Source organism: Malus domestica, chromosome 08 (assembly GCF_042453785.1).
Source record: "Malus domestica chromosome 08, GDT2T_hap1".
In the NCBI taxonomy this organism is placed as follows: domain Eukaryota; kingdom Viridiplantae; phylum Streptophyta; class Magnoliopsida; order Rosales; family Rosaceae; genus Malus; species Malus domestica.
Window position 1 is genome coordinate 26521792 of NC_091668.1, and position 72089 is coordinate 26593880.

Sequence of the window (72089 nt, forward strand, 5' to 3'; positions counted from 1 at the left end):
AATAGCAGGTGATATAATGAATCAACCGGAGACGCTGCAGTTGGTCCTGTACGGTTAATTCCATAGCTCAATATCCAACCCAGCCGGAGTCACCACGGTGACCTGTACGGCATTACTTTGCACATAAGTCGGAACTACCAGAAGTAGTCTGTACGTCAAGAATGGTGTAATAATACACCCTAGTGCTTCTCTCATCAATCATCTGCGCGTGTAATCTAAGGTCACCTACTAGTCGGAACCACCTCTAGTGGTCTGTACGACTAGCATGTCGGAACCCTCACATGGTCTGTACGACATGCACCTACTTGGATCCAAGGTGAGCGTGCGGTGCGGTGAATAATATAAGCACTAACACCAGGGGTGCAGGTTATGAGCTCTCAACACAATTCACATCATTGATGATTCACATGATTAATATAAAACTCACCTGATATTTACCTGTGCGTCCACAACACCAATTCACATATATATATGCATCAATATCAATTCATATAATTCATAATATGCATTTATGGCGTTTGAAAACATACTTTCATATAAATTCAATTTCTGGGAAAATCAATAATATATAGGTATATACGGAAAACAAAACTGCCCACTCATTGGTAAGTCGATGGGTCGTAACCTCCGTGACGTCCCTGGATGCGCTTGTCCTCGGGATAAGTGTCACCTATATGCGAAACAACTATAAAAACGTTAATTTCATGCACATAACCAACAATTCGAAATAACTTCTCATACGATGCTCAATTTGGGTATATGAATATACCACATTGACCTACTCGACGTCACGGATGTCGAGAAATTTTTAGAATTTTTTTTTGAAGCGGCACGCGCCCCCACGCGCCTGGACATGCACGGGTTCACGCGCCCCCACGCGCCTCTTCTTCCTCGAGCTCGTCGGACTGAGTTTTCCGGTGGCCGGAAAACTGGAGATTTTTCAATCTCCTTGTTCTCTGTCGTTTCTCAACCGTTTTCTTTGTATTTTATATCAATTTGAAGCCCTCAACATGTAGAATCACATTAGACTAATTTAAGGCTCTAAAAACAACTAAATCTCACTGGAAAAATTCCAAGAAAAACCGGCCAACTTTGAACTCAGTGATCCCGACGTCCAAAACCTTCAAACTAAGCACTCCGAGCTTCCTTAGGACCTCACTAAGCTCACTATAAGCTCAAAATTCCCTGAAATTCAACAATTCACGTGTGCATGAACAGTGATTTCAAGATGGGTTTCGGATTTCACGTGATATCGAGGGTTCCAAGTTCTAAAAATTATACCAATGAACTCACAAGCTTGCAAGGATTCACAAACTTACCTTTTTGACGTCGATCCATGAAGGTTGGAGGGTTTTTGATCTTGGTCCGTACAAGTCGAGAGGGAGAGAGAACAGAGAAGAGAAGAGAGAGCACGGGGGAAAAAAGGGAAGGGGTCCAATGCGTGTAACCCGTGTGTGTGTGTGGTCCCTAAAAAACAGATCACTTCATCCCTAACCACACAAAACATGCATACCAACTTAAATAATTCTCCAAAAGTTTATGGAATATGTGTATTAGTCCAAATAATATGTCACAAACACACACACCTTAGCACCCGTCAAGGGTAATTCCGTCATTTCATATCTTCAAGAAATAAAATCCCGGGACGGGCCGTGACAATCTCCCCTCCTTATAGAATTTCGTCCCCGAAATTCCTACGACCAAACGATCCGCTTAATACCCATAGAATAACCTTGGATACATCTCTCTCATTCGATCTTCTGTTTCCCAAGTAGCTTCTTCTATTGAATGGTTCCTTCACAATACTTTCACCAAGCGCACTGTCTTATTCCTTAGAACCTTGTCTTTCCAATCCAAGATAGTCACTGGTTCCTCATCATACGTCAAATTCGGATTAATCTCCAAAGGTTGAGGAGGAATCACATGCGAAGGATCTGAGACATAATGTTGAAGCATCGAGACATGAAACACATTATGTACCTTAGATAACTCTGGAGGCAACTCCAACCTGTAAGCAACTTCATCGACCCTCTCAGTGATCTCATAAGGTCCTATGTACCTAGGACTTAATTTGCCTTTCTTTCCAAACCTCACTACACCTCTCCAAGGTGACAATTTCAAGAATACCAAATTACCCACATCATAAACTCGATCAGTAGCATGTCTATCTGCTAAACTCTTTTGTCGATCCTGGGCCGCTTTCAGGTTAGACTTAATCACCTGAATATTTTGAGTAGTCTCATCCACAATCTCTGGGCCTTCTAACACTCTTTCGCCAACGTCTGACCAACACAATGGCGTACAACACGCTCTACCATAAAGTGCCTCAAATGGTGACATACCAATGCTGAATGAAAACTATTATTATAGGCAAATTCCATCAAGTCTAGGCGGTCACGCCAAGAATCACCAAACTGTAATACGGAAGATCTCAACATATCCTCCAACGTCTTAATAGTCCTCTCTGATTGTCCATCGGTTTGAGGATGATAAGCAGTGCTGTAAAGCAATTTCGTACCAAGAGCTTCTTGAAAAGCTACCCAAAACTTAGAAGTAAATCTTGGATCTCGATCAGAAATAATATTCACTGGAACTCCATGATACTTCACAATCTTCATGATGAACAACTTAGCCAATTTATTTAGATGATACTTTTCCCTCATTGGAATGAAGTGCGCTGACTTGGTAAGTCGATCTACAATCACCCAAACACCATCAAATCCATTTCGTGTACGAGGGAGCTTATACACGAAACCCATAGTTATATTTTCCTATTTCCACTGAGGAACAGGAAGTGGTTGCATTCGCCCAAAAGGCTTATTTCTTTCAGCTTTAACTTGCTGACAAACAATACACCTACTTACATATTCTGCAATTTCCCTTTTCATACTCGGCCAATAATAAAATGGTCGAATGGTATGATACATCTTAGTTCCTCCTGGGTGCATCGCATAAGCTGAACAATGTGCTTGGTCCAAAATTTCTTTCTTTAATTCCTCATTATTCGGCACATACATTCTGTTCTCCTGCATAAGTATACCATCTGATTCTCGAATCCTGAGGTCTTTCTTTTTCCCTTCATTTCTCAATTGAATCATTTCTTGAATTTCTTCATCAACCATTTGAGCTTCAAGTACACGATCAACCAAAACTGGCCTGACTTGGAAACTAGCAAGAAAAGCTTCTCTTTGACCTTCTAACTCCAACTTTACTCCAGTAGCTCTCAGTTCTACAAGAAGAGGAACACGACAACCATACAAAGCATTGAGGCGACCATGAGGTTTTCTACTCAGTGCATCAGCTATTACATTAGCATGACCCGGATGACACTCAATAGTGCAGTCATAATCACTTAGCAATTCCATCCACCTTCGCTGACGAAGATTAAGATCATGCTGAGTAAAAAGATACTGAAGACTCTTATGATCAGTGAAGATCTTACATTTCTCACCATAAAGATAATGCCTCCAAATCTTCAAAGCAAAAACAATGGCTGCCAACTCAAGATCGTGAGTAGGGTAATTTCTTTCATGAATCTTCAACTGTCGAGAAGCATAGGCGATCACTCTATTATGCTTCATCAAAACACATCCCAAACCATTCAAATAGGCATCACTGTAAATTTCAAAGTTACCACTATCATCAGGAAGTACCAATACTGGAGCATGAGTGAGACAATATTTCAATTGCTGGAAACTTTGCTCACAATTCTCATCCCACTCGAACTTAACATCCTTCCTGGTTAACTTCGTTAATGGCAAAGCAATCATAGAAAAATCTTGAACAAACCGTCGATAATAACCTGCTAGACCAAGAAAACTCCGTACCTCAGTGACGGTTCACGGTTGTTCCCAATTCTCCAATGCTGCTATCTTTTGAGGGTCTACTTGAATTCCTTGTGCCGATACTACATGCCCCAAAAATGCCACTTCGTTCAACCAAAACTGACATTTACTAAACTTGGCATACAACTGATGCTCCCTCAATTTCTTTAATACCAAGTTAAGATGTCGAATATGATCTGCTTTAGACCTAGAGTATACCAGAATATCATTGATAAAAACAATAACAAATTTATCAAGATATTGCTGGAATACCTCATTCATTAACCTCATGAAAGCTGCAGGTGCATTAGTCAATCCAAATGGCATCACCAGAAATTCATAATGTCCATAACGGGTCCTGAAAGCCGTCTTAGGTACATCATCATCCTTAATCTTTAACTGATAATATCTAGATCTCAAATCAATCTTAGAGAACACACATGCACCTTTGAGCTGATCAAACAAATCATCGATACGAGGCAATGGATAACGGTTTTTAATCGTCACCCGATTCAACTGCCTGTAATCGATACACAATCTCAAAGTTCCATCTTTCTTTCTCACAAATAATACCGGAGCTCCCCAAGGTGACGTACTAGGTTGAATGAAACCTTTATCAAGTAATTCTTGTAACTGAATTTTCAACTCTCTCAGTTCAGCTGGAGCCATTCTGTACGGAGTTAAAGATATAGGATCTGTACCTGGAAGCAAATCAATAGAAAATTCCACATCTCTGTCTGGCGGCAATCCCGGTAAATCATCGGGAAATACATCAGGATAGTGCCTGACTACTCCAACTTCCTCTACACTGCTAGGAACAACATCATTTAATACCACATGGGCTAAGTATCCTTGACAACCTTTCGATAGTAACTTTTTTGCTCTCATGGCAGAAATAACACCATGTCTCACCCCACTTCTTTCACCCACAAAAGTAACCTCTGGTAATCCAGGACGATAAAAGGTAACAGATTTCCCGTAACAATCTATATGGGCATGATTATAATGCAACCAATCTGCCCTTAGAATCACATCAAAATCCACAATATCTAACGGGATAAGATTAGCGGCATAACTACACCTTCTACCATCATTGGACACCCAGGATAAACACTATCAACATAACATTTGTCCCCTCTAGGCATGGCAAACTCTAAATCAAATCCTAGAGGCGAAGGGTGAGGTTGAGTCATTTGAGCAAACGTATGAGAAATCACAAAATGTGTCGCACCACAATCAATCAAAACTCTAGCAAAATGACCAAGAATATTTAACGTACCCATGATGTTTAAAGTTACAACGGCAGCACAACGGAGCACCAGAACGACCAGCACCACCAAAATCTCTCTGTCTCTGAAATTTGGGCCCGCCAGCAAATCTTCCACCTCTCCTCGGGCCTGTGACACTAAATCCCCCATTGGAAGAACTCGAACTCGCTCCACTTTTCTTGAAATTCTGGGTCTTACGGGGTCCCTGAGTGGAGATACCCTTGCCCTTATCATCTTTCTTCTGACTATCATTCTTGTCCTCATCATCCTCACTGTCACTAGGAAGGTTATCAGAATTCTCCATCCGAACCAAAATCTCGAAAAACTCATGATAATCATTGCAAGGAAGCGCACTAGCAAAAGTCCGCCATTTCCTCTTAGTTCCCAGCTTAAAATGGCGAAGCATCTCTACCTGATTACCAGCTGTATCAGGATCATAACGAGACAAGTCTGTAAACTTCCTGTAATACTCATGCGCCAACATATTCTTTTGCTTCAACCGAGTGAACTCCTGCTTCTTGTAATCAATGTACTCCGGAGGGACAAATCTTTTCTTAAAATGTTCCTTGAATACTTCCCAATCAGCTGCCATCTCAGGGGACATAAACTGAGTTTGATTTTTCCACCAATCTGCAGGCTCTCGTCCCAAAAACCAAGTAGTGGTCTCAACCCATCTATTAGCAGGAAAATTCCCTTGACTCTGCATCACCTGAAAAGTCATCTCAATATGGTCTAGCCATTTTTCTGCCCATTCATGACCTTCATTACCCATGAAACGATCTAATTTCAGATTATACATAGTCTCCAGGGGTGTCATCTGTGGAGGAGGAGGAGGGCAGATTGCATTCTGAAAGGCCTGGGCCATAGCTTACCCTAATTGAGTTATATCACGGAAATTAGGTTCAGAAGCACGGCATGACTCCCTACAAGGCGGCATAATTCTGACAGAAAACATCAAAAGATCATTAGAGCATTAACAATTAGACAGGACTGCAACCTAGGCTCTGATACCAAACTGACACACCCTGATCCTAGAATCAAGGCGTGCTGGTCGTCACGTGAGTGTGACGTAACCAAAAGTGCGGTGCGGAAGCAAAGGATATGAGAAATACGAAGGAATAAAAACCAACTACTAGCAGTAATATCCAACTAGTATACTAGAGAGAGTTTAAGTGTGCAGTACACAATTTCAGAGCATAAAAGAAACTAGGTGCAGTCAAGTAGGACAATAATTAAGTTACAACACCCGCAGGTGAGTCCTACATGCAGGAAGTCTGTCAGAACGCCGAAGAAAACCTCGTGAGCCACCAACTGCTAACTAGAACCTGGAGGGGCACAAAAACAAAATTGAGTGGGTCAGTAAAACCAAAGTTTTCCAAAGCATTTCATTTAAAACATCTCTAACCCCTCACTGTAAAACATGTATACTTTCCCAGAAAATAACATAATAGTATATAAAACCTCATACGTCACAAATCACCAATCTATCACAAATCCAGGAACATGCCATGCCATAAATGTCAATAACAAAACATGGATGCATCAAAATAGCAGGTGACATAATGAATCAATCGGAGACCCTGCAGTTGGTCCTGTACGGTTAATTCCATAGCTCAATATCCAACCCAGCCTGAGTCACCACGGTGACCTGTACGGCACTACTCTGCACATAAGTCGGAACTACCTGAAGTAGTCTATACGACAAGAATGGTGTAATAATACGCCCTTGTGTTTCTCTCATCAATCATCTGCGTGCGTAATCTAAGGTCACCTACTAGTCGGAACCACCTCTAGTGGTCTGTACGACTAGCATGTCGGAACCCTCACATGGTCTGTACGACATGCACCTACTTGGATCCAAGGTGAGCGTGCGGTGCGGTGAATAATATAAGCACGAACACCAGGGGTGTAGGTTATGAGCTCTCAACACAATTCACATCATCGATGATTCACATGATTAACATAAAACTCACCTGATACTCACCTGTGCGTCCACAACACCAATTCACATATATATATGCATCAATATCAATTCATATAATTCATAATATGCATGCATGGCGTTTGAAAACATACTTTCATATAAATTCAATTTATGGGAAAATCAATAATATATAGGTATATACGGAAAACAAAACTACCCACTCCCACTCACTGGTAAGTCGATGGGTTGTAACCCTCGTGACGTCCCTGGATGCGCTCGTCCTCGGGATAGGTGTCACCTATATGCGAAACAACTATAAAAACGTTAATTTCATGCACATAACCAACAATTTGAAATAACTTCTCATACGGTGCTCAATTTGGGTATATGAATATACCACATTGACCTACTCGACGTCACGGACGTCGAGAAATTTTTAGAAATTTTTTTTGAAGCAGCACGCGCCCCTACGCGCCTGGACAAGCACGGGTTCACGCGCCCCCACACGCGTCTTTTTCCTCGAGCTCGTCGGACTGAGTTTTCCGGTGGCCGGAAAACTGGAGATTTTTCAATCTCTTTGTTCTCCATCGTTTCTTAACCGTTTTCTTCGTATTTTATATCAATTTGAAGCCCTCAACATGTAGAATCACATTGGACTAATTTAAGGCTCTAAAAACAACTAAATCTCACTGGAAAAATTCCAAGAAAAACTGGCCAACTTTGAACTCAGTGATCCCGACGTCCAAAACCTTCAAACTAAGCACTCCGAGCTTCCTTTGGACCTCACTAAGCTCACTATAAGCTCAAAATTCCCTGAAATTCAACAATTCACGTGTGCATGAACAGTGATTTCAAGATGGGTTTCGGATTTCACGTGATATCGAGGGTTCCAAGTTCTAAAAATTATACCAATGAACTCACAAGCTTGCAAGGATTCACAAACTTACCTTTTTGACGTCGATCCGTGAAGGTTGGAGGGTTTTTGATCTTGGTCCGTACAAGTCGAGAGGGAGAGAGAACAGAGAAGAGAAGAGAGAGCACGGGGGAAAAAATGGAAGGGGTCCAATGCGTGTAACCCGTGTGTGTGTGTGGTCTCTAAAAAACAAATCACTTCATCCCTAACCACACAAAACATGCATACCAACTTAAATAATTCTCCAAATGTTTATGGAATATGTGTATTAGTCCAAATAATATGTCACACACACACACACACCTTAGCACCCGTCAAGGGTAATTCCATCATTTCACGTCTTCGAGAAATAAAATCTCGGGACGGGCTGTGACATTTTTGGTTTGGGATCGGGATTTTTTTGGTTTGGTTTGAGATTTTCGGGAATTTTTTCCAGCCCTAAGCTGATTCATAAGCAATGTTATTTGATTCAAACTTAATTTACCTATTATTTGTAAATATATCTCATAATAATAAAATGTGCCCAATATATATAATAATACATAGAAAATAAATTACTTACAAAATAAAGAAATGTTTTTTTATTCAAAATTAATTTACCTACAAAATATATGTTATTTGCTCATCATATATTTGCGTACAGATAATAATATTTTTTATTGTATATGGAGTATTAATAATTATAGATATAGGAGGCCTTTAAGAGAAGGGAGTCCCATAATTTTTATAAAAATGGGGACTAGTTGTGGTGCTCCATCTCATCAAAACTTTAATGATCCGTACACCTCATATAGATCATCATCCTTGCAAAATAATACTCAAATTTGAAATATTTGAGGCATCTAATTGAGTTCAAAGAAATTGACGAACACTTTGTTCTAAGAAAACATTAAAATTTCATCGTGATACATAAATAGGCAAATAGTTTTGGATTGAATTGAATTTTTGCAAGGATGATATATGAATTGAGACTCACAAAATAGAGGTTCAGATCGTTGAAATTTGATGTACAGTGGGTTCCATAAATCCCCATTTTTTTCAAAAAAAAATTTCAAAAAAATGGGTATCCCTCTCCTCATATACCAGTACTAGCTTTAGATCCAATTTAAGGCTGGTTTAATATTGCTGTACTTTGAAAAAAACTGCTTCTGCTATGCTGAGAGAATAAGTTCATTTTTACTGCTTCACGTTTTCAGCTTTTTTTTCACCCAAAATTGTGAAAAAAACTGTTTTTAAGTGTTTACCAAACATCTTTTCTAGCTCACCTTTTTTTATACCCTTTTTTTTTAAAATCACCTCAGTACCAAACCAGTACTTAAATAGGATCCCAGACATAATAAATAAAGAACAAAAGTTAGAATTTTAGTTAGACCAAAGTATTGACTTTGGAGATTGGAATATCCCCAAAGTATCCAGTAAAAAAATTTAGAAGGAAAAATTGTCACACTCTTCATTTAAGAGCGAACATCATTTAAGAATAGTCAAAAAAGCTTATGCTCTCAGTAAAGAACATGAAACTTGTCAACTGTTCACACCAGAACAAATAAAAGCTCATAAAAAAGACGATCATAATTACATTCATATCAGTCTTGTACAGATCGCAGTAAAACCATTAACAAGAAGAGGTCTTAACACCTCTATCTTGTTATGTCTTCGAGATGCAAGATTCACTGGCTTTGGTGATAGCATCCTTGAAACGATCGAGTCAAGCTTATACAACTGACCAATCCATTTCGGTTGTTTCCCAGACCTCACAGTAAACCTAACAGACCCACTTGTATTAAAAGCACTCCCAAGTCTTGGAAGGTGTCCAACCATTAGCTAATTTTCATAGTCTATTAGAAGAGCACGGGTACCAGCATGAACTTCCAAGCCATAGCCAAAATTCCCAGAGAACATACCTTATTAATCCAAAGTAATCAAGAAAATGCCAATATCAAAATACCCAGAACCATCAAATGGTTAGACATCAGTTTACCATCAAATTGGTTCGTAATTAATGAAAGTAAACCAGTTGATATTCAAAACAATTGAGTCAATCTGGACAACATAGACCAATACTTTGACGGTACAGTTAAAATCAATTTCAACACTCCAGCTAGAAAGTCAAGCGTCCAACTTCATGAATCAAGTCAATCAACTAGGTCCAAAGAACTGGTTAGAAATTCTTTTTCAGGATCTACTTCAACAGACATATTAGATAATGACCGAGAATTAATTAATGATTTAAAAAATATGAAACTCAAATCAGTTAGGACAAACTCCCAAGTTGCTCACCTTTGCTACGAAAACCAAGCCCAAACCAAAACTACCCAAACTCAAGAAGAACCAACTTCACCAAGATCAACTGATTTCGAAGTAAACCAACAATTATTAGTTTAAAGCAAGTCATTTAAAATACATTGGAAATCATTAAAGGATGACATCAAAGTAGAAGAAAATATACCAAGAGAGAATGATTTAGACAAAGTTACACCCAAGATAAAAAATTAGATATTTACGAAAAATGGGAAAACTTTATGAATAAACACAAGATTGATATTTTCTTCTTTGATTTTGTTGAAGAATATTACAAATCAAAAAAGAAAATTGAAGTAATTAGAAAAGAAAATTAGGTTAAACAAAACAAAACAGTAATTTCTTTGAGTCACCCTCCACAAGAAACAATACTAGTCACCACATCAAATACACAAGTAACAACCACATCGTATAAAATCCCTAAAGAAAGTACATGGATTAAACCAATCATAGAACAAAATAATTTCACAAACCAAAGTCTACATGTCATAGGAAAACAATTAGATAAAATTGAAAGTAAAATAGATAGGATACCATAACAAAAAATCATACCCAAAGACAAACATCTAGTAAACTTCCCAAGTGCCTCATCCAGTAAAACAGCTCTAAAAATAAACTCTACCAGTGAAAAAATAGACCAAATGTTGAAAGAATTAAAAGAGGAACAAAACACCATTAGTGTAGTATGAAACCAAGAATCACAATTAGAGACAACTCCTAAAAACTTAGAATTAGAGGACAGTAATGCAATCGAAAAATTGGAAGAAGCTTTTCAAAATTTCGAATGAAAAAGAATCACAAAGGCAAAATAAATCCAACCAGCCTTACCAAGAATTGGTATCCAAGGCCAACACCTCCAGATATTTAATTTGAAGAAAGAAATTTCCAATGTCAATTCTCAGTGTCGGCAGATAAATTCCATGAATGAAATATAGATGGTTTATCCGAACAAGAAATTTTAAACAAATTACAACATGTATTTATGGTTGCTAATAGTTATGTTACCAATCATAATCTCAGTCAATCAAAAGTCGTTGATCTCTTAGTCACTAGATTTATAAGAATGTTACATTCTTGATGGGAAAAACATCTCGCTGAACAATCCATAAATGCAATAAAACATGCAGTAAAAAAAGATGAAGATGGAACCCCTATATGTGATGAAAGAATTGGAATGAGAGTCCCAGATGCAGTCAACACATTTCTCTTCACAATAATTGAACACTTCATAGGAACGTCAAGTAACGTAATGTTGTAGTAAAAACTAACACACAAATTAAACCCTGTATATTATGTAATTGTAGTACGAGTAAGTAGGGATCATTCTATTCTAGGGATTAGAAGGGATGCTAACCAACACAAATTAAACTTAATAAACTGAAAACTAAGTTAAACTAACAACAAAACAATAACTGGGGGGATTTTGGACGAATTTAATTAAAACAAAAGTAAATGGCAGCAAGTAAATTAAGTTGTGGATGAAATATGGATGAAATGATAGCTAAATGATTCTTCTCCACACATGAATCATATGCATAAAAATCGATTTCCAGTTATTCTTCCTATAAACCATGAATGACAATGCCCCAAATTAACTGTGAACAACACTAATTAACTTTTAGATTTTCCTAAGTTCATTGGATTGGACTCAGTGACGCAATCAAATTATTATTCTCAAGTTCCCTAACTATGAAAAGCATGATAGAGATACATCTCGAAGATCATTAAATTTTGTGAAAATCATAAGCATTGACAAAACGTTCATAACTATGAAAAATATGATACTCCTGCCAAGGATTTACTAAACTCAATCATGACTAGTGACTTTTACTACTTACAAATATAAGTTCATAACGATTAGGTGAAATTCTCTTATATTCTAGCATCAAATCCCTGCATGCAAACTAAGTATGCATCCTTAATAAACATACAAGAATAAGTTTTCTAAAAAGCAAATAAGTAAATCGCATTCATGTTTTATGAAACAATAACTTGATGTAATCAATTTATATAAAACAAATGATCATGGCTTCGAATTCATCTCTAGCTAAAAAGAAACTTAGTTACACATGTTCATCATAACTGAAAAGCAATCTAAAATAAACATTGAAACTTAAAATAAAGAGAGAAAGAACTCTAAAAATTCCAACAACTTCAATAGATGAATGGTAGGCGTGGCGCACACCTCAAACGTTGCTAGACACTTCATAGATATATAGGGCACGGCTGAATCCAAGGAGGAAATGGATTAGATGTTTTGAGTTATTTTAGGACTCTAAGAAACAGGTGGAGAATGTTGGAATGTGATTAGGATTCTTCCTTGCAGCTAGTGATAAGATAAGATAGGATAAGATAATGTTTCTCTCCAACTAGGATTCCTCTTTCATGTAATTCATTCCCTTCCATGCCTCAACTTTAATTTCTCTAGATTTTAGCACATGTTTAACACCCTTTAAACACAAAAAAAGTCCAGTCCATATGCTATCCACGCATGCTATCCAATCCAAGTCCAAAACTATTCCAAATTACTCCTTTTGACTATTTATTGTCATCTTTACCAATTGGACCTACAACAATACGAAAATAAGTTAAATTACTATAATAAATGGAAATTAACTAAGTAAATGCAAAGAAATAAGATAACAAAGTCGCATAAAAATGCTCATATCAAGTAACCTCTAGGATACATGATCAACTAAGTAATCTAAGATGCCCCAAAGCAATTTTAGGTGTTACAAAGATGTTTTCATGTCTAGAGTAATGCTTAGAGAATACAGTAAAAAGTCATTTTGGAAAGAAAAAAAATCATAAATGGGTTACCAAACTTATTTGCACACAAAATCAGACAAGTTTTGGCCAACGAAGAATGTATCATACCATATAATACCCTTACTTATGGAAATATTTTTAATATTATCTAGGAAGAAGAATTAAAAATGCTTATTGATATGAAAATAACAAAACAAGTCAACAAAGATAAATCAATAGCCAAATGAGTTAGGAACATTTTGTGAACAATATGGTTTACATCTTATTGCCCCTTCCAGTAAAAAAGAAAAGAGTAGAAAGATATCGCAGTAAATACCCAAATAAAAGGTATCACAAGTATGACAAGTACAACAAAAGAAATTTTTTTGAACACTAATAAATTCTATGAAAAAAGCAAACCCAACAAAAGTTGGAAGAAATAAATCATTTAATTCCAAAGATCAAACCAAAGATAATAAGTTTGGTCACTATGTAAACAAATGCAGTGTCAAAAAGACAATTAATCAGTTGCAAATATCTGAAGAAGAGAAAATCAAATTAATCCAAGTGCTAAAATTAAGACACAGACTAGAGTGAAAATGAGCAAGAGTTCAATTCTAACTCCTCATAGTCTAACCACTCAAATAGCTCTGACTCCCCAGACATAAGTATAGGATGCAAAGATAGTTGTTGTAAAACAATTTCAGTCTTAAACAAACAAGAAGAACAAGAATATTTATTAATTGAGTTAATTAGTAAAATTGATAGTTCAGAATTAAAATCTCACTACTTGAAAAAATTAAAGAAATTAGTAAGCCGAGAAGAAGCCAGTACGAGTCAACAGCCAACTCCCCAAAGTAAAATATGTCTCAGTACAACTTTAAAAGGTTTAATAAGCTAAAGAAGGAAATTACATTTAAAGATTTACAATATGAAGTATACAAAATTAAGGAAGAAATAAAAATCCTTAAAACAGACAATCAAGAAATTAAATCACATCTCAGTGTCATTCAAACACAAAAATTAATTGAACAAGAATTTAAACAAAACAATGAATCAACTTCTTCCTCTTCTGACGAAGAACCGTGAGAAAACAACCATGAAGAAAATGATAAAGGTTCAACCAAAAGTTTAATTTTAAGTTTACTTAACAAATTAGAATCAGAAAATGGTATTCAAAAGTCAAAATAATAATTGAAGATTTCAAGTGAGAAATAATTGCCCTAATCGATTCAGGAGCAGATTTGAATTGTATTCAAGAATGAATAATTCCAATCAAATACTTTCAGAAATCAACTGAAATCCTTAGAGCAACCAATCATTCCCCAATGCAATGAAATTATGAAATACCAAAATCACACATTTGTCAAGACAATGTTTGCTTTAAAACAAAATTTGTCCTTATAAAAAACATATCAGATCATATCATTTTTGGACTTCCTTTTATAGCCCTAGTGTATCCTTTTAGAGTACATTATGATCGAATTTCCACCATGGCTATGGGTCATGAAGTAAAATTGAAGTTCTCTTACAAAACAAAGCTAAAAAACATAAACCAATTAAAGGAAAACAATATTTCAAAAACAGTCAATGTAATTGAAAGAAAAACACAACACATCAATTATTTAAAAGAGGAAATAAATTACAAAAGGATTGAAGAACAATTAAATAATAAACCCTTACAAAAAAGAATTAATTCTTTTTAACAAAAATTTGTTGAAGAAATATGTTCAGATATTCCTAATGCCTTTTGGCAAAGGAAACAATATATAGTCAAACTTCCTTACATCAAAGACTTCGATGAAAGGAAAATACCTACAAAAGCTAGACAAATCCAAATGCGTCAAGAACCTATGGAATTTTGTAAAAATGAAATCACATAATTACTCAACAAAGGAACAATAAGAAAAGGTAAGTCATCTTGGTCATGCCATGTTTTCAACGTTCAGAAAAATGTTGAATTAGAAAGAGATACTTCAGAATTAGACATCAATTATAAACGAGTAAAAGAAGTTTTAGGATGGATAAGATATCCAATCTCCAATAAAAGAGATCTAAATTAAGTCAGGTAGTAATCTTTTCAAAATTTGACATGAATTGGGCTTCTAGCAAATTCAAATTCATGAAGATTATAAATACAAAACAACATTTGTCACTCTCTTTGACCATTATAATGGAATGCAATGCCATTCGGCCTGAAAAAATGCACCCAGTGAATTCCATAACATAATGAATGAAAAATTCAACCAATACAGTCACTTTTCCATTGTCTACATAGATGATGTTCTCATTTATTCAAAGTTAATTGATGAACATTGGAAATATTTAAACATGTTCACCAAAATAATTAAGTCAAACAGATTAGTTGTTTCAACCACAAAAATAAAATTGTTTCAAACCAACATAAGGTTTTTAGGATACAACATCCATCACTCAACAATCAAATTCATAGACAGTCATCCAGTTTGCAGATATTCTTAGATGAAATCATTGATAAAACCTAACTCCAGAAATTTCTAGGATCATTAAATTATGTTGCAGAATTCTACCCAAAATTGAGAGAATAATGCAAACTATTATTTGATAGGCTCAAGACTAACTCCCCATCTTAGTCTTCTACTCATACTTCCATAGTTAAACAGATCAAGTCTCATGTCAATACATTACCCTGTCTTGGTATTCCTACAATCAAATCATTCAAAATTGTTGAAACTGATGTCTCTGATATTGGTTACTAAGGTATTCTTAAACAGTCAACTCATGTCGGTTCTCCTAAACAAATTGTTCATTTTCATTCGGGAGTCTAGAATCCAGCTCAAAGTAACTATAGTACTATTAAAAAAATATTATTTCTAGTACTATGCATATCAAACTTTCAAGATGATTTGTTAAATCAAATTTTTTTAGTAAGAGTCTATTACAAAAACGCAAAACATGTTTTACAGAAAAATGTTCAAAACATAACATCAAAATAAATTTTTGCACGATGGCAGTCAATACTAAGTATTTTTTTATTTTGAAATCGAATACATAAAAGGCAGTCAAAATTGCATTCCTGATTTCCTAACAAAAGAGTTTCTACAAGGAAAAAAATGTCAGGACGAAAACCTGATCTGAGGCTTATTGCCTCTCTCAACCTAGTAAAAAAAAAAACAGAATCAATCAAACAAGAGTTAGACCTTGTACCTTACTCAGCCATCAATTCAGTAAACCGTTTCACTCCCTTAGGTTATACCTTAGGGAATTTCCAACCAAACTATTAGGCAGCCTTAGTCAAACCTTATGATCCCTACAAAACCTCAGTAAAACCATCTCAACCAATGATCAATTACAGTCAAACCTCCCTTTACATTCCAAAATCATCTAGTGAATATTTGTTTAGTTACCCTCCATATCTTATTCCAAACCCAACACTAGCAAAGTTAGCCAAATTCTAGCTTCTCTCAAATTTCCACTACTAGCTGGAAGAGTCATACAAAACCCTTGGATTTTACAAAAGCATTATCTTTGAAACTGAGTCAATAACCATTAAACCTGTCACTAGTCACACAGATGAAAACAACATCCTTTATCATAATTTACACATTGAAAAAATCATGTCGGAAAAGAATGGGGAATCCCCATTTACAAACACAAGTCCCTTCACACCTAACCACCCAATATTAAATACAATTATTATGATTACCTCAATGCATGGACCAACATTTTAATCTATCAGAAAGAGGATTTCAATCACTCATGGTTTATCAACTTCGAAACAATTTTCAACAAATATTCCCAGCTTGGTTCTCCAAGTGATGGTTAGTTTATGGCCCAACAACCAGTCTCATCCTAGAATTGCTTATGCACAGAATCAACCATTTTCAGTCAAGGTTCGACAAGAGTCAGTTCAACAAGAAAATACCTCTTCTTTTAATTTTCATGGCCAAATATAAAGTTCCATGGATTTTGAAATGGGGGTATGAAGCAAACAATGAAAAAGTCCATAGAGTCAGATCAGTCAAATGGTGGGATAAATTCAACTAGCAAATAATCATTGAACAAGTTCTTAGTGAATTTCCTATTGAACCATAACCAGTTATCGAAACACAGTCATTATCAGATATCTCTCCATCCTCCTCACTCAAAGAAAAGTCAAAGTCCTCCAAGTCATCAAAATCAAAACACAAGGCTATAGAAATTGAAGACCTTGGATAGAAACTTCTAGCTCAAGTAGCATAGTTTCAGTCACAAGCAGCCTAGTTACAATTACAATTAAAATCTGAAGATGAAGAAGATGAAACTTCCTCCCAATCTTTAGATGCATCACCACAGCAACCAATAAAGCTAATTAGTCAAACCACCAGGTGGACCAACTACCAAGATTCTCATGACCTATTTGCATAAAGTCATGTGAATCATTAAGCCAAGCCATATGAACACAGTTAGTCACTATGTCGGTAACCATGTGAAAATTCAATCATCATTTCAACACACTATGTGAAGCATTCAATCATTATTCACTTGGAAAAGCAATGATCCAGTCAGTCAGCAAGAATCACTCAACATGTTCTACAGTAAAAGCAACAATTATTTCGACAAGTTCACTATTCATCAACAATAAAAGCAAGTCATCTTCCATCCTGTGCTTCAACAATAAAGAACTTAATCATTCAAGTCTCATTTTCCAAGTCTATAAGAGGAAGACTTTGAAGACATAGAAAGCAAGTTAATTTACACATCTTTTCCTCAGTTCAAAATTTCTTTGAGTTCACATTCTATTCAAAGAAATAAAATATTGTAAACACTTTCATTCTAGTAAAAAGAATAAGGATGCCTACGAGCACCACCCAGTTGTTCCAGTAAAATTTGTAAGTCATTAAATAGTTTTGCAAAAAAACTTATTTTCATATTCTATCTTCACCATTATTTTAAATTCATTATCTTCATTATGAACATTTTCATAACGACTGATTTCAATTGGCATAGAATCCTCTCTCAGTCAATTCATTGAATATCTTAAATTTAAAGTAAATACAGATGAAGACTTTGTGTCTTCTTTTTATTCATTTATCACAATTGGTTCCATGGTTTGTCAAACCCCAGTTATCCGCGTCATTTGGTATCATATATAGACGCGCGCGCACACACACACACACATATACATACTTATGCATAGGTATACAAATTATATATACATATGTATGTGCATATAAACATATAATTGTGGCTTATTTTATCTGACCATGAAAGAGGGGAGACGCGCCAGAAAGAGAGTAGAGAGATGTGTTTGTATAGGGTTGTGTAGAGGATGTGATATTCCCTTTTCACAGTGCCTTTATTTATAGTAATAAGGGAGGGAAGATTCCTTTCCACCAGGGAATACAAGTCCTAATAAGGAAGAATAACTAGTACCAAATATAATATATAATTTACACAATCACATTTTAATACAATGTTTATAACAATATAAATATTGTTACCACTTAAGCAATATATGTATATATAGCATGATCATTATGGTAGTCTTTTTCTCCTTTTTTTTAGGTCTCTCCACGTTGATAAAGTTTGTTGTTATGAAAAAATGCATGATATTTAATAGCACATTGCAATTTTTTTTACCTGTATTGAATACACATTAAGTAAAAATCGTCTATTTATAATACTCAAAATAAAACAAAACAAAAGTTAATAATTATTAGCTAGATTTAGGTGGTATATGAAGTTAAGGGACCAAAATTAGCATTTAATCTTACATCCAATTTTAATGAAAAATAAATCTTATTTAGAGATTATAATCTAGTTTCATATAAATAAAATTAACACACTACCTTTTAGCAATGGCTATCTAGCAGTGTACCCAAATGGGCAAATTAGGGATTGACTTTTCACCTGTCTTATATATATAATATTCTTATTCAAGACAACACTTAAATAGAAGAAAGGGTTCATTCATTCATTCATTTTTTGTTATTTACAACGTCGTTTCCTTCAAATGAACCTTTTTGCATAAAATCAACTTCAAAATCCAAAAGCAACATATGATGTAGTAGGCTACTAGCTTAAGGGAATACACAAGCATGATCGAGTTCTATGCCCTTGGATGTTGGACAAGTAGACAATATACAGTGGTCATAGTCCGCTGTACCCCACCAGGAAATGCTTACGTTGTTTATGGTTAAACATATATATATAAGCACCCCCATGAAAGCCACTCCAGCATCTAGGGCAGCCGAAAGAACATAATTGTACCTCTGCCACCACTTCTTTCTGTATCTGAAAACAAAGTAATTGAAAACGATTCCGACCACAATCCAGCTGTTGAAGTTCACAGTTGTAGCTGGTGGCATCGCAGCCGTTGCTCCGAAAAGCACTGGAAGGTTGATGTAGGCGATCCATCTCTGACTAGGGAAAGCTTTGTGCAACAACCATACCAAGACAGGTCCGAGTGCACCTACCACGAAGAACCAGTTGAGTCCTCCGTAGAGTCCGAGAGAGCCAAAGATTCGTGTCGGTCCAACCAGACCCCAAATCACAGATGCAGTGAAGAAGACACTATCATTAGGACAAGTCCAAGGACTAGTGTCCGGGAGTAGGTCAGTATTGCATATGTTTTCCACTGTAGTTAGCAGCCACCATGCTGTCCCAATATTGACTGTTCCGGCTACTATAGTTCCTATGCACTTTATAATGGCAGAAAAAAGAAAATTACAAACCCAGAGTAATAAGAAGACAGCAGCTTCCCATGCGTCCCAAATTAGAAACTTTCCCTTCATTAAAGTATTATAGTAGTTTCAAACCATACCTTTAATAATAAAATAAAATAAAAAATCAATATCCACATTCTTACTAGATTTGTATATGATATTGATACTATAGTTAATCACTCTCATTCAGAATTCAACACCACTTTTTTTATTGGCAAATTTAATACCACTTTAAACACACGCATCTAATTCACGTTATAATATATGTATGTGCATGTTCGGAAAGTTGTTTGCTGATCAGATGGTACAAATTGTTCATATTTATTAGGGAGACTTTGGATGCGGTCCCTAGTTATGAACAATCTTTGACTGAAACCTTATTGATTTTCAATTTTTGATCCAAGTCCCTGAAATTAATTGATAATTTATTTCTATGTACGTTACTATATTTTTTAAATTAAAAATTAAAATTTATAGTTGTTTATAGTAATGAGATTTTAAATAAAAAACCATAATTTGTGGGATTAAAAATATTAAAATATAAATATACTATTGTGTGTGTGTGTGTGTGTAAACATGGGTACATTCATAAAAATAACCAAAAAAATTATTGTATCAAAACATGGTACATTCTTCAAAATGGGTACATTTAGCAAAAATAAAAATGGGTACAAATAAATAAAAAAATATGGGTACAATACAAATAAAACTTTAAAAAAATATGGCCACAAAAAGAATTTAATATATGGGTACAAATTAAAACTGAAAGGAAAATTGGTACAAATTAAAAAAGGGTTGCAAATTAAAAATGGGTACAAACTAAAATAAAAATATATGATAAAAAATTTAGCCATAAGTATAAATATACTAATTGTAACATTTTTAATATTAAATGAATATATTTAGAAATAAAAAATATTTTATTATTGAAATAATTAATGATATTATTAATACAAAGGACCTTGATCAAAAATTGAAAAGTAATAAGGTTTTAATCAATAGAGTAGTAAAAATAAGGATGAAAACCTAATTACTCCTTATATGTATTACAAGCTGATTGAGGTCATCATTTAGTCTGAATAACTGGCATACCTTAATATTAAGTTATGTACTAACTATAATTCAAAGACTAAAATATGAGTTACATTTTTAATTAATTTATAGTATGATCGTATCCAATAACTAAAATGTAAAAGGAGAAGAATATAAACATACCTGAACTACGAACATGGATATGGGAGGAATCTTCATGTAATGGCCTAACTTAAAATCACTCAAAAATGAAATTGCCTGTGACATACTTATGTATCCATAAGTTTTGAAGCATACATTGGCTATCGGATATCCAGGTAGTATCAAACCCATGACGTACTCCGTGATGATGTTTAGTCCCGGTGTCTAAAAAATCAGAAAAGAGATAAGATTCTTAGAGATTCATGATCTTAAATTATCAACTAAAGGTATGGGGTGTGTGACACTCACCATTTAAACATCTGCACTCCAAATGGAATAGCTTAACATTATTTTTCAAGTAATGCTATTTATAGACACACTAAATAGACCCGGTTGACACAATCTCTAATATATATGGGTCTCACCCAAGTGTGAGCAAAAGAGGGAGGTTCAAGAGTTGCAAACTTACAACATTTGTTGTGGCAGTTATTATGCTGATTGGAAGTGTGAAAATCAATGCAATTCCTGCTGCAAAAATGAGTCCCCACCATGGCATTTGCACCTCATCCTTCATGAAGATGCACAATGCTAGAGAGAATACGAACGACACTACAAGCAAAACATGAAACCACCAGCTGGGTATGTCCCTGTATTTCCTCATTAATTTGGTGTGTATATCTATCTTTCCACTATATGACGATTTATATCGTTCATATATGTCCCTGTTAGAAGAATATCATTCATATTACTGCCACAATAATAACTAGTAACATTTTATTACCCAGAAATAAATAATTTTTTTTAACAAAATAAATAAAAAATGGTTGAAAGTTTGAATTCAACAGAAGCTTAGGGAACCTTGTATGTCCTTATAAGAAGCTAAATTACTCCTCATTTTACTAATTCATCTTGTGGTGAAACATCAATTTTAAAAAATAAAAATAAAATAGATTAACATTTTTTTATAAATAAATTATTAATTATAATTAAGCATTACAATTGAATTTGGATTTTGATCTTTTACTTAGGTACATTATATGAACATGTTATGCAGGTACAAAAGGTGACCATTTTACCTATCCTTAGTATACCTACGAATAAATATGAACTTACAAATGCACCTATATATGAATATACTCAAAATATATAGAAAACAAAAATAGAACAAGGGATGGGTTCCACGTACAATGTTATGGTACATTTTTATTAGAAAATTGTTTCAACAGGTTAGTTTGTGTGTTTCTATTTGTGTCTAATATTTAAAAAATAAAAAAAAACATACATAGAGTAAAATTAAAGTGATGCAATGTATTTACGTACCTTCCATTGAATAGAGCCACATGTGTGAGGGTTGATATAACAGCAGCAAAACCAAGACCATATGATAGGGTAAAGAATACACTCAAGTTTATGTATCCTTGTTTTTCATAGGCAGGCATGTCAATCTGAAACTGGTCATTCACAATTCCTTTGACATTATATATTTGGCCATCGGAATCAAACAAGTGAGAAGAGAAGATTGCAAAATTCTTTGCATTGTACAAGTTGAGCCTCCAGTAGGCAATCGGAATGATGACATACATGATGGCGATGTATCCGACGGTGATGTTGGCAATGGCAAAGAAGGGGCTGATCAAAGGGCTCCCCAAGTAAGAGGATATGACCGACCAATCTAGGGTAAATGACCCAAGCCCAAGTCCACGGTAGCCTGAGCCGATTTGCTGAGCTCTTATGGACTTAGGGTAAATCCAACAAATCCATGAAATTATTGAGAGAGTTGTGAAGAGGTAGCCCGGCACTGCGTACCAAGAGAAGCTGCATACCAGTGCTATCAAAAAGAATTTCCCTCTGGACATTCGATTTTTGTCTTTCTCATGCAGAGCCCTTCATGTTCATGCATATTGTACGCAAATCAAAGTCAAATATCCATTCATGAATATGTATTGTCTTAAAACTGAAATAAAATACATTGATATAAGAATATTTGGCTTCCTTAATTAGGTTAATTGTTTTAAAGGAATACGAACATCAATTAGGAGCTGAAGTAAATATATATGCATAAACTAGCTGGCTACAAATTTATATACATTTTTTTAATAAGATATAACGATGTATTTATACTAAGGAATAGATGATGGGTTAAAACCATAGTGGGTCAAGCATAATAAATTAGTATAAAAAATTGTCGTTTGTGAAAGTTAAACCTAAGACCTACTTAAAGTACAGGTTGGGAAGAATACTACTTAAGAAAAAAATTGACAGGAATACCACAAACAAAAAATAAACTAGGGATCCATGTGTTGTAAATCTCGATTCATAGATTATCCTTACAAAAATTCAATTCAATCCAAACCTTTGCCCATTCAATTGTCACGATGAAATTTCAATGTTTCTTAGATCATAATGTTCGTCTATTTTTTTTAACTCAATTAGATGCCTCAAATATTTCCTATCTAGCTAATATTTTGCAAGGATAATCTATGAGTTGCAATTTAAAAAATAAACGGTTTAAATCATTGAAGTTGGATATCGTTTGTGCCCCACAACTAATCCCCATTTAAAAAAATGGAGATCTCTTCCCTTAAAAGCTATATATATATATATATATATATATATATATATATATATCAGTATAGAAGGGGATTAAACTTATAAGCCCTTTAGGTACTACCACTAATTAATATACTTATTACATTACCAGTATATTTAAACATGACAAACATATAATTTTTTTATCCTATAAATTGTTAATCAATAATGGAGTACATATCAAAAAATTCTAAAAATACAAAATTCCTTTTCTTGCTAGACTCGGATTGAATGATTTGAAACACTGATTTTCAAAGTGAAAGTCACAACTTCATTTTTATATGACACAATTATCTTTTTTTATTAACCACTCACAACACCACAAGAAATACATATATTCTAGGGATCTTTGTAAATTTGTAGTACGACTTTATCCCATTAATTTAGATAAATTATATTCTTGTGACAAATAATACATACAACCAGTTGTTTCATCATATAATATGTAGTTGTGGCGCAAAAATATAGTCTCTTTAATATTTTTGGTTTCCATTACATGTCAATCCATTATGAATGTATGTACCAAATTTGTAAACTCTTTATTTTCATAGAATTATTATGGAAATATAGAAAATTGTATACACATATGTTATAACCTTGCAAAGCATTATTTTCCTTGAGAATATTTTTCTAAGGAAATGAGTTGTGCACACTTATTTTCTCTTTCACATTTTTGGTGCATTTTTTGCGTTTGATTTAATGAATGCAAGAATTAAACATGATTCTGCAGGAATAAAAAGTGTGTGAAAAAAATCATTTCCCTCTTGTACATATATATATATATATATATATATGGAGATGGAATACCAATAACTTGTGATATATATATATATATATATATATATATATATATATATGGAGATGGAATACCAATAACTTGTGAGTCTGTCTCACAGTGAATTGAAATTACAATTTCGTTTTATGATAAATTACCTGAACAAAGAAACCTGAACGAGACTACTAGGCCACCACATCGCCGCCGGATCCACCACGTACTTTCTGATAATACCAGCCCACCCATACCCCAATACCTGCAGTACTTATTTACCATAAATTTAGCATTTAACACACTCTCTCTCCCACAAGTATGCTTAATATTGTAGTTAATTACTAGTAATTTCTGCATGCATGCATGCATTACGTACGTACCTGTGTTGTAATCACAAGTGCCCAACTTGCAAAGAAGGATATCTTCCTACCGTAAAACGCTTTGATTATATTCACAATACCAACCGCATACGCCGGTCCGTTCCCAAACCCAGATCCCGCGTTTGCAAATATCGAAATCAGCACGTGCTCTTTTATGTTAAATTCTCCCGGGTTCAACGAGAATGACTTCCCACCAATCCAAAACTTTCTCCTCGGCAGCGTCCTAGCCATGAACCTCCCGATCGGCAGACTTGCCACCTGCACGGAAATCATTGATATCACGAGTGGCTCCGTGCGGTACGAGAAGAAGGTGTTGAGGAATGAGAGGAGGAAGCACGAGCATATGCCTATAGTCCACATACGGAACGTCCAGACAGGGAGGGAACTGTCGTCTTCGTTGGAGACCGTTAGACGGACCTGCTCGACCGATGACACGTCATCGTCGTTCTTGTCCTCCTCGATCTCGGTTATAGCTGCGGCCTCCACTTCTAAGGCGGTGGCTGGGGTGTCCATGGGGAAGAGGGAGGGAGGGAGAGTAGAGAGGTATTTTTGAATGGTGAATGTATGTGTGTCAAGGGTTTGGATGGTGAACGTATGAATTGAAATGAAGGGTTTTTATAAGCGTTTTTACAGTTTGTTTACAATTTTATGATTTTGAATTTTTTGTCATCGACATTTCGTTGCCGGCCGGGTACGTCAGGTGGAATTGGAGGTATTGACAAGAAGTACATAGAAGCGTGTTGTGCTGATTGCAAAATTAATTAAATTGGTTTGATGTGGACAATATCGATACTTTATTAATCTATGATTAAGGTATACTAAGGAAGCTAACAAAGATATTAATATTGAGTTATTTATTATGTATTTCTTTATACATGGTTCCTTTTTAGAAGAAAAATGAAGCAAACTAAATTAATGAATATACCTGCTCTGACCGAGATCATTGGAGATGATTCTATACTACAATTTGGTGACGGAATTTTAGGACACCCTTGGGGAAATGCACCGGTGCCGTAGCTAACGAGTAGCTCTAGAAGTATGTGTACAAGCTCGTAATGAGGGACGTGATCTTGCTCGTGAGGGTAATGAAATTATTCGTGAGGCTAGTAAATGGAGTCCTGAACTAGCTGCTGCTTGTGAAGTATAGAAGGAGATCAAAATTTGAATTCGAAGCAATGAATTTTGTAATCCAGTAATTACTTACTGTTAGTTCTCTTAATTGAATTGAAATTAAACTCAGCCCAATTGTTTACTAAAAAAAATTTATAAGCTCACCTTAATTTCTTCAGTAATTCTTTTAGAAGTTACGCTTCAAGAAAAAGAAAATACCAGTTCCACCAATATTCCATGATAATAACCATTTGTGAAGAATATCATTGCCACAATATCAGTTATGTGATACAAAAATCTAGAGTATAACTAAAATTGCAAATGACCTTATACACTTATCCACTCCTTTTTAATTTGTTATATTTTAAGCGATTTGTCATACCAACTTTTCGAAATTATTAATTTGTTATCTCATCATAACTCAGTTAAGTTTTTCATCCAAAATAAGTTGCACATGATTTGTGTTCAGGATTATTTCGGTTATTTCAACAACTCACTCTCCTTCTAATATGTTCGCCAAAAATACTTCTAAGGTTTCTCAAAAACCATGAACGACTTGCACTTACTTTTCTATGTTTTGCAGTGAAGATGACTCAAAATAGTCATTGGGGACGGAAAAGGATCCTCGCCGGATCCTTTTCCTGGGGATCTGGGGAATCCTGTGATCATGACCGTTCATCGTACATTGTGCGGTCAGAAATCATTTTAAATTTTAAATTTTAAAATTAAATATAAATAGTACCTAACGAAAACTGACCGCACGATGTACGATGAACAGTCATGATCATGAGATCCTCCAGATCCCCAGGAAAAGGATCCGGCAAGGATCCTTTTCCATTGGGGACCCTCCGATCTATAGTAAAGTTGGATGATATTCTTTACGTTGAAATGTCCGCAATAACTCTAAACACAAGTTATGTGCAAGGCACATAGGTTAATTTGGATGGAAAACTTAATGGAGTAAAAATGAGATGACAAAATAATGATTTCAAAAAATTGGTATGACAAATCACTTAAATTTTAATTTATATGACAAATTAAAAAAGTATATAAGTTCACATGATATTTTGAAAAAAAAAATTCCTTTTATTTTGATAGTCGACATTTAACTAGGGAGAAAGCAGCTGTTGCTCCATAAGAGATTGATCATTTCCCCAGTCCATCTCATGCCCTCAATAAAACAAGATTTTTCCCAATGGCAGGTATTAAGCAGTACTTCACATATTATAATATAAATGAAAAAAATGACATGTAAAATATCCGCTTAAATACAAAACGCTTTAAAAAATTTCTCCACCAAAACATTCCTTGAATTCGAGTCCAATCGAGTGAGGGTGGCGCTGGCTGTTTATCTTTTGTGCTCAATAATTCTCATTAATTGTACTTTCGTTTAACAATTCAAGTGAGTAGCTGCACTCTTGTACCTCACTGAGATGGATGGAGCCTGTGGTCCAACAGTGGGCGGTTATAGCCACAATTATTTTTAGATAACTCTTCATTTTGGTTTTTAAAATTTAAAATTGATAGAAATAATTCTTGAGATTGTCCACCGTCAATCATCTTGCCCTTCCGTGAGAAATATGTAATATATCAAGAGTATTTTTGTCAAATAAACCCCCATTGAATCGGTGGTTTATTCAATTTAACAAAGACTTTTCATAGAAAAACCAAAATGATTGACTGCGGATAATCTCAAAAACTACTTCTATCAATTTTAAATCTTAGTGATCAAAGTGAAAAGTTATGACAGTCTCAGAGACCATTTTGACTTACAAACTTTATTTTTATTAGTATTAAAACGATCATCTCTCCTTATTCCCAGCCCTCCATACATATTATATTAAACTTAATAAGACATTCTTTAATTTGGCGAGGAACAATTAAAATTGGGATCCCTATCATCCTTTAGAAAACAAACAAAATGGATACCTTTCGTCCCATTAAAATCCTTGACAATAAGCAACACTTACACAAAGCTACACTAATTATAAACCAAATTATGAATCTTTCTGGAGCAAAAACAATATCATTAGAAAAATAAACAACTTTACGTGCCCGAAAACACGATCATGTACCCTCCGAAGGATTTTTCGGATTTTTCCCTTCAAATGTACCAAAAATCCAAAACTTGTTCAATCACAAGGTCATCCTGTTGAATGTTTCTCAGAAAGATCACCAGTCCCCCTCATAACGTTGTATTCATGTTACCAAGCATAAATCCACATAAAAACAAGAGGATCATGCTCCGTTCACACCCTACATTCCACTGTTTTTCTTCATCTTTCTATAATTGCTACGATGCTGTCCATTAACTACATCAAAGCTGGTAAACGATGTGTAGAAGAATTCGATCTACAACGACATCTCATTCGATAGAAAAATAGCATCGATTATTCAGTACATAATAATGAGACATCTACAACGACATCTCATTCAACAGTTGCAATGTCGACACCAAATTCAGTGAATAATAATAGAAAAGTTTGTAGTTTATAACAAAATTCCATTACTATTGTGTTGTGTCGATGAAAGTCTGACATGGTCTTCGTATTGGAAATCTTTTGACTTATCTGCAAAATAGTTCATACTAAAATTGAATAAAATTGCACTTCCCTACAAAAATATTAAGCATTGTGGTTAAGCACACATCAGAGGTGGAGATAACGAGTTGACCTGTGAATTATTTGTGAGATTATGACTTTATTGTCTGTATCTCATTGTTTCTTTCTCGAATCCAACTGTTGGAAATTGTTTAGCGTACTGCTCAACCTCGTGGCGAAGCTTTGTAATCTCAGATTGAACTTGACTGTCTGATTGCAGAGCTGCCACGAAATCCTTCAACTTTGTACCTGCAACCCAGACGTGCATGAGCATGTAACTATGGTAGTGAAACATGTGACATTACAAACCCTAAAATAATTTATATCAACAAAGACGGTCGTAGAGTAAACCTTTGGCATTAGCCTTGATCTTCAAGGCCAGCTTCACAGCTGCATCAAAATACTCAGCTACTTTGATAAAATCGTCCTCCAAAAACCCCCTAGATGTAAGAGCTGGGGTTCCTGAGGAACCAGAAAACATGGCATTCGTCAGAAAAAGTACTTGGCTAATCACCAGTAGGTGCAAAATAATTAAATGGAGATGGATGGCCATACCCATGCGAATGCCACCAGGGACCATGGCAGACACGTCCCCAGGAACAGTATTTTTATTTGCCGCAATATGTACTGATTCCAAAACCTTTTCAACTCTTGAGCCATCAATGCCCTGCCACAAAGATTCCATATTCATTAGTTTTCTCCTGCAATAAGCCTATAACCCATTCACAGCACAGAAGCATATATCAATGAATTAAACATCAAGCCCTCTAGTGTACAAGAAATGAGGGAAATTCTATGATTTTCCCATTAGAGTTTTCTAAAGCGTTAGAAATCCATGGATTCGTAATAACCCAACTTTCAGAACTTGACTAAAGGTTTTAAAGTATAACGAGATGTTATCACACTTTTTGATTACCAGGCCCAGTTGTTCATCTAGCAACATATCTTTCAGTAATCATATGACATCATTTTTCTTAAACCCCCAATCAAACATGCTGAAAACTTAAGTGTGAATAAATCTTCCAATCAGAGGGAGAATCAATATCCTATTTGCAATCTTCCCGTCAGTGGAAGAATCAATCTGCTATTACCTTGTCTCTTAAATTCACCAACACTAAATGGTTCTCTGTTCCACCGGAAACAAGATCATAGCCCTTCTCTAGCAAGCTCTGCATGTTCAAGGGACAAAAACCATAAGAGGAAATAGCGAGACAGATGAAACAACCAAATAAAGGAAATAAAATATCGCGTGCCTTGGTCATATAAAAAATGACTCCAAATTGCTATAACGAGAACCCATTTAAAAAAGAGAACAACTTTCAGATTTTGCATTAATATTTTAGAAAGTGATGTTCATCAAACCTCTGCAAATTTTGAGCAATTACTGAGAACTTGTTCCTGATAAGCTTTGTACTCCGGAGTTTTGACCTAGAATCATAATATAGTCAGCGGTCAAGTAACAAGAAGCTGCATAAATCTGATCAACATTCAACATGTAATAAAAGGAAAGAACAAAAACACCAAAGGAACCTGCTTCAGTGCAACTGCTAGCCCAGCTATGGTGTGGTTGTGTGGACCACCCTGGAGCCCAGGAAAGACAGCCTGATTGATTTTGTCTTCATAATCATACATAACCTGTAGAAGGAAACTCAAGCATTAAATAATTCATTCAATTTCCTTCGTTTATATATATTCTAAAATTAATTATCCAAACTTACTTCTTGCCCTTGCTTGTTTATATGCTTGACACCCTTCCTGAAGAAGATCATAGCCCCACGGGGTCCACGAAGTGACTTGTGAGTTGTGGTTGTAACAATATCTGCATACTCAAAAGGAGATGGTATAACAGCAGCAGCAACCAATCCACTGATGTGTGCCATATCGGCCAACAGAATTGCCTTCTGCTTATCACAGACCTGACAACACCACAAGAATAACATCTCACTTAAAAGATTGAGTACCATAAGAATTTCAGACATGCATAACACTGATTATGATAATCACAAAACTCAAGCCAAAATTTACCTTGCGGATACGTTCATAATCGTACAGGCGTGCATAAGCACTAGCACCAGCAACTATTAGCTTTGGCCTGAAAAGTGTGGCACTTTTCTCCATCTGTGGACATATTTATTCACATAGGTCAGCCTTTAATTCAAATGTAAAAAGTTGGATAAAAAACGTATAGAGTAAATGTAATTCTTGAAAGATAAATGGAAAATAACATATGGCGAATGCTTATAGCACTATAGGCACTCAAACTCCAAAACAATGAAGGAGACATGCCAAAAAATTTCCCAGTTCAAGACATCTTTAGGCTAACAAAGTTCTGTATTTCCCAGGACTAGTCAAGGATAGTAGGATACACACTCTAATTTCAAATAATGTCTACTATTTTCCATTTGATGATAACTAAACTGTGGCCCTGTGGGCAATTTCTTCACATGGTTATCTTTCATGTTGCAATAACCAGAATGATTCACTTAAAACACTATTTTTGCAGTTTTGATACTAATATCTGAAGGAAACAAGTAAGACGGAACAGAACCCCATTGCACCCCATTTCATCCTATTTCTGAGGCTGGACCAAAAAAATCATGTTTTGATAATAATATTTGCAGGACACATGTAAGACGAACTCTTAAGTATGCTTAAAAGTATGAGAATTTAGAACAATGAAGATGGGGATGAGCAAGGCACCTGATCATAATCAATGTAGCCAGTGCTCTCATTCAATCTGTATGGCATTGTCTCGAAGAATATTGACACAGCAGATATCTTTTTGGTGTCAGTCTGCACAATGGTGAAATGTTTGTGTCAATTAGTATATAGACAGGCAGCATTACATTTATATATTTACAAACAAAAATGATATGTGACGTCCAGACATCAGAAGCATGTAAAATCACCACAACAAAATTTAGCTTTACTTGTTCTGTGTGGTTTTGAATGTCCAGATTGCTTGGAATACCAAACACAATTTCATTCTCAAAATAATTAATATTTCATAAATATACTTAGAAAGGGATTCCAGTTTATGTACTCATTGGATATTCAGAGAAATTGTTCTGTAAAGACAGTACTAGGTTTAATTTATTCTTTCCAGGAAAAATGAAAGGGAATATAAACAAAACAACCCAGACGTACTAGACTAACTAAGAGCTACACAGGCTGTCACTGTTAACCACAAAAAGCACAAAATTATAGCCAAGTATACTCTGGAAAAACAATCAACAGAGACATAGACACCTGATAACCATGAGAAAGATGGCCGCCATGAGGTAAATCAAGTGCCATGATTCTTTCATGAGGTTTCAACAATGCAGTGTAAGCTTGGAAGTTTGCAGGGGATCCAGATAGTGGCTGCACATTCACTGAAAGAATAAAGTATCTTTAACAAAATAAGCAATTTTTCTTCCATGGTACGCATCATTTAAGTCAACAGTAAGATCTTCCATATAGGGATCTAATGGATCTTTGCAACGGTTAGATCTTGCATAAAACTCGTAGGTACGTACCATTGTGGCAGGACCCCCAAAATAAGTATATAAGACATATTTTACTAAATACATCAATAGTCCAATAATAGAATGAACATGAGTTACAAAAGCAAGAGATAAAGCCCAGAATAAAACTTTATTATAACACAGCTATTATGTGAGCCATGCGTTTATAAATCAATGGTTGACATGTTTATGCAACATAACAGATTTTAATTCCTTTAGTCCCATTTTCAACAATCTAATTAAGTAAAACAATGCTATTCTAATGCCGTCTAATCCCAAAGCCAAATTTTACAAAGTATTACATTTCAAGTTCAAAATCATGAAGAAACAAGTTACCAAAATAACTTTTACTGGAATCCCTACTAAGCATATTCACTAGACCATGCCATTGCAATTCACAAAAGAAGAACCATTATACTTCAACACTGGAATAAATTGTGCCTTATTTTTTTTTCCTTCCAGTGGGAAGAGGAGATGGGACTCAATAATGTGTGGAACACTATACTCTTTGGTCGATAAATTCTCTTCTTTATGCACAAAACACCAGGAATAAAAATCAATTAAACAGTACTAAAACTGTGTCGGATAAATCCTGATAGCTTACCAAATAAGTCATTACTATAACCATAAGATGCAATCTTGATATTCTTCCAGGAAAAGGTCAGAAAAGGGAGGGGGGAAAAACAAAGTGCTTGGCCAATGATAGAAACACAAACCACACTGAAGAGGTCAATAGATAAAAGTTTAGGATCGGCAAAGAAAATAACAACCAAACACAAATCAAAATTTACCACTCATATGCACTAGCATTAAGAAACAGATAGCAAGACAAGCCCAAACAGTTTTATTTGTTGACAGAGTATTGTATACAATGAAAATCACTCACTGGATAGAATCAGATCAAAGTGTGCCCAATTATTTTTCTTTAAAGCAAATAATTAATAGTAAAGCGCTACCTACCAAATAATTTGAAAGTCTGAATTCGTTGGGCGCAAGACATCATTCATAACTTGTACAATGTAAATGTAGACAATCACAAAATGTGAAAATTTATGTTGAACTGATGGAAGAAAAGTGTTGGCAATGCCACATGTATAACCCTATAACTAGTTCTATTACCTCCCCATTTTGCAGGATCTAACTGGAAGGCTTCTAATGCTCGTTTCTGACACAGGGACTCAGCCATGTCGATATATCTACAATTATAAATATAAATAAATATCAGTCAAGTGTAATTAATTAAAACAAAAGTACAAGAAGAATGTCAAACAAGGTTAATCACGCCATCATCTACTTTCTCCTTTCAGTGATAGATACCAGATAAAACTGACGAATAGATACATTTTCACATAATAGTTACATACAGGAAGGCACAAACACTCATAAGATATTCACTGGGAATCTACTTACTCATTTCCTCCATAGTATCTAGCACCAGGATACCCTTCACTGTACTTGTTGGTCATGACAGACCCAACAGCTTGCATCACGGAAAGTGACGTGAAATTTTCTGACGGTATAAGCTCTAGCCCCTATCATAAACTAAAAATTAATAACAAATTCTAGAAGAAAATAAACACAAAAAGTAAAGATATGAACACCCTGATCAGCAACAGAACTTTAATGCTCAACATTGCATTGAGAGTAATGATTTCTTGCCAGGCTTAACCGGGATTCACCCAGTCGGGTGACGTGAAGCACGTGTGGCCGTTGGGCTTCACACGTAGGACAACCTGCTATGATACCATGAAGAACTTGGGTTCCACCATAAAACTAATTGGAAATATGGAAAGAAGTCCAACTACTCATAAGCATGAAAGACCTCTCCTCTCATCAATGTGGGATTCATTCTCAACAGATTAAAGGCGTATCAGTGTATCACATTCATCGTCTAGCAAGAGATATTTTCCATTCTATTGATGTATATCACAAGTACAAATATATTCCAAACTTAAATACAAAACCAAATCAAATATACCTTCCATTGCCGAGCTTTTTCGAGCTCGATAATATCGGCAATCTCGGGATCGACAACCTCAAGCGGTTCATTCAGCTGCTTAATCCACTGAATCCAAACAATTCCACACCATCAAGACAACCAAACCCAACACAAATCCAAATCCAGATCCAAATAAACCAATCGATCACAAAATCGTGAAGAGAACAAGGACATACAGTGGCGCGAGCTTTCTCTTTGTCTTGAGCAGCTTGGCTGGCCAGAGAGGACTGAAATCAAAACGACGACGGAGTTCAAAACTATGGCGGGTGGAAATTGGAACTATACAATTTTGGATTTGACTGATTGGAGAAGTTTACGTACCATGTGGTATATGGAGCCGCCATGGGCGAAAGGTTGAAAGGGAAGCTTGTTGTTGATGGAGCTGGAGAGCCTGCGAAGCGCCATTGAAACGGGAGGGAGTTTCTTCTCTGTCGCTCTGTGTGTTTTTTGTTGTTTTAATTTGAAGATTTGTGTTGGTTTAGAGTGCGGTTGGTGTTGGTGGGGTCGGGGTTAAGGTTGGGGTTGGTGGTGGCGAGGACGACTGTCAGAATGTAGGTCCCGCGGAGGGGAAGAGGGGTGTGCGTCAGTGTCACTGGTGTTGGACTGTGATTTTCGGTAATAAATTATACATTATAGGCAAGGAATTCCATGCCACATCATGGATCCGACTCACACGTGCAAGCGGATCAACTTTGCACCAAAGTAGGGTTGCGTTGGATGGGTTGTGTTACATTTATTATCTATTTGTATTATTTTTTAGGGCTCAGCATAAATAGGAGACGCACAACAAGAAAATGGAAAAGTGAAGGTCGAGAGTGCTTATAGTGCATGCTATCAAGGAAACCCCAAATTTGAATGAACATGTTCACTTGGCTCTATGTGGTTGTTAATGTGTGAATCTCTCACGTATAACTCACTAATTAGATCCCAAGGGAGGGGGCGTGTTGAAATGTTCTACAGCGACCGTATCTCTAAGAAAAGAAGAGTTTAAATATCCTAACCCCACTCCAACTAATACGGATGTCTTTTGTGATAAAATCTCACACCTGACAAATTGTGTAGATAGTAATTACCAAGTTGGGGACAATAACGATGTTGTTGGAAGTGAACCTTCGGCCTGTCTCTCTGATAATTCTACAACATATTCGTGTAGGGATTTTGAAGGTGCTATTTACTTTAGGGGTGGAATTTTTTCCCGAAAATCCCAAACTATCCCGAACCGGTCTCGAAATTTGACCGAAAAATGCCCGAACCGAATTTCCTGAAAAATTCGGTACCCGAAACCGAATCCATCCCGAAAGTTTCGGTTTGGGATTCGACCACAGCTTTGAAAGTGTTCGGTCATCCTGAACCGAAGAATATTATATATATATATATCTATTTATTTTTAATTTATAATTAGAAATTACTTGGATTGTTGGATTGGTTAAGATCTAATCCAACCGTCCATTGAGTTAGGTCATTTGTGGTCTCTCAGTCGCTCACTCATAGTCTCATTCTCTCATAATCTCACACTCTCACAGTCTCACTTAATCTCCCGAAGCTGCTCGTGCTCCCGCCACTCTGCTCCTCCATCGACTCACACCGCTCCTTCTGTCCTCCATCCACTTCAACGGCACTCATCCAGCCGGCCACACACATAGAGACGCAGACACAGGAAGACGCGAATCCAACACCAATTGAGTCCCAAAATCTAGGTAAGAGTTTCTGATTTTCACTGAGGTTTTGTTCTTTAGTGTTTAGGGTGGGTAAGTGCAAGGCTTTGCCATAAAAGTTGCATCATATATTGTTTTATTTTATGTACTCGTTGTTTTTAAGTACCCTTAAACCCATATTTATCTCAACATATGGAAAATCAGTTTCGCCTAAACAGTTGTGAAACCATCGGATATCTTTTTCATAAAGTTCTATATGTCTGATTGTGTTACATATATAAAAGGAAAATGATAGACTAAGCATTGAGTTCAAAGGAATCCTTTGAGTGGAGCATAAGAATGAATGCCAATTGTTGGGAGGGTGTAATAGTGCAGCTAAATTATGTTAAATAGAAATGGTGAGGGAAACAATCAAATAACTTAGGGTGGGTAAGAAATGCTGCACTCCCGAAAAATGGAATGTGCAATCTGTGTTTGATATATATGTGATATATATGTTTATGGATCGGTTTATGGATCAGAGATAAATATGTGTTTGATATATATGTGTTTATGGATCAGGTATGGAATGTGCACTCTGTCAGTTTATGGTTGTGATATATATGTGTTTGATTAGTATATGAGATATATGAATATTATACATTTGTTGAACTATGGTTGTGATATATTATTGTGCATTGTCAGGATGGACGGGTCTAGTAGTGGTAGCCAATCACAATCTACTAGTACACCTAGGACCTTGGTTTTAGTAAAACGAAAGCCACAGTACATTCGAACTGAATACTATGAAGATTATTGTGATGATGATCCAGATATGGATGCTAATATATGCTGATATAAGGTTAGAAGAAATAGATGAAGAAATAAAGGAATAAGAAGGTGAGGAAGATAGTGTTGAATTGGACAAGTAGCAGATGGCTTCGTTCGCCACATTAGCAAGTAGGGTGGGTCAACGGAAAAAAAGTAATAGGACTAAGGGACCAAGTCCGGATTGGAATAATGCTACTAAGGTAAATGTGACCGATGAATTTGGGATTACAACAGTTATGGCGGACTGCAATCATTGCAAAATGCAAGTGCTGTCAGAGTCCTCTAGACATGGAATGAAATGTATTCTTAATCATTTGAAGAAATGCCCGAATTATAGTCTCTACAAGGCTTCGAATTCGAAACAACCATTGTTGTCACAAGGGGTGATGGGGGTCAAGTTGTCGCTCACACTTTCAATAAAAAAAGACTTGATATGAAATGTGTGAAGTGGATAATAAAAGCAAAGATGTCTTTTAGGGCGGTTGATCAAGAAGACTTTAGAGATTTGATTCATGACTTGAATCCAAAATACAAGCTTCCAAATAGGCACAAGGTGGTGGCAGCGATTTTAGAATTGTATTTTACAGAGAAGGAAAAAATCAAGAGGGTGGTTGATGGTTTGAGGGTGAGTATCACTACTGATACTTGGACCTCAATCCAAAATATTAATTACATGGTGGTGACGGCACATTTTTTTGATAATGATTGGACTTTGTATAAGAGGATCCTAAATTTTGTTCAAATTACATCTCACAAGGGTGATGATATTGGGAGGTGTCTAAAAGTATGCTTGAATAATTGGGGCATAGATAAGGTATTTAGCATTATCTGACACCGCCATTGCATATATGAAGAGAGGGCTCAAGTTCAATGGTACTTTTTTACTTGCCGGGGCTCACTTGCACATAAGGTGTGTTTGTCACATCCTCAATTTGATAGTTAAAGATGGAATGACAGAGATTAGTCATGAGATTGAAGGGATAAGGAATTGTGTCAAGTTCATACACTCATCCCCCACGAGGTTGGAGACTTTTAAGGAGTATTGCGTCTTGATGAGATTTGATAAGATGTCAAATATTCCTTTTGATGTTGTCACAAAGTGGAATGCCACCTATGAAATGCTCAATAGTGCCTTCAAATTTAAGAAAGTGTTCTCAATGATGGCGGATGAGTGCAACACTTTCATCTCTTACTTTCAAGAGGAGGTATCTAAAGAGATTAATGGGGTCACAACCAAGGTCAAACGGATGGGTCCTCCAGTGGTGGAAGATTGAGAAAGGGCGATGACTTTTGCTCACTTTCTTCAAAAGTTTTATGATGCCACCTTGACACTTAGTGCAACCCTAACTCCAACTTCAAACTTAATACTTGACACAGTGATTGCATTGCAACTGGAGATGGAAGAAAAGATTTGCAATTCCTCCAATGCCACTTTGCAAAATGTGGCAACTTCCATGAAGCTTAAGTTTGACAAGTATTGGGGGGGACATTGAAAACGTTAACCCTATACGCTTTATAGCCCAAGCACTCAACCCGAGGTACAAGTTTGAAATGTTGGAGGCAAGCCTAGAGGAACTCCGCTATTCATGCGAGGCAATCTTGGATGTGAAGACAAGTATTAAAAAAAACTTGACAGATTTGTTTAAGGTGTATAAGGAGGGAGAGGTTTCTAGTAGTAATAGTGTTACTGTGGATCAAAGGCCAAGTGTTGTGGTAGATGATTCTTTGGGGTTGGAAGATGATGATGTTGCTACAAGAATGCAAAAGAAGATCCAACAAAAAAGAGCAGCAGCTCAACAAAACGAGATATCCAATGAAATGGATATGTACATCAATGATCCTCACCAAAGCTTAACATATGAGGGTTTCAATATTTTGGATTGGTGGAAAGTCAATTGTGGAACATATCCAACTCTTAGTAAGGTTGCTAAGGACATTTTTGCTCTTCCCAGTGGCACCGTTGCTAGTGAGAATGCTTTTAGTCTTGGTGAGAGAGTTGTAGATCATTTTAGAGCTTCCCTAACACCGAGAATAGTTGAGGCTTTGGTGTGGACAAGTGATTAGCTAAGGGGGAATGAAATGTCCTTCTACAAGGAGCCTACAATCGTGGAAAAAGGTAAGTGAAGTATTTGATTTCATGTTTTTATTTTCTTAGTTTTATAATTTATGCATTCACTTTCTAAATGGATTTTGTGTTTTATTGTTTTTATTGTTTTAGAGTTGTCTAATATGGGAGGTGAGGAGAATCCCACACAAAGTGAAATGCCACCTCCTCCACCACCTCAAGTTCAACGCCACCCATCACTACCTCCGCGACCACCCATTTCAAGAGCATCTACACCAATACAAAGGAGGGTTCAATTATCAACAAGATGAAGGGGTCCACCATCAACGACAACAGGTCATTCATCAATAAGGGGAAGGGGCCGAAGGGGCGAAAGGGAATGAACTTACTTAAGCATCATTTTGGTTGCATGCACTTTTTTGCTTATAAAATATGTTTTGATTTTGGTTTGTAACTTAATCTAAATTCATTCGGAAATTTGGTTTGTAAAACTTAACTTATTTCATTTTGGTTGCATGCACTTTTAATTAACTAGTTTGGTAGACAATTGTGAGCTTAGGCTTGACTTGTTGGAGGTGGATTCTCTACCCTTCTATTCCCATCCCCTCCCCTCCCCTCCTCTCACACATTGATTTTTATCTTATTTTCTCTATAAAAAAAATCAATATAAGATGTTGATATGACTTAACCGTGACCGTTCAAATAGAAGAGGATGTAAGGGTAGAGAGATTAGGAGAGTAGAGAATCATCCTCCTAACTAGTTAGTTGTTGCTTGCTTGGTATGAAAATTGAAATTATGAGATGAAATTGTGGTGAACTTTGATTGAATTGACTTTATTTATGTGATTGTGAAACTGAAACAGGTGGGATGTGCGGGCAGTGGATGCAAGCCTGCAATTGTTAACTCTTTTTTTTTTTTTCCTAAAAAATGGGTGAGCTTACTTGTTAAAGAGCTTAAAATTGTAAAAAGTTTTAAAAGCCTAACATTTTGGGCTTCAAGGCCCAATCCCGAAGTAACCCGAAAATCCCGAAACACTTTCGGGAATCCTGAATTTCGGAAAATGAATAGTTTCGGTTCGATTTTGGGATATAAAATCCCATCCCGAAATGTTTTGGTTTGGGATTCGGGTTAGGGGTTTAGGTTTGGGATCCCGACCCGAACCAGCCCTAATTTACTTCAGCTAGAAAAAACACGTCGAAATTGATACAAACTTGGTTCATATGGCGAGTGATATGACATGCTGTAGGAGCCTAGTAGCACTTATTGTCTACTTTATTAGAGAGAAGAAATCCTGAGTTCAAATTTTATGAACGACAAAATGTTAGAACGAAACAAAATCTCATATTTCATATAATTTATTCTGGGATTCATGTAGAGTTTTTGGGAGCAGCCTCTCCATAAATGGGGGTAAGGCTAGCCGACATTCACCTCTCCCAGATCCTGCGTAAAGCGGGAGCCTTGTGCACTGGGTACGACGACCGATTCATGTAGAGTTTATAGTGTGTGTTTGTATGTGTGAGAGAGAGAGAGAACTGCAGATACATAAGAGGATATGTTCATAGCTTTAAAGAGTCTCCTGGTTAGCTACGTACGCACATTCCTCACATCCTGATTAAGACTCGGTTTATACAAACTTTTACACTAGAACAACTCGATTTATACAAACTTTTACGCTGAAAAACAAAAACGAAATACATCTCTTTCCTTCTGGATTCTTCTTAATCTTCCCTCTTCTTCAGGGGCTGTAGTGTCACGGGGAAGGAGATTCCAGCCGGGGTTTGGTAAACTGCGGTTACAACTTCAACACCCCGTGCCCCCAAAGGTCAAAACCATCACAAACTACACGTCAAGCACTGATAACCGAAAGCAGACGATGCGCATGTCAGAAATCAGCGCTTCTTACTTTTACTCTTGCTGATCCTCGACTTGCTAGTTTCAGTAGGAGGTTTCCAGATGATATCCTCAAGATTGCTACAGAAGTTCTTGTAAAACTGTATAACAGAAGCACATCTTTTCAATTCAGAACTAAAAGAGAGACGAAAAGCCATAATCTTTTACATGCAAACAGACGCAACCAACATGCATGCGCACACGCAGGTGATACAAGCTACCATGTTATCGATACCAAACAAAAATAGTTAGAAGCAAAATGAAAACTAACCTTGAGGAATTCACTAGCATCTCCGGCGGCTTTCTGAATGTCTACCATGTAATAGGTCGGAGCAACTTCAAAAATCTGCAGGCAATAAAAAATATTAAAAATAATCAGTCTACTAAACTGGTAGGGGTGGCTTCAGTTCAGTGTCGGAGGTGTAAAAGCTTACTTCAAGAATAATGGAGAAATGAGAAGTTTTATTTGCTGAAAGACCCTCCACTCTCATCTGGAAAAAAAGAAATATACGCATGTTTAGGAGTGAGTTTTCAAGTACTTCTATCCAGGATTGTCCTCCCAGAATTATGAACAGACATGCTTGCGCGCATGCACACATTTAGCAAACAAAATAGAAGTAAAGGGACTTGTATATATCACGATATTGGTAAACAAATAAAGGGGAAGAAGTAAAATGAAGCAGCAAAAATATAGATCAGTATAGATCTGGGCTGATTTACCTTATAGTTGCGAATGTGTGTCTTGAATCCCATTGATTGGGCAACAACTTCCATACTGGATAATACAACCCTTGCTGGCTTTTGTGAAACAAAGCGCGTCTGATATTTCATAGAATCCTACAATTGGGGAAGCAATTCACATGTCAGATAAGTAGGAAACCGGCATAAAGTAACTATCTTGTGAAAACTTGTGTCCATAAGCAAAGGTCATGATGGTTAAATACTGAATCTCAATTGACAGTTGCTTTGTGAAGATTTTGACAGGTTGAAGGAACAAGATAGAACAGTATAAGATTAGCAGCTTTAAGGGTGAGAGGGTACCTTTCATATGAAACACATAGAACTTTACACCAAATTGTAAAACTGGAAGTATGGTTTACTGAGTAGCTAAAGGATAAAGATAAAAGGAAATCAACCAATAAGCTAGTGTCTTACCTTTCCACGGTCAAACATTGTTGCAAGGTTTAAGCCTTGAGATAAAATTATTAAGTCAAATGCATTAAGAACTAAAGGACCCATGTCTTCATTTCCGTGGTGCTCGATAGCCCTTTGTTCCTGCTATAAACCATATATAAAAGAGAGTTACTTGTGTTGTCAATCTCAACAAAATAAAATGTAGCTTCGCTAAGTCTTGACAACCTCAGAGTCGGCATCATCAAAAACAGCATTCACATCATCCAGATTTACATCTTCATATTCAAGTAATCGGGCAGGAACATAATTCTTCTGAAACCACTCATCATTTCTGATCTGTTCAATTTTAATACGCTGCATTTACACAATCACACACACAAACGTTTCAGAAAAACAAAAACCAAAATAACTCAGTGAATTAGATATTCAAGATACGTAAATCCCAGAACACTAATTACATAGAGTTCATTCAATTTTATTCAAATATAGTACTTGATGTTTGTCCACACTTTTGAATTAAATCACTCAGGGGGGGTGAATAATGTGATGCAGTGGGAAATAAACTTTTAAAAATAGCAAAAACTTAACCAAGAATGCAAATGTATGTCATGAGTGGGTCCTGAACACTATTGACGTTAAAAGGAAAAAAAAGAGAGGTCATGTGGGTTGAAGAATAATTAAGGGATATATCCCACTGTAGATGGCACAAGCCAGTGCTCATAATTCTCAATAAAGAAAAAGGTATTTATTGTTCGTAACAACTAGACTTCTACTTTTAATATTAACTATTCCAACTTAGAATTTTTAACTGCTCTCCAATAAAAAAATTAAAAAAAATAAAAATAAAAAAAATTAAAAGTACTACAACTTTATTTCAGTCATATTCCAGCTAATCTAGAGTTAGATTTCTCTTGCATTACAAGTGCAAATATGACACGCTTAAAGGCACTGACTTTATTTCAGTCATATTCCAGTGAGGAGCGTTTTTCTTCAGACCAAGTTATGATACCTTAACACCCGTAACTGGGATTGGTGACTGAAAGAAGATTGTCATGGCCCAATCCAACGTTGGTGACAGCCAGAGGAAAATGTTTAGAAAGCACATAAAACATTAGTTCTTTAGAAATCTTTAACACACGGTACACACCAAGTTCTGAAAAACTAAGTTTTACTTGTCAATTTAAAATGCATTGGAAATAAATCATTTAATGATGAAAGAAATCTGAGGACATAGTAATGTTGGTGCTTGAGGAAAACTATAAAACTTGAACTGTGGAATATCACATGAATCTTTACTTACGCAATACCAAATTTTCTTTAATTACTAAGGGTTAAAAAATTTTAAAATGAACATAGAGCAAAGGTGATTTATATCCGAAATTTCAAACATGACGGTCTCCCCTGTATATATCCCTTGGCACGATGAAAACACCAAATAAGGGAGGGAAAACAATAATACAGAGATAAAAAAAATAAAATGGTGACGAACTCAAGAAAAGTGCAAAGGCTTAATGTTGGGTCAAAGACTAAACAGACTCATTCCGGTTTCCGATTAAATGAAGCATAGGCCTTGGTACTTCTAATTAAATACTTATCTTCTAACATTTGTTTTATTACACACCTCACCCTTATCTTCGTTAGTTACATGTGTTATTTCATTCCAAGACTTTAAGATGTCCACTGTAAAGCAATATGATAAAAAACTGACACCAACACTTTGCAATGGTGTTTTTGTTAGATATCGAAATAGTAATGAAGCAATAAAATGTGCACTTTACGCATACAAAAACTGAACAATGTCTTATAGCTTAGCCAATACTTACATTTTCAGGGTTTGTTTCTAAAATTCTGTGAATCAAGGATTTTGCTCCCACTGGAAACCAAAATGGGCATGTGAAGTCTGCTTTCTCAATCTGCAGAAATTAAACGATAGTGACTAGTATTAACATCCTACTTTGACATCCTTGTGGAAAACTAGTCAACAGACAAGGCAAAGTATTGAGTTGCAACAGAAACTAGATGATTAAAGAATCAAACCTAGCATCCACTAGAAACTGCACCTAAAAATAATGTCAAAGGGGTATCTAGCATGTGAAAGAACAGAGACAGAATTTCTACTTTCCTTCACAATGAAATACACTTAATCACCCCTTCAATGTTATCATATTGTGGTGGTAACTGAGCTACTCATTAACCAAACATAATATTTTTCAGAGTGTGCACATATTGATCCAAAATATCAATCAAGAAACTTAATGCTGAAAGGCACAATAAGCAGAAATGAGTACAAATGAAAGAAATTCATGCCTTACTATATAGTGTGGTTAGGTCAAGCTCATCAAACGGAAGATAACCTGCCAACAGAACATAAAGGATGACCCCACAGGACCAAACATCTGCCACGGCACCATCATAACCCTTGTGACTGAGTACCTAGAGCACAAAATAAAATATAAGAATAAAGAATCAGCATATTACACGACAATGATTGAAACTAGAAGAATCAGCAGTTGAGATATAGTCAACGTTTAACGCTGAAGCTAGATAAATTTGTCGTTACCTCAGGTGCTACATAGTTAGGGGTGCCACAGGTTGTCCGAAGGAGGCTGACTCCCTATGTGCAGACACCAAAAAAAAGAGTCCCGTCAAAATTAAGTCTCACAACCAATATAATGTCAACAAAACAGATGAATATCAAATCTCTCAACTGTTAAAATGTCAAACAATGAGACATCACAAAAATGAGTCCCGACAAATATCAAATCTCATAACCATTATAATGTCAACAATCCCAACAAATATCAAATCTCTCAACCGTTATAATGTCAGACAACGAGACATCACAAAATGAGTCCCGATAAATAATAAATCTCACAACCATTATAATGTCAACAATCCCGACAAATATCAAATCTCTCAACCGTTAAAGTGTCAAACAATGGACAAGAATGATTCGGATAAGAATCTTACTTGTTCAGGCAATGCACTCAGACCAAAATCGGAAATTTTTAAATTTCCAAGAGAATCAAGCAACAGATTCTCCGGCTGCAAAGAACAACGATAAGAATCTCACGCAAAAGAACACTGATAAGAATCTCATGATAAGAATCACAACAGCTAGCTAAATGCTATAAAAGGAAGACCTTTAAGTCTCTATGATATACTCCCTTGCTGTGGCAATAATCCACCCCATCAATAAGCTGTTGGAAGTATCTCCTGGCTTCTCCTTCACTTAGTCGCCCATGATGAACCTAAAAACAGGCGACTTCAACGTTACCATCACCATTTTCTCAAAAGAAGTAATGGTCCACAATTCGAAATTGAGTTGTGGTATTTGAAAAGTTAGGAGTACTCACGATTTTATCAAACAATTCACCACCAGTAATGAACTCCAAGATTATATAAATCTTAGTACGGCTCGCTAGAACCTACGGGAAAACAACATCATCCTCAGTGACCGACTGCACATGTGAAACAATTTACAGAAACAGAAAGTTTTTGCAGCTAAAAATAAAGATATGACATGCCTCATGCAGACGAACAACGTAGGGATGCCTGACAAGCTTCATGATAGATATTTCCCTCTTGATCTGCACCACACATATCAAATTTCTTTTAAGAAAAAACCTCAATTTGGAAACTGGGTCACTCTGTAATCCTAGATACTACATAAATCGGGCAGTAAAAATAGAAACCAAGCTAAATCAGAAAGTGGGTAAATTACCATAAACCAAAAAAAAAGGTGGGTAAATTAGAAAACTATTTGAATTCAAAATTAAAATATGCAAAACAGGTAAATTGGGTAGGTTTCTGGGAAATTGGAGGATACCTGGTCGACCATCTTGTGTTTAATGATGGTAGTGCGATCCAGCACTTTCATGGCGACACTCTCACCCGTCTCAGTGTTTTGAGCAAACTTCACCTTGGCGAAGGTCCCTTCGCCGATCGTCCTCCCAACCTCATACTTTCCCACTTTCCTCACCACCATCTCTCTCTGAGCTCAAATCTCAGCTTGAGAACATTAATTGCTCTCTCTCTCTCTCTCTGAGAAAATAATGAGAAAAGAAAAGAAAAGAGAGAGGAAAGTAGCAGCTGACGCCTTCAAATTTCAACAAAGGAAGCAATCAGAAATCAACAACTTTGTGCCGAATATTTAAATGGGTACTAATTTCTGATTAGACAGAACAAAATAGCCGCTCAAAGTGCGTTTAAATCCCGATGAAAACGATGAGGGTAATCCAAGTCAAGAAAGACAATAGAAGGTGAGGGTTTGGTGCTGACGATCACTCTCTCTCATTCTCTCTCTCTCTCTGACACCTTTATCCTGCTCATGACATCGACCATTATTCCCTGGCCTGGATTTCGGGCTTTAATTATTCCAAGATTTGGAATGTTTTAAGAAATAACTAAATTTGTAAACCGATGTGTTGTCAGAAAAAAAAATAAACACGTTAATCGGTATTTTACTTAATTAATAATTTAATTATTTATAATTATACTACTTAGTTTGTAAATTTAGTTTAAAATTTTTGATCTCTTTAATATTGTCTTTTAGGAAAATAATAAAATTGTTTATGTAAAGAGAAATTGGGCTTACTACACTTACTAAAATTAAGAGATTATTAACAACTCCTGATACTATTTATTTTTAACGAAAATGACATTTTTACTTTAAAAAGTTACTTTTTGTATTATTCACTTATACCTTTATTTTGTCTTTTTATTAAAACTAAAATTTTTAAGAACTTTTCATTAGTTTTCTTAAAATTAATCATGCTCTCAAAATACAAACTTTATTGGTTTTTCGTTACGAAATTATCCTTAACTTAATGTCAATAATCTATCAATATTATGGTCAGAATGAATTAGTATTGGTTAAAATAGGCGAGTAGAGAATGTATTTTTAGAACATGACTATTGTTGGTTGGTGGTTTGTAAAAGGGCTACTAAACCCAAATACCATAAGAGTGATGTTGTACATATCCACTAGGTCGCATGGACACAAACACAGATACGGCGATATGTTAAAACTCAAAAAGGGAACACAAACACAGCTAGGATATGATGATTAACATATAATAAGTATTACATATATTAAAACAATACTTGGAATTCATAATATTACAAAGTACTCGTATTCATCAAATTTATTCACTATATATAATAATTAAAAACACAAACATAATAATTAAAACAACATGTTATTCGAGTCTCAATGATCTTCAAGTTTTAGGTTTTAGGTTTTAGTGGTTTCAGCAGTTTTGATATTTACAAAAATGCCCTCATTTTTTTATATTTACAAAAATACCCCGTCATGTTTTGACTGTGTCCTGAACATGTCTTAACTGTGTCCAAACTGTTGACCGTGTCCAATCCGTGTCCGAGGCGTGCCTGAGTGTCGAACACTCGGACACTTTGGGGTTTGTAATGAAGAATTGTGGAGAAAAAACATATGGGATCACCTTCATAGGCATTTAATGCTCTTGTACGCATCTTGGATTAGCCGAAGATGGCTTTTTGTACTTCTAGTCAATGCTTGATGACCATTTCATTGTGCCTAAGATTGAGCACTATGGTTGTATGGTTGATCTGCTTTGACGCTCTGGTCTTTTGGACCAGGCTATGAACTCTGAGGAAAATGCAATGGAAGCAGGTGCCGTTATTTGGGCTGCCTTACTCGGGGCGTGTCGGGTATACAAGAACGTCGACATGGCGGAGTTGGCTATTGAAAGGCTCATTCATTGAACTCGAACCAAAAAACCCTGCAAATTATGTCATGCGGAGGTGACCGTGCGCAGGTAGCTTCTTAAACCAAACTCATCTTCCACAATCCATAAAGCTAACAATTACATGCTTTCTTTACACAAGGTTTAGAAGGTTGCATAGAGTAATCGGGGAACACAACCAAGAAAAATGAAAACTGAATTGACACTTTCTTTACACAAGGTAGTGAGTTAATTGATCGGTTCACATGACATGGATAGATATACGTATAAATGTTCATTATTTCATTTCATTTCATCAATCACACAGCTGCCGGATCAAAAATTTGGTCCCGCTGCAAGAATTTCCCCGGTCAGCTTGTTGTCCTTTCCGATCTTGTGATTCATGAACACCTCGAAGTTCTTCTTGAACAGACCACCCAGATGAAGTAGTGTGTCTTTGTAGGCTTTCTTGTCTGACCACTGCCGTTGAAAATATTCACACAGATCCAGTTCATACAAATGAAAAAATGCATACCAAAATTTAAAGCAGCTAGAAAATACGTAGACGGAAAAAGAAATGAGCAACTTACGGTGTTTATTGGGTCCAGAATTTCTGAAGGTACACCCTCAATCTCTGTAGGAATCTCAAGACCGAAAACTTCAGTCTTTGAGTAGGTTGCATTCAGAAGGTCCCCCGAGTGGATCGCATCGATAATCTTCCTGGTATAGGCTAATTTGATACGGTTACCTGTTCCATACCTGCAAAAGAACTAAATGTTATACAATCGAAGTGCACTGACTAACTCTTGGTCTAGTTGTATTTCTCTTTCCAATGCTGGACGAGCATCATCAAATGCATCAGTGGATTTCTGTTTCAATAGATTTTATACCTTCCTGCAGACCACCCTGTGTTAACAAGCCACCCTGTGGCTCCGTGCTTCTGCATCTTTTCAGCCAACATTGCTGCATACCTTGTCGGATGCATCATAATAAACGCTGCACCGAAACATGCTGAGAATGTAGCTTGTGGCTCCTTAATACCATCTTCTGTTCCAGCTACCTATTTTTGCATTCGAAGTTCCATCAATAAAATCAAATGCATGCAACTACTACAAACTGGAAAGAAGGTCAAATGAATACCAAAGCAGTGTAACCGCTGATGAAATGGTACATAGTTTGAGCCAAGCTCAGCTTGCTCACTGGTGGAAGCACACCAAATGCATCACATGCCAGGAGGATGACATTTTTTGGATGGGGGCCAACACACGGTATTTTAGCATTCGGTATATACTCTATTGGATATGCTGCCCGGGTGTTTTCTGTAACAATGTTTGCCAAGGTCAAACCAAAAATCGGCAGGACACGGTAAATAGTTGTACAGTTCAAGAGAATGTTCTTTATAAGGACTGTGATTCATATCATTCTCTGTAACATCTTATTCACTTGCTACTACTTGTTACTACTTACCAGTAACAGATTTCTCTGAGTAATCAACTTCTCGATTATACTCATCAAACACAACATTCTCCAAAACTGCCAAACACATATGCAACCATATTTGATAAGAATTTGAAACATCACTCCAATCATGACACAGAACCGAAACATTTTGCGCTAACTGTCGTTTTTAAAGTAGAAAGTTCAAATTATATCATGATGCTAATTACCAGTCCCGAATTTGATAGCGTTCCAAATATCTGGTTCCTTGTCCTTTGACAAATCAATGCACTTGGCATAGCAACCACCTTCAATGTTTGACACACCATTGTTGCTCCAGCAGTGCTCATCATCTCCAATTAGATACCGATTATGGTCTGTAGACAGAGTCGTCTTCCCAGTGCCTACGACAAACATAATGCAGATGATATATATATTCCAGGATCAGTTACACAAACACGAAAGAAACTGAAACACAAAAAATTTATGCATCCGTCGCCAATTGATCCTTGCACACACGGTTGTGGCAGTGCCATAAAACTGTTACCAGATAAGCCAAAGAAAAGGGCAACATCGCCGCCTTTCCCCATATTGCATCCAGAGTGGAGGGAGAGGATTTGACGCTTAGGCATGAGATAGTGCATGACACTGAACAGGCCTTTCTTCATTTCTCCAGCATACTGGGTGCCAAGGATGACCATTTCCCTCCTAGCAAGATTGAGGTCTACGCTTGTAGAGGACGTCATGTGGTGAGTGAAACGGTTACATGGAAACTGCCCGGCGTTGTATATTGTGAAGTCTGGAGTACTGAAATCCTCCAGCTCTTCAGGAGTTGGGCGGATGCACCTGTCATCCAGCCAGTTATCGTTTCAACACTATGCTAAGAGTGTAATATGTTGTTGCATTCAGCATTATGCACTTAATAATCTTGGCATATCAGATTCATTACTTACATGTTATGCATAAAGAGGGAGTGGTAAGCTCTCGCAGATACAATCCGAACTTTGATTCGGTGTTCTGGATCCCAGTTAAGAAACTGATCATTCACAAAAACCTGAAATACAGATTTACCATAACACCAGTTACTATCAAGTATTGCAGGGTGTACAAATTGGAAGAACCAAAGAGATTAGGAAAATTATCAAAATGGATTCATATGTTTAGTTTGTTTCTCTCTGGCTTGCAAATAAATCTGTGAAAATTAGCTCGGTTCTTGAACTATTGTTCTATAGTTCTGTTACAACTTGCCTAGTGTAAAGTCCATCGTGTTGCAGACCAATTTTGGCAAAACAAGTACTTGATATCACTAATTACGTATTATAACAAAAATAGATTGAAAGCATTACGTAAATACGAGACGAAATTACTCGTCAAGCAATTGTCAACAGTATAGTTAATATGTTTGCACCATATATGACTGATGATATAGTTAATATGTTTGCACCATCATACTTAAAATTTTCCTTTTTACTTTGATAACAGTTTAATTTTGATGATTGGACACTAAAGAAAGAAAATATTTCACTTGTGCTTTATTTCACTTGTAAGTAGGGGTGCAACTCGAGCAGGTTGGCAAATTGGATGGTCAACCCAACCTTTACCATTCGAGTTTGAGTTGGGTTTGGGTTCATGCGGGTTTAGTCAGGTTCGGGTTTCAATTGGGCTCAAGTCTATTTGGGTTGGGTTCGGATTCGCCCAACTTTATCGAGTTCAATCTTATAACACTTTATTTTGCATGATTTTTCAAATTTTGAACCAATGTCAATATTAGTTAAAATTTTAGTTACATATCATCATCCACACAAAAGTTAAAACAAACAACTTGGAGAGTATTTATAAACTAAATTACAAGACATATACCAAAGCTTCAACCAAAAGAAATGTCCATATGAAAACCGACAATAAACATTAAGTATAGTCATTTCAAAAACTTATGCATAACTTATATAATATGAATTGCGATGGATAATATGTGGGTGAGCGAATTCAGACTCAAAATGGGGTTGGGTTTGGGTTGACACGAGTGGCCAAGACATCGACCCAACCCCACCCAATAAATGATCAGGGTGAGGTCCGATTGGGTTTGGGCGAGTTTTTTCTTCATTCTAACCCGCCCGATCGAATTTGAAATCGGATTGGGCATGGACGGATTTAGGTTGATCCAACCCAAGTTGCACCCCTACTTGCAAGCGAAAGATTTTAGGTTCAAAAAAGACTTTCTTAGATAGTGAGTTGCTAGTACATTATTATGGCGGCGTCAATATGTATGTACATGACTCATGAGGATATGTGTTACATCTATGATTAGCTTATTGAATCTTTACATGACAGCAGCAAACAGCAAGACTTTCGTAAGGGAAAAGAAAAGGTCCAAAATTAAAGACTGGTCAGACCAAACCAACTAAAATAGTTTGGTCAACTGTTTGTTTTAAATATCATGTAGCACAGTCACTTAGTACTAAAGTCAAGTGATACTCTTCGTCACTTGTAAGTGAGAGGTTTTAGGTTCAATTTTCGTCAAAGGCGAATTTGAACCACTTTATTACCAATTCATTATGAGGTCAAGCCCACCTTCTCGTTTGTTTAAAAAAAAAACAAATATATATCACGTAGCACAAAGTTAAGTTGATGAATAGAAACAAAAGCGACTGAGGGGATATCATTTTTTTTAGCAGCCAATGCATCATCATATACACCTACATATGATACTAGGCATATTGTTAATGGGTTACAAATATAATATTTGCACATCCCTTGGATTGAGGAAATGGATAACAAGAAGATAAGCTTACACGCAATCTAATCTGCAAACTGTCATTGCCAGCTGATTAACATGTTTGATCCATGGTTTTAGGACCCCATGTTTAAGCACAAAATGTTTAAGATATTCAGGGCCGATTTACATCGATTTTATAAGCGTTAAAAGTGTTTTCAGATAATTAGAAGCATTTTTGGTTGTACACGATAGACAAAACCTATTTTAGCGTTTTTTTATTTTATTGTTCTATTACCAAAAGTGCTTTTAATAACGGTTTTCACAAGAGCATATTTCGAAACAAGCTCTTTACTCGTCTTGTTACCAAAACTTGAAGATAAACAATTGAGTTGTAGAATTAGTCAGAACATGAATATGGACGATTGAACCAATAATAGAAAAACAAATGAGGAAGAATAATGATCAACACGTCTTTGAGTAATACCTTGTCCAAGGAATTCAAGTAATCTACAGCTCTTTCTCTGTTCACTAAGAAAGTATGCTCGTCCATTTCAATGTTGGGTGAGCCCCTAATTCATTAAGCAAAACAAATTATCACTCAATTGGGTAATTAAGGTTAATCAAATATGTTAATTGCGGTACTTAGAAGAAGCAAGCAGGCACTTACTTTCCCCACCAAAGCTCGTTTTCAGTTTCTTCATCTTTGACAACTCGTTTGTCTCTTGGAGAACGCCCAGTTTTTGCCCCAGATAAAGTGGCCAACGCACCCGATGCCGTTATAAACGAACCTTTCTCATACTTTATAGCTTGCTCATATAGTTCTGTACGTACATATGAAGAATAAATTAGTTTATAATTCATGTTTAAAATACTAATATCGATGAAAATATTAATATGCAAATTTATAAAAATATCAGTTTGGATTACTTTGAAGGAAAATTGTTCAAAAATGTGAAAATTTAAAATGACTCTTGGGATTGTCATACAAACCATACTACATATATTAATCACTAATTAATACTCAAATACTAAATAACCTGTCCTTATCCTACTAATTTTTTTTAATTTTTATTTATTTTATCTTATCCCACTAATACTATATGCTCCAGCATCTCCTTGGAGTCTTATCATGATTATTTTGACGAGTTGATTCGTACACGCAAGCACATATAATATGTGCTTTCGACCTGTAACATCGATTACTATGAGTCTATAATGAATTGTTATTTCAAATAGATGTTAAGAGATTTTTTGTTGGACTAAAATCATGGTCTCGTATCCTGTAGTTATTATTTTACTTATATTATTATTATAACAAGTGACTTTATAATTGAGTTCAAATAAAAGATGATAAGTGTTTCTTGTTTTTAAAAGTTCAAGAAAAATTAAATAACTAGTGCACATTTTTTTTCAAAATAATAAAACATGTGTTAAAATATTATTGGACAAAATCTGAAAAATGAGAATATGCAGTACTCCCTAGTGAGCAACTAAGTATTATTCTTTTTTGGAAGTGTTATTGGCACTCCAAAAATCTCATTCACACTTCTTACAAGTGTATTTTTCTTTCTAAATATAGACAGTTTAGAGGGTAGAATAACATTTTTAGAATGCCAATCACAATTTTTTTTTTATCAACATATATGGACTATAAATAGGACATACTAACACAGTTATCCACCCTTATTTTAGCACATTGAATGGTACATCACATTATAACACGTGAAATGATACGTTATGTGACTTATGTCCCCGATACCCACTAAATATATAAGATATTATCACCTAATATGATCCTTACCAATCTATGATTATTCCTATATCAACTTTATAATATTAATGACTAATGAGTAGGGATTGCAAATTGAATTACCAGCAGGAGAGAGATTGTAAAGGATATGGGTAAACTTGAGGGCACTATCACTGACGCCAAAGAGAGAAGCGTCGTAAAGATGATGTTCAACATGCGTCGCCTTCTGCCCATCTGACTTCGGGTCCCCCTTCACCACCTTCGGCCCCGTCTCCCTCGTCAGTGAAGCCAATGAGGCACTGTCACAGACACCCACGTTGCACAGTGCACCACCATTTGAGTAACATAAAAACGCAGCGTTTCGGTCAGAACTCAGAACTGCATGATTAATCTAAACAAACACGTACCTGATGGACTGGAGCTGCTGCCTGTGGCGATCCTCTTCAGACATGGTGGGGGTAAAAGCCCCCTGCGATCCGGTGATGGGGGTGGTGGGTTGCGACTTCTTCTTCTGAAGAGAGTGGAGCTCGTCGATCGTCTTGGCCTTCACCGGCGTTGTGCTGTCGTCGTGGCAAACCTCGGCCGAGGACTTCTCATGCTGGGTTTGGATTTTCGGCAGTCCATGGCGTCCCATACTTCCAGTCCTTGAATAGTTAAACCCTCCAATTTCTGCCCTATTATTCTGAGCCATGTTTGTTTATTTTTTTTCCCTGCAAAACATGCAAAATATATTTGGCTAAATAATTAAGCAATCCAAATGAAAATCGAGCAAATAATCCTGTAAATTAGTACCCGATACTAAACATTATTTACCCTTTCTTTTGCATGTAAAGGATGGGAACAAACAAAGAGAAATTCGAACCAGAAACTGAGAGTGAGACCAGTCACCAAGAAAGCCTGCTAGTTTCAAATTACGGGAGGATGAAAGAGAGAGTTGCAGATTTTGATATGAGAGATCACTTGAAAACGATCCATATAAAAAGGCTTTTAGTCCCGGGATTCAAGCTTTATAGATTAACTAGAGTTAGTTTAAGTAACCATGGTTGATATTTATTAAATGATCCTTAAATCTTAAGGAAAACTAATGAAAAAAGTTTGAAAACTTTGAATTTGAATGATAAGTACAAAATAAAGGGTAAAATAAATAGTACAAGAATTAATTTTTAGTGTAAAAATATGATTTTTCGTCAAAATAAACAGTACTAAGAGCTTTTCGTTAAAGTTCTCTAAATCTTATATATAAAGAAATTAAAATAAGAAAAGTCACAGTTGCAGATAATATAATGGGAAGAAGAAATTTCCAAGTTGAAAATAAATGTGAAACGCTTTTCAACATGGGTGATCATGTCAAGTTGACCCAAAGCGAAGACGCGTTTTGTGTTGCAGTTGGATAAGAACGTCATGTCTGTTACACCTGTATTCATTCTTTCTGTTCTGTTCATCCAAATTAGGGTTTGCTCAAAACTTGTGATGTACGTGCCGATGAGCAGCTTACAATCTTACCCGTCAAATGGGTTGAGATGCAAATATGTTTTGGGTTCAATTCAACTTGTATTCAAGATGCAAATTGTTCGAAGTTTAGTTGGTTAGAAACATTTATGTTTGCAACTGAAATTTCAAGTTCATATACCCTTCTTCTTTAATGTCGCTTGTAAAAAAAATAAAAAATTTAAAAAAAACCTTGTATATCTCCTAAATAGAATCTTAAATATAACGCATATTATTCGATTCCTTCCAATAATATTGTAAGAAAATAATCTCTCGTTAGCATGCCTTAAATATCTTTATTTTCTAATTTAAATCATCTCTTTTTTTCCAAGACTTATAAAAGAATTGAATTGACCATTGATCATTTGATGAGTTGGTTTGCAATTCTTATAGTTTGGTACACTGTCAAATAAATATGGATTTTATAACATTAGTAGCTTGTTTGGTATGAAGAATTGAATTGAAATAGATAACTCTCTAATGCATTTTAAAAGTAGATGAGAATTATTTATTATTTTAAGGAGATTAGAAAAAGATTCAACATGAAGAAAACAAAGTAGAAGAAAATTATTTATCATTTTAAGGAAATTAGAAGAAGATGAAAAAAAACTTCTCTCTTCTAATACTCTCATTTTTTGGAGGATTGAAATGAACAACGTTCCTTCTTGAGTAATCTATCTTTTAACTCCAAGTTGACTCCAAATTATTCGTTTCTTGTTTCAAGATACCTTGAAATAGTTGTTTATCTATTTCAATCCAATCATCCATACCAAACGAGGCATGGCGAAATACAACATGCTGAAGGTTTTGTTGACATATATGAATAAAAAAATCTATGTTGAGTTAATTAGTTCGGCCTTTAAAAGGTTTTGAAATAAAAAGAAAATACAAGAGAACAATTTATTTCCTAATGGAGAAGAAAACCAATACAAGTCACATGCTAACATCGAGTCGAGTCAAATTTCACAAGTTTTCTGATGACAAAGAACTACCCCGTGATATATATCACAAGACTGCTTTAGTTTTGGGTGCTTTCCAATGTCTTCTTCTATTGAATTATTTAGTTGCTTAATTTTTAAGGTAGTGTTAACATAGTGAAATTTTAAATCTCAATTGTTAAATTATCGCTTGTTAAAATTTTGGGTAAATTACATAAAATTACCTTAATTATTGGGTCATTAACAGTTTCATACCTCGTCTTTAAAAAGTTTCGATGTTATACCTTATCTTCGAATTTGTTTCAATGTCATACATTCCGTCAGTTGTCTATCAATTCCTCTATTAAATACTGACGTGGCTTGAGGCGGGGCCCACTTTCTATTAAAAAATTAATAAAATAATAATTTACCATTAAATAAAAAATAAAAAAAACCAGATCCCATCTTCCCCGACCCCCCCTTCCCTGCACCCATCCTCTCGTCTTCCCCAAACCCACCGTGCACCCATCCTCCACCTCCTCCTCTGCACCCACCCTAGAACCCATCCTCCACCTCCTCCTTTGTCCCCTCCCTCAATCCCCTTCCCTCTATCGATTTGCACCCGTATGCGTGAAATGGCAACGTCGACTAGGAACCGGACAATAGTCCACGTCTGAATCACGACGCCGGGGCGTGGAGCTTCGGAACTACTGCCGTGATCTCGAAGAGTTTGGGTCCAAGACGAAGTCCAAGTCTGGAAATCAATGGCGGAAGCGATGCTGCTGATGCAGCTAGGGTGCGACATGTCTAGGTGTAGATCGATGAAGGGAAGTGGGTAGTCAAAGGAGGAAGTGGAGGATGTGGAGGATGGGTGCGCAAGGGTGGGTGCGGATGAGGAGGTGGAGGTGGAGGATGGGTGCATGGTGGGTTTGGGGAAGGTGGGAGGGGGAAGACGGGAGGATGAGTGCAGGGAAGGGGAGGTCAGGTGTAATACCCCATATTTAAAAAAAAATGATTATATGTGTGTGTGTGTGTGTGTGTGTGTGTGTGTGTGTGTGTGTGTGTGTGTGTGTGTGTGTGTGTGTATGTGTGTGTGTGGGTAATTATTTTTACGTAATGATTTTATTAGATTTATTTTATGCAAGAACCTACTTTTGATATGTGAAATAGTTTCAATGCAAAATCCTTTTTGCTACAAATTATTTCAAAAACTAGCTATTAGTATTTCATGTTCATATGTAATTAGAGATATTTTTAGTTTGAATTGGAGGGAGATTAAATGAGTTTGGTTTGATTTTCCTCACAAAGGGCCTAGAGTTTGAGGTTGGAATAAGTGAGTAATTTTGTCTTGATATTTTCTTTCAAATATGAGGTGGAGAGCTTGTAACATTAGGAGTTAATGTGTTGGTGATTACTCACCACTCTAAATGTCAAGGTGGAAGTCTACTTAAGGGTGAGTTGGCAAGTTTGTATTAGGAATCTAAAAGTTAAATGTTTGGTGATGATTAACTTCACACATGTCTCTTTTCCATTTGAACACATATTAGAGCTAAGGTTTTGCTTAACATTTGTTGTTTGTCTATTGGACCACATTTCATTGTTAATGATGAGAATAACATTTGTTGCTTTGTGATTGGAACACATTTCATGGTGATGATTAGGTTAACATTTGGTGTGTTTCTATTGGAACACATTTTATGTCTAGTGATTGGCCCAACACTTGCTTTCTTTCTATTGGCACACTTAGAAGCTTTCTCCTCAAACTAAATGGGAAGGAAGAGGTTGTTCAATCTTTATAAAGGAAGGAGCAAGGAACCAATGGGAGAAGGGGGAGAAGAGAGAAGAGAGAAGAAGAAAAAAAAAAGAACAACTCCAACAAAAAGCCATCCTCCTTTTAATATTATCTCTTTATCTTTCTTGAAGGCTTTAAGCCAGTTCTCATTGTATTTGTAAGTTTCTTATATATAATGAAATACAATGAAAGCAAACCCCAGTGGATGTAGTCGATTTGGTGAACCACTTAAATCTTATGTTGTTTATGTACTTACATTTGGAGATCATTTCCATGAGAAGCACTTCCACCAACTATGGAAAATCTCTATTTATTTTCACTTGAGAATGATGTACAACAGTGTGAGACAAATCCCAGAAAAATACATGAGACTTTACCCAACAAATCTCTCCATCAAACTACTATCATTTTCATCTATCAACATAAAGATATCCAAAACTAGAAATTCGTCCACCCTATTTAACAGATCAAAACACAATCATCCATAGATTATATCAAAGTACTTTCTTCATATGAGTTGTTTGTCTATCTCTCTACCATGATATATCAAAATTTCAGGAAAATCCCACGGTGTGATCTTCCAATATGTTTAAAATACCAACTCAGTCTCTAATCCCGCAGAAAACTGGACAGCCATCATGAGTACCTAAACCCCATTTTTCGTAGCTCCAATCGAAATACTTCCTTCACAAAAGTTGTTCCTTATCATCTCCTCTATAACATATCCAAAAATCATGACAATCTGATCTAACTTATATCCCAGTTCGAATAGCTGATAGTTTCAGCTATATTAAAGAAGAAGAAGAAGTAGAAGTGGTGGGCTAAAATAAAAATAAAAGATGATGTTTGGAAAGGGAAAAGCTAGAAACATGATTCCATACCTTGTAGCCTTTGAGACATATATTACACTCTAACAATTATTTTCTCTAACATGGATGTCTATTCCTTTCTAATAGAAACAGGTTGCCCGACCAAGATGGATGAGACGTTGGAAAAACATATATGGAGTGGTCAACGAGCAACATTTTATACGATGGATTATAAATTATTACTTTGTTATTAATATTATGATTATATTATTCTTGTTACTAATCAATTTGATTTATGTTGAAACTTGCAGGCTTGTAAGATAAAGTGTGAGTATTGATATCTATGTGAACATTACACATACATATGCATTGCAAAGCAGGAAAGAGAGTACAATTGTGTTGAGATGTGCAAAGTGTTTAAGTTGTGAGGATATTCAAGGGCTGAAGTTTGCCTTGAATATAAAATAATGAACCTTGTATATGTTAGGCGTAGGGTGCAGGGCTTGAGTATACAAATTGGTTGATTATTAAAAATAATGAAATCTTGTATATGTCAGGCGTAGGGTGCAGGGCTTGAATATACATTTGGGCGTTAGGGGAAGTGCCTATTTAATAAAGTGGAAACTGAGAGTCACAAAAATTGGGTTAAGGGATGAACAGGAGTTAACTCATATTCTAAAGTACTCGGAGCCAAGTGGTATAAGCATGGTATGGGACGTGCAAGCTTGGGTGCCTTAGGTATGTGTTGATGAGATTAGACGGGAGTGAGTACATTCATGCATCTCATTGCATACATTTTATGTATTTGCGAGAACTACTCAATTCAATTATTATTTTTAGTTGGTACTTTTGTTATGAATTAATTTTGTATACTAATATTTTATTTCCGATGCGTATTTGATAAATTTTATGGAAGATTTTGTTATCTAATGTATTTGTAATCGTTATAATTTTATTTTATTTTCCACAATATCTTGGTTGTAGAATTTATTTCTATAGCTAAGATATGACTCACACCCTAGCTCGTGAATAATCTTTATTCGCGGGTTGGGGCGTGACATTGGGGAAGACAGGATCTGGGTTTTTTTTTTATATATAATTTTTTAATGGTAAATTATTATTTTAATAATTTTAATAGAAAGTGGGTCCGGCCCCAAGTCACGTCAGCATTTAACAGAGGAATTGACAGATAACTGACGGAAGGTATGACATTGAAACTTTTTAAAAATGAGATATGAAACTGTTAATGACCCAATAGTTGAGGTAGTTTTATGTAATTTATCCTAAAATTTTATTGATTTGTCGTTGTAAATTGAGCGACGATGTTGTTATTTTTTGATTGATACATAGTCGGTTTTACTTTTGATCAACACCATTTTGTGTAGACTAAGGGCTCAGTGGGTTGGAAGGGATTATGCTATAGGAATAAGGTTGGATTGACAAGAACTTCTAAGACATAACTTGTAACATGTATAAGGATATCTGGATATGCTAGATAATTCATTTTGTAGTTGATTCATAACACATCTTGTCCAGTCCTATGTATCTCATATTTAGACACAACAAACAACAGACTGGACTCAAATCCATTTTAATTGATCACAACTTGTCCGATCTAGCCCACCAAACAGAGCATAAGGGTGTGTTTGTTACACCACGTTATCTCAAACTGGACTGGTGTAAAGGACTAAGTTGGACTGACTTGGTTGGACTAAACATAATAAGAATAGTGAAGTATTTATTGCAGTACCTGACTAAACTATAGACTAAAATATTTTGGAACTCAAGTCGTATTTTTTTTTTCATTTTTAATTCACTTTTTAATCCACACTTGCTTTAAAAAAGAAAAACTAAAAACTAAAAAAAAATAATAATAAAAGATCAAATCCAGTAGAACACCACCATTTTATCCTCTCTCTCCCCTTCAAAATTGACGAAACCGGAATTTGACAATTTGTTCCATCGTCTTCAATCTTCATCTGGGCAATGTTTTTTCAGCCCTCCCGTTCGTCGACCCACTTACCCATCAGAAATAGGACACAGTTGTCAAGTTATCATAGCAAAAACATATACATACATATATGTGTGGGTGTATATATGTGTGGGCGAATCCCGTTTGGTCACGCTTAAACTAGTCCATGTGATTACCAAACACGATCCAATCCAGTGAAAGCTAGTAAATCCAAACAAACACACCCTAAAAGTACAACACGAGCATGTCCATGTTCATTTCTTTCAAAGTTGGCGTAGAACAACATGAACCCAGATCCTCTTCGAATCCCAAAAAACTGAGCCTAAGAATCACATGATCGGGGCTATTGAAATTTGATCAGACAACTACAATTATTATAACTTTTAGAGGGTTCCTTGTTTGTAGCCGTTTGATCAAAATTCAACGGTCTGTATCATTTAATCCTTAGGCTCATTTTTTTTAGATCCAGAAAGGATCTGGGTTCGAACAACATAATCTTTGGCAGGTCATGTCAAGCATGACGCGCACTTTTAATTTGATATTAGTAGTATCGTACATGAGTGATGGACAGCCTTGCACGAGCCCATTGTCAGTTGGGCCAGCCTGAGGGTCTAGCTATCTATTCTTATGTTGTGTATGCATAAGTGTGTAGTCCACTGTAGTTAGAACGGTCTTAGGCCTTGGCGAAAAAAGTGAGTGTGGTTCCGTATATTGAACTATATAGAAATTGAACTTCTACAATGTGTTGAAAAATTTAAGTGTGATACTAATTTGTTGAACTCATGAGTGTGGTATTAATATATCGAACTCATATTAGTGTAGCAGTAGTGTTAAAAATTAAAATCAGGATACCTGATTCCTAATATAGATATCACACTCACGTGAACCATTGTGGAAATGCCTTAATGACAGAAATTAAACAAATTTTGTTTACAACCCAATAGAATTCTCTACACCTGTATTCTAATTTACTTGGGCCGTTTGTATTAAGTAACATTTCTAACCCAATATTGCCTTGGGAAATTTGTTTTGCACCAATTTGCATCTCTGGACAGTACATTTGATTAATTCAGACACATCAATAATCAAATGGGTCTTTTGATATAGGTCCAAAGTAACTAAAAATTGGACCTATTTCAAAAGTCAAAAGTCATTAAAAATTAGACCTATTTCAAAAGTAGGCCTATAAAATTGGACCTAATTCAAATTTTCTCATAATGAAACACAATATTGTAGACGATGATAAACTTTTGCGACGAGTTTTTTAATTTATTGTACAACGAAATTCTACTGTGCAAATTTTTTTTCATTGATATTCAAACATTTGTAACACATGATATATTTAATTGGACAATACATATCACGTGACAGAAAAAATCTTTCAATTTTTCTTTGTCTTGGTCACAGTTTAAACACAAGTGGCCTGAACTACTTGATTAGTACTTGTGCCATATCATTTCCATTAAAATATATAATTTACAGCTCTAAAGTTGTAGGTTATTGTTTTCTAGCAATCTTTGTATTCACTGTGAAGATAATGCAGAGTTTTTCAAGTTAACTTTACACCAAAAACAATGTCCTTACTGGTGGGAAAAAGTAGCCTTTTGCACTTAAACCCACCGGATCCCGCAATTCGGAGCGATTATTGCGTAATTCGAACCATTCAAGAAAATGAGAGAGATCCACACTCTAGGTTTTTGTAAGGTGACGAATGAAATGAACTAATGAGAGTCATATGATTTGCAATGAATGATTCAGATTGCTTGGTCTGTCGCTATGGACTGCAAGATCCGAAGAGGATCTCGATTCTTGAACTTCCTTGTTTCTTGAAATCAGTTGTAGTTAAAAAATGAATACAAAACCCAAATTGTTGGCACCAAGTTGTAGGGTTATCTTGCAATGCACCCAATATCATGTACAAAACTAGAATGAAGATGAATTCAAGCACAAATTAATTCTTCATTAGTCTGACATAAACATTACGGCAAGACTGTCGGATATTTGATGTGTTTGAGTGATGCTTTGGAATAATATACTTCAAATTATATTGCTCCAAAGTACTTCTAAACATGGTATATGCTTGGTTTTGGTAACAAAAAAAACTGCACTGCTGATTTTTTATTAGATTTGTCCTTTGATTTCTAGCATGTTGATCAATATTCTACAATGGAATGGTACATTCGATCACTCGTGATCATCGATTTGAAGTAACTTGCACACATTTAAAGTATTCATTCTGAATTATTGTTCACGCAAAAACAGATGATCATTGCTTTTTTTCTTTCTTTTATTATGTGGTATCTATCTAACATAAAGGTCAAATTTTATACTAATTTCTTAGTATGCCCTTTTTCTCTCTTTATGCATATACTAATTTCTTAGTTAATGTGAAAAATTAGAGGACAATATTCCAATGTCTTTCATTTATCCTTATCAAAGATAGCTCATAATGTGTCTAGCTAAGAGGATGATGTGATTTAGTGATAAAAAAGCTCAACTACTACATCGAGTTATAAATGTGTCGTGTCGCTTCGACGAGTTGTTGTGGTTTTGTTGTTTGGATAATGGTGTGATGTAGCCTCGCTATTTTAGCCGTGACTCTATATGCGCATCTGGTGTCTGATCTGTTGCGTCTATCATCATTATGACAGATTTCTACCGTTTCTTCACAATAATTGTGTAGTAACCGTATAGTCACACTATACATAGATAGTGGTTAAATTATGAAAACCACAAAGTTGGATATCCAAAAGTATGAGCATGTTTATTGTCCACGTAGGACTTAATTTGAAACCAAAGTTGTGGCAAACAGAGGCCTGAAATCTCAGAAAGCAATCTCTTTCACATAACTTCACACCCCACCTCTTCCAACCTTATCCCCCTCAGTTGCAGCCTGCTGCTGTGGGTCCTAGCTAGCTTCTTTCTGAGTTCCTGGCCGTTGGATTCCGTTGTGCTGATGAGTGTAACGTGTAATCCAACGGATGGCATGGAGCCAAGTAAGATTAATATAAGTGGTAAAATTATTTCCACATAATGTTTTCGGAAAAAGGCATCAAGTCAGTTCGAAAGAATCAATATAACATCTTTAGTTTGATACCCCCTTTGGTTTTAATTGTTGTCAGCAGTGAGCTTGTCTCCATTGTACCCTTTGGAATAAGTACATATCTAAATATTATCTAGACGGTCAGATGCTAATTGTACTAAACATATATAATCACATAAATTATATCTTTTCAGATAATAATGTATTAAATACTACTAAACCATAACACTAGTAAAAATTATATTATAACATTGAATTAAAGCTAGGTGGTTAATGAGTTCAAATATAGCTAGTGGCACTAGGTCTTCATTTTGTTGGAGTTGTTTGTACTTTTGTTTTTTTGAAACGAAGAGTTGTATGTAATTTTTATTTTTAATATAACAAACTATATTATTTATTAAGAGGATGGGGAAATAGGCTAAACCCGACAATGAGTTAGCAATAATATGATTCAAATTCGCTTTCGACGAGAATCAAATTTAAGATCTCTAATTTATAAGAGTGCTAAGTAACAGGAATTTATGTATTTAATATAAGAATTATTTGACTGTAGAGATGATGATTATAAGAAATATATTGTAGTTAATCTACAAAATGTAAGTATTATCTTTCATTTTTGGCCGAAATATTATCAACAAAAAGCGGAATAGATGAATAGATGGGGTCCACACAAGGTTGAAGGGGAGTGTGGATAAAACGTGCGTTCCATTCCACCAATCAGAATGCAAAGCAATCCCAAACACACCAAAAGTCCAAACTCCCAATCTCCCACACACACAAGGAGAGAGAGAGAGAGAGAGTCTGAGGGTCAATTCTTTTGTATACCCACCAAAGTATTAAACCCACCCCCACCCCTCTTCCTCCAACTCCCCCAACTTCCACGCAGAGAAGGAGAGAGAGAGAGAGTGAGAGGGTCAATTCTTTTGTATACCCACCAAAGTCTAAACCCACCCCCACCCCTCTTCCTCCTCCCCTCTCGAATCCCAAAATCCAAATCAAACGCCCAGCATTCCTTCCTTCCACTGCTCCAATCCAATCCCTATACACACTTTTCCAATCTTTCACTCTTCTCGTATTTTTTGAGCGTTGGAAACGCCGTCTGGTTTGGGTCAATGGCGATGTCGACCAGTTTCGCCGGAGCAAAGTTGGAGGCTTTGCTGTCATTGTCTTCGTCGTTGGCTGCGACGACGTCGTCCAGGGCTTCTACCGGTTCTTCTTTGGTGGGTTCTGTGAGGCCCATTAGGACTAGAAGGCTCCAAATTCAGAGAGGAGTGCGGTGCGAAGTGGCCGCTTCTTCTGATGCTTCTACCGCGGTGGTTCAGTCTGTCGCTTCCAATGTCTCCGCTCTTGAGCAGCTCAAGACCTCTGCTTCTGACAGTACGTGTCTTTTTTCCCATTAATGCGATTTTTTTCTTTTGAATTTATGAACTTTATTGTGTGAATTCTCTAATGGGTTTGTATTGGAATTGAATTTTCTGCTTGCAATTGTTGGTTTTGTGAATGGGTTTGTTCTAAATAAGTTAATTCATGATGGGTTTTGGTGTATTTTTTATGGGGTTTTTTCCCCATATATATGTGCTTAAATTAGGAGATTGTTTGGGTTTAGAATTGCGTCATAGAAAGTTTCTCACTTCCCCCACCTCTTTCTTTGTTTTTAATCGTCTCGGTTCTATGATTCAAATGCTTTTGATTGCCGTTGTTTGATTGTGTTTATTAGGATAATGTTCGGTTTGATTGTGTTCATGATTCAAGGTTGTTTGCATACTTTATATAAGTATGTGTTTGGCGTCCCCTTTTTTGTTTTTGAAATGTTGTCTGACTAAAGTTCCACAATTGTTCTTCTCAGGGTACACCAAGGAAAGAAGCAGCATTGTGGTCATCGGACTTAGTATTCACACAACACCGGTTGAAATGCGTGAAAAACTAGCCATTCCAGAAGCAGAATGGCCTCGAGCCATAGGGGAGCTGTGTGGCTTAAATCACATAGAAGAAGCTGCTGTTCTTAGCACCTGCAACCGAATGGAGATATATGTTGTAGCTCTATCTCAGCATCGTGGTGTCAAAGAAGTTACCGAGTGGATGTCAAAGGTACTTTTCCTTTCTTTATGTGTTGTTTTTGGCATATGTTTTGTGACATGGATTAATCAATCATCTTATTTGACAGTGGAGAAAATGGTTTATTTATTTATTTATTTTTAATTTCTTTCTTTGAACGAAAAATTACGCTCAATTCCTTTGTGGGTTATAGTTTGAGCCTATACGGTGTTTCCTTTCTCCTGCTTATTAGTAGAGTATCCTGAATTTACCATGTTCATTTCTTGCTCTAAAACATTACCTGACACTATTTTCTTTTGTTTGCAGACAAGTGGAGTACCTGTTTCCGAGCTATGCCAGCACAGGTTTTTACTCTATAATAATGACGCCACTCAGCATCTCTTCGAAGTATCAGCAGGTCTCGACTCTCTTGTCCTTGGAGAAGGTCAAATTCTTGCCCAGGTGAAACAAGTTGTTAAAGTCGGCCAAGGAGTTGTTGGCTTTGGTAGAAACATCAGTGGGCTGTTCAAGCACGCAATCACTGTGGGAAAGCGGGTTAGAACTGAAACTAACATTGCTGCTGGGGCAGTTTCTGTAAGCTCTGCTGCTGTTGAACTTGCCTTGATGAAGCTTCCTGCATCGTCACATGCTACTGCAAGAATGTTGGTGATTGGTGCCGGCAAAATGGGAAAGCTTGTGATCAAACACTTGGTAGCAAAAGGTTGCACAAAGATGGTTGTTGTGAATAGGACTGAGGAGAGAGTGGCATCTATCCGCGAGGAGCTGCACGGTATTGAGATCATTTACAAGCCTCTTACAGAAATGCTTAACTGTGCAGCAGAGGCCGATGTGGTTTTTACTAGCACCGCATCTGAAACCCCATTATTTTTCAAAGAAGATGTGAAGGACCTTCCTGCTGTAGGTCCAGAGACTGGCGGTTTGAGGCTTTTTGTTGATATATCCGTCCCCCGGAACGTGAGTTCATGTGTTGCAGATGTTGATGGTGCTCGACTTTACAATGTTGATGACCTTAAGGAGGTTGTGGCTGCTAACAAAGAGGATCGTCTGCGGAAAGCAATGGAAGCTCAGGAAATTATCACTGAAGAGTCAAAACAATTTGAAGCTTGGAGGGATTCTTTGGAGACAGTACCTACCATCAAGAAATTAAGAGCTTATGCTGAAAGAATCAGAGCTGCAGAGCTCGACAAATGCTTATCAAAGATGGGCGACGACATATCAAAGAAAACAAGAAAAGCCGTAGATGATCTTAGCCGAGGAATTGTGAACAAGCTCCTTCATGGTCCGATGCAGCACTTAAGATGCGATGGGAGTGATAGTCGAACTCTGAGTGAGACCCTTGAGAACATGCACGCTCTTAACAGAATGTTCAGCCTCGAGACAGAAATATCCGTATTGGAACAGAAAATTCGAGCTAAGGTGGAACAAACCCAGAAGTAAAGCTACAATGTCAAATTTCTTCCACGACACATCGACTTCCTCAAACTCGAATAAGGGGAAAACATCCTCACATTGTCATTTTCGTGTTCCTTCTGGTGTAATCTTCAACTCGATAGACATATTGTGTTGGTCCCGGCTGGGGGATCTTCCAATTCATTCACTGGTGAAAGACACCGTAACATGATTTTTCTGTGGGAGTTGTTTATATGTCTACCACCACATGTTCGTAAGTGGCTGTTCGGCTTTGTATCGAAATTATGAGATATCTGTAATACTGTCAATTCTTGTAATTAAAAGTCATTTGTGATGAATGTGTATTGTAATTCATAATTTGGCGAAATTATTGTCCTGTTGTCTCTCATTAGTGAAACACTGAAGGTTCCGATGAGGAGCCTTAGGTGATCACCTGGATAAAAGGTTCTAAAAACCGTTAAAGAAAAAATAAAAGTTTACTATTTTTTGTTTAAGTGAAAGTCGTGACCTAGGCTCGTTAGGCAGGTGCCTGGGTAGGTCTAGGCGCAATTTCTTAATTCTCATACACCTAAGGTTTAATCGGGACGGTGGCCATCAATGTAACGCCTAAGTAGGGCTTAGTAGGTGCTATGCGAAGAATTTTAGAATAGTGCCTGGATAGCCTCTTCAAACATTTATTGCCCTGCCTCAGTTAAAGAAGGCTAAGAAATCAGGTCCATAATCTTCAGGAATCCTAATCCTTTGACTTCAACTCTAACACTATGTTTGGATGAAGGAAATAAACTTGGAATCCGGGTAAAAAACAGAATTTATAAATTGACATACATCAATTTTCTTGTTTGGATTCATAACCATGGAAATTTAGAATTTCCGAATGGAAAAATAAACTTGGGAATTTGGGACCTCTAATTCCAAATTCTATGAAAATAGGCGTCATTTATCAATTTATATGATTGAGAGTTTAAAAAATAACAAATTCCATATTCAATTCCATTGTTATTTTAGGTTAACCAAACAAGAAAATTCACAAATTCTAGAAAATAAATTATCATCAATTTCCGTCATTTTGAAAATTCCTTACTAATCTTAAATTTCTTCATCCAAACATAATGTAATAGTCGTAAAATTATCATCATGACCACCTTCTTATTTGGTACCTAAATGAATGAACATATCTTCTTTTAAACAAATGGTATATCACACCATTAATATTTTACATGTTTTGGGATTTATTCAACAAAAAAAGTACACCATAAGTCTCATCTTGAATTGTCACTTAATACTATGATTTGGTGGTATTCCTCTACGTTTATAAAAAAGATATTTAGGCTCGATTCTCGCCAAACGCGTATTTGAACCACATTATTGTTAGTCTATTGTGAGGTTAAGCTCATCCATAATTTCGTTTGTTAAAAATAATAATAATAATAATTATTATTATAAAAAAAAAGTCTCATCTTGAATTAAAACTTGGAAATGAATCGAGTAAACGTAAGTGGACGTAGTAGAATTTTCCACAATTATTATAAATGCAATAAGATGATAGACATATAATTTCGAAGGACTAGATGACGGGATAATTCTCTAGTCTCTATCCGACTGTAGGTACTTCCGAGACAATGCCTTTTTCATCGGTGAAGACATAAACACGGTTGCAACAAAAGTTGTCCAATCTAATGAATCCAGGTTTTAAGATGAGAACTGTAACAGCTGGGTTGTTCTTGCTGATTGTCGCTGCGGCCTCCGACGCAGGCTTTCCAACTAGCTCAGGCCAAACATATTTGAATTCTGGAAACAGTAAAAATGACGTTCAAATTTGTAAGTTTGTATTTGATATATATATAAGTTATAACCGTAAAGTGTTGGAGAAAGAGAAAGAACAAACCTTGACCACAACATGCAGCATTTGTACAACCTTCGCTGACACAAGGAGGGTAATGAGGCCAAGAAGCTCCTACCATTTTCTTTGATTTGTTGTAGTTTGATGCATATGACCTTCTTCCATTGTGTGTGTATATATATGTATATGTATGCACAAAAATGGTACGCTAATTAATAAAATATTCTCAGTAAATTTGCAATAATTCAGATGAATTGCATTGGTAATTTGAATTAAATCAGATGAATTGCATTGGTATTTTGCATTAATTCAAATGAATTGCATCGGTATATTTTTAGTAAAGGGTCCTATATTATTTGGTAGCTAAATGAATTTGTTAATTTCATAAATTGATTAGAGAAATATAATCAATTAGCTTACCGTTTTAAGGAACAAATGCATGCATTTGTTGGTTTAATTTTTTTATTTTTTGGCAAAGGAAATAAGATTGATTACCATAAAAAAAATTACACAAAGGTGACCCAAATACAATAGTAATCACAAAGCAAAGGAATAGACCCACCAAGTAAGCAAAAGACAGCTCAATACATAAGGAGATGAGGAAAGAGAGTTACGGATGGAGAAAGTGAATGAAAGGAATGGTGAGAGGACAAGACGAAAAAAAAAAAAAAAACATAAGATGGCGGAAAAACCACACAAGAGGTAGCAAAGGAGCCGCTGGCAAGAACATTATCCGATGGTTCAGTGATTTTCTTAGAACTTATATCCCACTCGGTATTTAATCCTAATTTACCTTGTTTTTTTTAATTCTATTCCTAGTCAGTTAATTAGTTTAAGCTGAGCTCTTCATATTGTTCATATGGTTTTTGTGACAACCCGTCCCTAAATTTATGTTTTTATTTAATCGAGAGAATTGACGAAAATATCTCTAGAGGTACGGGCTTTGACTTACGTTGAGCATCGTCTAGAGGAATGCATGACTTATTCCTTTAGCGCATTTGTGTAGTACTCGTTGGAACAAACGCATAGGCGAAAGCCGTTTGCAAGTTCGGATTGTATCGGTATAGTTATGGACATTTGAAGTTGTTTTACTAAATTCTAGATTTTAAATTAATTAAAGCTCCCACCATGTGGGAATGGTAACCAATCAAAGTTGAAGTGGCCAATCAGAAATTAGTGAGAGATTTTTGTTGTTGGTGGGCCAATTAGGCAATGGGCAATGGACCAATAAAAGAGAAGCTCCCGGCATTCTCTTCCCATGGAGGACACCTGCGACAAAACCCGGTTTCGAACCGGTGTGAAATTCCGGCCACTTCCACCATATTTTCAGGTGAAATTCACCCATCCATTACCTGCAACCTCTTTCACAACCTCCCCTCTTCCATTTCCACCCAAAATTAGAAGGAATTTGGTTAAAGTTTGGTGCAAAAACCACCGTGGGTGCCGCGGGAAATCTTGCTCGGGATCCACCGGTTGTGAAACAATCTCCTTCAATTACCACCACCAAAACACTCCTCTAGAGGTCAGGAACAAAGCCTAAACAAGATTGGGGGCGTTGTAGTTCAAATTGAGGTCGAATCAAGGGACACCCATTTCTAGGGTTCCAGAGATGTTCAATAAAAATTGAAGCTTTTCCTTGCCAAATTAGACTTGGCCATAGGTATAAAACTTGTTCTACTCATTAAGATCTTCATTCATGTAAAATTTGGTAATTTGTAGAAATAGTTGAATTTTCCAGTGAGTAGGGGCGAGCAATCGCCACCCACAGCAGCGCGTGCGGCGGCGCGTGGCCAGAGGGTCATCGATGTTATTCCTAGACTAAATTAAATACCTTGAATTCAGTTCTGACAATAGTATGACGCATGTTGATCGTTAGAACCTAAATTCTCTACAATACGTGATTAGGTCATTATATGAATTGACGATCCGACCGTTGGATCGTCATCAAACTTTAATAGGTTATTGTTTGTAATATTTGAGGATTATACGAACTTACGGATTGGGAATCCGACACATGGATCTTTCCGAATTGGATTTGTAAGTTCGTAAAATATAACGTTAACCGCCAATTGGTTTTGGTAATTAGCAAATCCGACCGTTGGATCATCCCGAAACTTTAAGACATTGTTCTAGAAGTTTAATGTGGATCTTTGGAAGCAACGGATCAGAAATCTGTGATGCGGATCTTCCGGACTGAATTACTTAGGGATGTGTTTTACATAAGTTATGTGTTCTATTGTTATAAATTCTAAGTTGTGATTTGATAATTGTCTAGAAGCAGATCGTTCGTGACACCGCGATATGCATGCTAGGGAATTATGGGGCAAACTTCAAGTGAGTGGGTCTTTTTCTTTTTATTGCATATATATTAGTGATAATTCCACAAATGCTTTTAAATTGTTCTAGGCATTTTATGACATGTTATATATATATATATATATATATATATATGCATTGGTATATCTATATGCATTGGTATATCTATATGCATATTACTGACATATAATTGTTGTGAATGCTTTGAAGTACTAAGTTGAACTACGAATGACTTGATCCCATTTAAGGGTACGTAGGCAGTCTAACAAAACAGTTAGATGCAGCCATAAAATAACCCGAATTTAACTTGGTACTTGATTTCTTTAAGGAAAGAAGTTATGATAGTTAACAGCGTTGAGATTAAACATGATTTTATTTTGGCCTATTACCAGGTTTAGTTCCGATTGAGAATGTTGGGACGTTACAGTGGTTATGCCAAATGACGTTCCGGATGCCCAGGTAAGCTTCAGGTGAGTACTTAATGATGATAGAAATTGCAGTGAGTATAGTTGTGATGAGGGTCAGCAGTACATGTCACGTTAGGTGACTCCAGCTGACATGGTACTATTAATGGATGAGGGTCAGCCGTACAGGTCACTATATGTGACTCCGGCTGACACATTACTATTGATTGATGAGATATTGATGAATCGTATAGGTCACTATAGGTGACTCCGACTTATGTGCTCGCATTGATTGATGAGACTATAGGTGACTCCGACTTATGTGCTAGCACTGATTGATGAGATATGGATGAGTCGTACAGGTCACTATAGGTAACTCCGACTTATGTGCTAGCATTGATTGATAAGATACGGGTGAGTCGTACATGTCACTATAGGTGACTCCGACTTATGTGCTAACACTGATTAATGAGATATGGGTGAGTTGTACAGGTCACAATAGGTGACTCCGACTTATGTGCTAGCATTGATGGATGAGCTATGGATGCAGTCGTACATGTCACATTAGGTGACTCCGACTTACGTGCTAATATAGATTTATTGAGCTCATGATTAATTATATTGCTCATGAGATGCTTTGTCGTGGTATATTTATGGATTTACTGTTGATATACTTTTGATTTTACATTGATACGTGGCATGAATTTTTGGAAACTATACAAGTATTACAGCGAGGGACAATTTGGAAGGTTTTTATTAAAATTTTATTTTCTGGGCCACTCATCCTTGCTTTGTTTCCACCCTATAGGTTTTTTTTTTTAGCTGAGCTTTCTTATCGACGAGGATTCGGGGCAATTTTTTGATATTGGAGATTACCTTTAATGGTATGATTCTCAATCCACTCTACTATACTTTACTTATGCTCTGTAATCACGTGTGAAATGGGTTCATTTCCGCTCACAGTGCACTCATAATTATGCACATTTAAGTTTTAAATTTATTCACATTTTCTTCATCGCTACACTTTATGGCTTTGTCACCTTCCAGGTGTCGGCCAACACCACTCGATTCAGAGTCCTACTGGACTTTCCGG

General features: G+C 36.1%; 5 protein-coding genes across 8 annotated transcripts; 1 reads left to right on the forward strand and 4 right to left on the reverse strand.

Annotated features, from left to right (window-relative positions):
* Positions 1-18945: 18945 nt before the first annotated feature.
* Positions 18946-25085, reverse strand: LOC103441745 (oligopeptide transporter 2-like). The gene is made up of 6 exons (XM_070826405.1): positions 24573-25085; positions 24357-24454; positions 22155-22718; positions 21304-21556; positions 20877-21059; positions 18946-19637 (listed from the first exon to the last, which is right to left on the reverse strand). Exons 1-6 carry the CDS (start codon positions 25083-25085, stop codon positions 19017-19019), a joined length of 2232 nt encoding a protein of 743 aa, XP_070682506.1. The 3' UTR covers positions 18946-19016.
* A 2943-nt stretch (positions 25086-28028) lies between these two features.
* Positions 28029-34375, reverse strand: LOC103441699 (serine hydroxymethyltransferase, mitochondrial). The gene is made up of 16 exons (XM_070825997.1): positions 34109-34375; positions 33964-34014; positions 33767-33853; positions 33199-33320; positions 32908-32984; positions 31532-31656; positions 30983-31075; positions 30308-30400; positions 30001-30198; positions 29813-29917; positions 29645-29710; positions 29374-29451; positions 28838-28949; positions 28634-28744; positions 28356-28531; positions 28029-28252 (listed from the first exon to the last, which is right to left on the reverse strand). The coding sequence occupies exons 1-15, from the start codon at positions 34190-34192 to the stop codon at positions 28383-28385; spliced, it is 1551 nt and encodes a 516-aa protein (XP_070682098.1). The 5' UTR covers positions 34193-34375; the 3' UTR covers positions 28029-28252; positions 28356-28382.
* Positions 34376-39857: 5482 nt separating this feature from the next.
* LOC103441700 (CBL-interacting serine/threonine-protein kinase 8) lies at positions 39858-45728 on the reverse strand. 3 transcript variants are annotated; one of them, XM_029106291.2, is made up of 14 exons: positions 45172-45728; positions 44870-44932; positions 44699-44770; positions 44486-44593; positions 44313-44387; positions 43903-43956; positions 43650-43775; positions 43166-43255; positions 41568-41696; positions 41364-41486; positions 40929-41045; positions 40643-40699; positions 40480-40554; positions 39858-40309 (listed from the first exon to the last, which is right to left on the reverse strand). In XM_029106291.2, exons 1-14 carry the CDS (start codon positions 45328-45330, stop codon positions 40208-40210), a joined length of 1350 nt encoding a protein of 449 aa, XP_028962124.2. In that variant the 5' UTR covers positions 45331-45728; the 3' UTR covers positions 39858-40207. The 3 variants fall into 3 exon arrangements, with proteins under 3 accessions (XP_028962124.2, XP_017183860.3, NP_001315906.1); XM_017328371.3 differs by having other exon boundaries at positions 41364-41483; positions 45172-45723; NM_001328977.1 differs by having other exon boundaries at positions 40208-40309; positions 44699-44763; positions 44866-44932; positions 45172-45330.
* Positions 45729-47145: 1417 nt separating this feature from the next.
* Positions 47146-53934, reverse strand: LOC103421316 (phosphoenolpyruvate carboxykinase (ATP) 1). Of its 2 annotated transcripts, none has more exons than XM_070825998.1 (13): positions 53813-53934; positions 53358-53660; positions 53074-53249; positions 51868-52021; positions 51685-51769; positions 49438-49538; positions 49032-49330; positions 48715-48888; positions 48515-48580; positions 48188-48366; positions 47938-48107; positions 47638-47806; positions 47146-47527 (listed from the first exon to the last, which is right to left on the reverse strand). In XM_070825998.1, the coding sequence occupies exons 2-13, from the start codon at positions 53639-53641 to the stop codon at positions 47384-47386; spliced, it is 2001 nt and encodes a 666-aa protein (XP_070682099.1). In that variant the 5' UTR covers positions 53642-53660; positions 53813-53934; the 3' UTR covers positions 47146-47383. The 2 variants fall into 2 exon arrangements, with proteins under 2 accessions (XP_070682099.1, XP_008357562.3); XM_008359340.4 differs by having other exon boundaries at positions 53764-53910.
* A 9779-nt stretch (positions 53935-63713) lies between these two features.
* Positions 63714-66774, forward strand: LOC103441701 (glutamyl-tRNA reductase 1, chloroplastic-like). The gene is made up of 3 exons (XM_070826000.1): positions 63714-64348; positions 64818-65059; positions 65333-66774. Exons 1-3 carry the CDS (start codon positions 64084-64086, stop codon positions 66461-66463), a joined length of 1638 nt encoding a protein of 545 aa, XP_070682101.1. The 5' UTR covers positions 63714-64083; the 3' UTR covers positions 66464-66774.
* The last annotated feature ends 5315 nt before the right edge of the window (positions 66775-72089 follow it).

Coding starts and splice junctions, on each gene's coding strand:
- LOC103441745 (XM_070826405.1), bottom strand. CDS start 25,085: ATGGACACCCCAGCCACCGCCTTAGAAGTGGAGGCCGCAGCTATAACC. Junction 24,455..24,572: donor CACTTGTGATTACAACACAG/GTACGTACGTAA, acceptor TAAGTACTGCAG/GTATTGGGGTATGGGTGGGC. Junction 22,719..24,356: donor GTTCAGGTTTCTTTGTTCAG/GTAATTTATCAT, acceptor ATGAACATGAAG/GGCTCTGCATGAGAAAGACA.
- LOC103441699 (XM_070825997.1), bottom strand. CDS start 34,192: ATGGCGCTTCGCAGGCTCTCCAGCTCCATCAACAACAAGCTTCCCTTT. Junction 30,199..30,307: donor ATTATGAACGTATCCGCAAG/GTAAATTTTGGC, acceptor TGGTGTTGTCAG/GTCTGTGATAAGCAGAAGGC. Junction 28,745..28,837: donor CCCTGGTGGCATTCGCATGG/GTATGGCCATCC, acceptor CTGGTTCCTCAG/GAACCCCAGCTCTTACATCT.
- LOC103441700 (XM_029106291.2), bottom strand. CDS start 45,330: ATGGTGGTGAGGAAAGTGGGAAAGTATGAGGTTGGGAGGACGATCGGC. Junction 41,697..43,165: donor TAGAAACAAACCCTGAAAAT/GTAAGTATTGGC, acceptor GTGTAAATGCAG/CGTATTAAAATTGAACAGAT. Junction 40,310..40,479: donor ATGCTAGTGAATTCCTCAAG/GTTAGTTTTCAT, acceptor TCTGTTATACAG/TTTTACAAGAACTTCTGTAG.
- LOC103421316 (XM_070825998.1), bottom strand. CDS start 53,641: ATGGCTCAGAATAATAGGGCAGAAATTGGAGGGTTTAACTATTCAAGG. Junction 51,770..51,867: donor AACGAGCTTTGGTGGGGAAA/GTAAGTGCCTGC, acceptor TTAATGAATTAG/GGGCTCACCCAACATTGAAA. Junction 47,807..47,937: donor ACAGGGTGGTCTGCAGGAAG/GTATAAAATCTA, acceptor GTTCTTTTGCAG/GTATGGAACAGGTAACCGTA.
- LOC103441701 (XM_070826000.1), top strand. CDS start 64,084: ATGGCGATGTCGACCAGTTTCGCCGGAGCAAAGTTGGAGGCTTTGCTG. Junction 64,349..64,817: donor CAAGACCTCTGCTTCTGACA/GTACGTGTCTTT, acceptor TGTTCTTCTCAG/GGTACACCAAGGAAAGAAGC. Junction 65,060..65,332: donor TTACCGAGTGGATGTCAAAG/GTACTTTTCCTT, acceptor TTTTGTTTGCAG/ACAAGTGGAGTACCTGTTTC.